Raw genomic sequence first — 69,276 nt, forward strand, 5'->3', positions numbered from 1 at the left:
ATTATTGGTGTCTCCAGTGTCTATTATTTACATCTCTGTGACCATTTAGGTCCCATAAATGAGTGAGAACATGTGGTATTTGATTTTTTACTTCTAAGTCAGTTTACTTAGGATTATGATCTCGATTTCCATCCATGTTGCTGCAGAAGGACATGATTTCATTCTTTTTTATGACTGTAGTATTTCATAGTGTATATAAACCACATTTTCTTTATCTGCTGATCAGTTGATGGACATTTAGGTTGATTTCACGTCTTTGCAATGGTGAATTGTGCTGTAATGAACATGCAGGTATAGGTGTCTTTGTTATATAATGACCTCTGTTCCTTAGGGTAGATACCTAGTAGTGGGATTGCTGGATCAAATGGCAGATCTACTTTTAGTTCTTTGAGTAATCTTCATACTGCTCTCTATAAGTACTAATTTTCATAGAGATTGTACACTCCTACCAACAGAGTATAAACATTCCCTTTTCTCCACATCTGTGCCAGCATCTATTATTTTTTGATTTTTTAAAAATAATGGTCATTCTGACTGGTGTAAGGTGGTATGTCATTGTGGTTTTAATTTGTGTTTCCCTAATGATTAGTGATGTTGAGCATTTTTTATATGTTTCTCAGCCATTTGTATATCTTCTTTTGAGAGATGTCTTTTATGTAGATTGCCTACATTTTAATGGGGTTATTTGTTTTTCTTGCTGATTTGTTTGAGTTCTTTGGATATTAGTCTGTCAGTTTATAGTTTGCGAAAAACTTCTATTCTACAGGTTGCCTATTTGCTCTGTTGATTATTTCTTTCACTGTGCAGAAGCTGTTTAAGTCCCACTTGCTTCTTTTTGTTTTAGTTGCATTTGCTTTCAGGGTTTTAGCCATAAATTCTTTGCCTAGACTGATGTTCATAGGAGTTTTTCCTAGGTTTTAGTCTGGGATTTTTATGGTTTCAGATCTGACATTTAAATCCTTAATCTATTTTGAGTTAATTTTTGTATATGGGAAGAAATAAGGATCAAGTTTCATTTTTCTGCATGTATCTGTCCAATCTTCCCAGCACCATTTGTTGCCTAGAGTGTCCTTTCTCCAGTGTATGTTTTTGCCTGCTTTGTCATAGATCAGTTGGTTATAGATATTTGAGTTTGTTTCTGGATTCTCTATTCTGTTCCATTGGTCCATGTGTCTGCTCTTGTCCACTACTATTACCGTCCTGTTTTGGTTACTGCAGCCTTGTAGAATAATTTGAAGTAAGGTAATGTGGTGCCTCTAGCTTTGTTTTTTTTTCTTAGGATTGCTTTTGTAATCCTAAAATTTATATGGAATCAAAGAAAGAGCCATTGTTGACCCAAGGATCATTCAGGAGCAAATTGTTTAACTTCCGTGTCTTTGTTTAGTTTTGCAAGTTTTTCTTGGAGTTAATTTCTAGTTTTATTCCACTGTCACTGTGGTCTGAGATGGTGTTTGATATGATTTAAATTTTTTTGAATTAATTGAGACTTGATTTGTGGCCTATCGTATGGTGTATCTTGGAGAATGTTCCATGTGCTGATGAGAAAAATGTATATTCTATAGTTTGGGGATACAGTGTTCTGTAGATGTCTGTTAGTTCCATTTTCAGTAGAGTCCTGATTAACTTCAATGTTTCTTTGTTTACTTTCTGCCTTGATGATCCCTCTATTGCTGTTAGTGGAGTGTTGAAGTTCCCACTATTACTATATTACTGTCTATCTCTTTTATTTATTTGTTTATTTTAGGTATGTGGAATTTGTTTTATAAATCTGGGGGCTCTGGTATTAGGAGCATATATATTTAAAATTGTTATGTCTTCTCATAGTACATAATATGAGACTGTTATATAATAGTCATCTTTGTCTTTTTTTTTTACTTTTGTTAACTTAATGTCTGTTTTGTCTGATATTAGAATGGTTGCTCCTGCTTGTTGTTGGTTTCTATTTCTGTGGTTTATTTTTCCCATCCCTTTACCTTGAGTCTATAGGAGTCTTTGTGAGTTAGGTGGGTCTCTTGATGGCAGCAGATATTTAGGTTGTATTTTTGTATTCATTCGGCCAGTCTTTATCTTTTTAGTGGGGCATTGAAACCATTTACGTTCAGAGTTAATAATTATATGTAAGGTACTATTTTATTCATCATATTGGTTGTTACCTGGTTGCTTTGTTTATTTTTTCCATTTTGTTGGTGTTTCATAAAGCCTATGAACATTATAATTTCCAGCATTTTTTCTACTGGTGTTTCATCTTTTGTGTCAGTATTTAGGACTTCTTTGAATATTTCTTGTAGAGCCAGTCTAGTAGTCACAGATTTCCCCCAGCATTTGCTTGTCTGCAAAGGACATCATTTCTCCTTCATTTATCAAGGTTAGTTTTGTGAGATAAAAAATCCTTGACTGACAGTTATTCTGTATGAGAAGATTGAAGATGGGGTCCCACTCCCTTCTGGCTTGTAGGATTTCTTCTGAAAAATCTGCTGTTACTCTGATAGGTTTACCTTTATAAGTTATTTGATGCTTTTGTCTCATGTCTCTTAAAATTTTCCCTTCACATTAACTTTGCATAGCCGAATAATTATGTCTTAGAGATGACCTATTTGCAATGAATCTTCTGGGGATTCTTTGGGCTTCTTTTATCTGGATGTTTTGATTTCTGACAAGGCCAAGAAGTTTTCTTCCATTATTCCCTCAAAAGGTTTTCCAAACCTGTTGCTTCCTTTTCTTTCTCAGAACACCTATGATTCTTAGGTGGGGATGTTTTCTATAACCTCCAGAAAACTCAAAACATACAGAAATCTTAGGAAACTTGTCCTGTTCTCTTGATTCTTTCATCTTTATTGTTGACTGATTGGGTTAATTCAAAAGCCCCATCTGTGAGTTCTGAGATCCTTCCTTCTGCTCATTCTAGTGTACTGATAAAACTTTCTGCTGCATTTTATATTCTTTAAATGCTTTTTTCATTTTTAGAATTTTATTTTGTTTTTTTTTAAGTTATGTCTGTATCTTTGGATAATTTTTCATCCATGTCCTGAATAGTTTTTAAAAATTTCTTTATGTGGGTTTTCAATTTTTTTCTGAAGTTCATTGACCAATTTTATCATCAGCCTTTTGAATTTTATGTCTGGAGTTTCAAACATTTCACTTAGAGTTTATTGCTAACAGTTGGTACGGTCCTTTGGAGGTATTGGAGAACTCTGTTTTTTCATAAACTCAGAATTATTTTTCTGGTTCCTTCTCATTGGGGTAGATTTCTTCTTATTTGAGGTTGATGAGGGGCTGCCATAGGCACTGCAGTGAGTTTCTCAATTGCCAAATGTGGCAACCCTGTGCTTTGTACCTGCACTGACTGGTTTGTGGTGTCCTGAGTGGCTGGAGTGGCTTAGGAAACTTTGTTAGCTGGCACTTGGGATCAGGTATCAAATGTAGTTGGCTGTAATGTTGACCTCTGGCCAGGCAGTGGCACTTATGGGAGAAAGGAGGCTACGGTGGTGGCTACAGGGTTTCCCTTTGGTGATTGTTACTTCAAGGAAATCAAAGTTTCCTAAGATTTCTGTATGTTTTGAGTTTTCTGGAGGTTATAGAAAACATCCACACCTAAGAATCATAGGTGTTCCTGAGAAAGAAGAGGAAGCAACAGGTTTGGAAAACCTTAAGAGGCCTAAGCCAAGGATAGGGCTCTGAGGATTTCCCAAGATTTCTGTCTGTTTTGAGTCTTCTGGAGTAGTGTAGGGAAAGGGAGATGAAGCATCCTGCAAGTGTGCACTCTTACCTTCCCCAGTGGTGGATTAGGAGGGAGTCCCAGGCCACTGGGTTAATGCTGTTGTGCAGAGCAGGGCCAGAAGAGTTCACAAGGGGAGTGAGAGGTTGCTATGGCAGTGCATCCCACCCAGCTCCTGCCTTGACCTCAGGCAATCTTCAATCTGAATGTCAAGGTGCAGCTGGTCTCAGGGCTTCAGGTGTTCTTAGGCAACCCACCCAACCAGAAACTGTATGCAGCTGCAGAGTTTGCCCTTGGTGACCTGTTTCCTCCCAAACTAGCTGGAAAGCAGCTGCTCTACCCTGCAAGGGTTGAGTTCCTGGGAAGTGGTGGCTGGTGCTACTCAAGGCTTTTTTCTGCACCACTCCGCAGCAGAGTTTGGCTGTGGAGAAGGCGGTCCCCTATGAGGGCCTGGGGTCCCACAAGGCTCAGGGAGCTGCAAGTTTATGGCAGGAGCACAGAACTCCCAAATTCCTTATCACTCAACCTTCCCCACTGTATCTAGAGGTTGTGGTGGACTTTGGTGGTAGAGGCAAGAGTTCGGCCTGTTCCAACCCAGGTCAGTGGATTTTTTTCTTCTTGGCTCTAAGTGGTTATTGTCACTCCTTTGGAGACTCGTGGGGCATGCTGCTGGATCTTTTTCTCTCTGGGTGCTGGGGAAACTCTGTCTTGATTTACTCAGTAGGAGAAACTCACTCTAGCTGCCTCATGTTGGCTACCTTAATCCAGAAGATCCTCTACAGTTTTTAGAAGAAAGCTTTTATTACTTAGGTATTAAATTTGTTTTTGTAAAGTACATATAAATTTCATGAAGTCATTGGTATTTGAATGGAATCTGAAAGTATTGAAAGTTTTTAATATGAAAATATGGTAGGAAAAGTGTCCATAATATGGAGAGGAAAAACATTTATTTTAGTTTGGTTGGGTGATGGAGTCAATGAAGTGGAAGAATGGAAAACAAAGTAGAAAGCTAATAGGGGCCATGCTATGGAAGTCATATTCCCAAGTGTTCTTTAGAGCTGTGCCTTGGAGCAATTACTGATATAGTCAAATATACTGTATTGGAGAACATTTGCATAAAATCAAAGAAACCCATTGAAGTTTAATTATGGTAGTTGGCTATGTACTTAATACAATAGTAGAATGCTGTTAGCAAATAACTTGTGAGTATTTATTGACAAATCCTTTTAATTATGTTCAAATTTTTCAGTTTTATCTATTTTTGTCATATAGTTCTAGCTGTTTCCCCCCATTCTTAGGGAATATGTTCTCTCATCATTGCTGCCTTATTTTTATATTAGCCTAAGCAAACCATAAGAGACAATTAGGGAATTTATATATCCTGACATAGCCAAAGAAAAATGACTTTTGAATCACTACCTACTTTAATTCTATTGTAGCTCTTTAGTAGACAGTTGTATTCTTTGGCAAGCTAGCATCTGAGCCCCCTGTCTATGTGTGGGATATTTCGCACCTTATGAATTCTGGTACAGGCCACCTCTCTCTATAGAAGCTAAAAGAAAAAATTAAAAACCCAGATACTTGTTTCCTAGTCTGTTTTGCAGCTAGTGAATGAGCACACGGTCTAAACTCAGACTTTGATGTGCTTGTCTTGTACTTTGAATCAGGAGTTGGTGACCCAAAGAAATAAGAACTGCAGAGCATATATTGTAGGCAGTTGGAGGAACTGCGGCAGGATTGAATTATCAGGGACAGGGATGCCAGGGGAAATGTCCAGGAGTGGTGGGCACTCGTCAGTCAGTGGTGTCCAATGTTCACTAGTGCCAGCAGTGGTATCCTTATGAGACTAATTGTGGCATGATTTTGACCATGATCCCATAGCTGCCTAGACTTCCTTGATCATGCCATTTGCCAAACCTGTTTTCCCAGTCTTCTCAGCAGATTTGTTTGACAAATCATTTTGCTCTTAATAAACTTATTTTCTGTTTAAATCTGCCAAATGGGCTTTCCATTGCTTTCTGTCAGTCAGTAAGAATTCTGACTGATGCAGTCTTCTTTAGTGCAAATAATTGAGAGTGGCTATATTCAGTAAAACATTCAGATTATGTGGACATATTGTACTATTAATAATACTGATAGATAGCCTTAATAATCTAAAAATGTTCTGTTTAAGAAAGGACCTTTGACATATACATCAGAATCCTTTTTTACTTTCACTGTGTTCTAGTGATTGCTAGGCTGATCTAGATACTGGTCTTAAATTCCTAACTAATTTTTTCTTAGGCATATAGGAATGGACATTAGTTAGTATGTGGAATTTGGTGACAGTTATAAGAGTGTCCTGGATAATGGAAGATAAGCCTGGAAAAAATAAAATAAGCCTTAGTTTATACATATATGAAGAATATAATTAAACTGATTTGTCCCTAATTCTCCTGAGTTCTGATATTTGAATACTTCTAATACAATTAATATTTCTTCTTCTTATCTCTTCGTAATCTGGATTGTTTAATATTATTGCTGGCTCTGTCATACTTTTTATATTTCTGTACTTTAAAAAGTCACTATGCACTGGGCTCGGTGGCTCAGCCTGTAATCCCGCGCCTTTGGGAGGCTGAGGTGAGTGTATTGCCTGGGCCTGCGGGTTTGAGACTCGCCTGGGCAGCGAGACCTCATCTCTACAATAAATCAAAAAATCAGCCGGGCGTGGTAGCGCATGCCTGTAATTCCGGCTACTCAGAAGGCTGAGGCGGAAGGATCGCCGGAGCCCAGCAGGTCGAGGCTGCGGTGGCCGGGAGCAGACACTGCACTCCAGTCTGGGCGACAGAGTGAGACTCCAACTCAAAAAAAAAAAAAAAGTCACTATGCTTTCTGTGCCTAAGTTTTGCAAGTTTTAAAATGATGGAGAATGAACTAATTTCTAAGGTCCACCTTAGCATTTGATGAGTTGATGAAATGTAATTTTTTTTCCTTTTTCTTTTAAAGTTTTAATGGCAAAAATACATGTACGTTGCTGCATGGAAAAGAGCATATAGAGTTCTTTGCTCAGTGAGTTCAAAATGATCAGTTAAGACATAGTTAATGAGTCTATGGCCATGCCATCCTGAACACACCTAATCTCATCTGATCTCAGAAAGCTAAGTGGGATTGAGCCTGGTTATTACTTGAATGGAAAGACATAGCTAATGGGAAATATGTTAAAGAACAAATTTAATAAGTGGCAAATTCTGGGGTTATTCAGTAACTATCATTCATGTAGTTTATGAAAATCACTGGAAAAAATGAACAGCTTTAAGTATTCTCAGTTAATATGCTCAGTATAAGGCAGTTTTGGTTAAAAATTCCAAAATCAGACATCCTGGATTTGAATCCTGCCTACCACTTATAAGCAGTGTGACACTGGAAAAATTATTTAACCTCTCTGTGTCTTGGTTTCCTCATCAGTAAAATGGGTACATAAATAGAACCTACCTTAAAGAGTTGCTCTGGAAATTAAATACATTTATACATGTAAAGTGTCTGGAGTGTCTAGAATGGTGCAAGATATTTAGTACTTATTAGCAATTGTTATTTTAATATTGTATAGTCATACAGTTAAGATATATTTTGTCATTTTACTTATAATTCTTACATACATTTTGAATTTGAGAGACCATAGTTTTATGCATATCCAAAAGATATGTTGTGCAGATTTGCATATATCGTCATGCATGTTTTATAGCATTCTATTATTAATAGAGCAAATATTTAGTAACCATTAAATACTGCACTATCATTGGTATTCAGTGCTGTCTATGGCACAAGGATCAAGCACATCCATAGTACACTTTTTAAAAAAAAAAAAAAGAAGGTGCTATGGTCTGAATGTTTGTGTCCCCCTAAAATTTATATGTTGAAATTCTAACCCCCAAGGTGGTGATAGTGACTTTGGTGGGTAGTGATTAGATTACAGGGGCAGAGTCTTCATAACTGGGCTTTGTACCCTTTTGCAAGAGGTCACAGAAAGCTAGTTTACCTCTTTTACCATATGAGGACACAGCGAAAATGTATTATCTGTGAACCAGAAAATGAGCCTTGACCAGATGCTGAATCTGCTGGCACCCTGATCTGGAACTTCCCAGCTTCCAGAACTGTGAAAAATACATTTCTCTTGATAAGTTACCTGGTTTATGGTATTTTGTTACAACAGCCTGAACAGACTAAGACAGAAGATATGAGATTTCAAGTACATATAGCTGATGTGTAATATAATTGAAGTTGCTCTACTAATGAACTTCACATTTCCTCAGATCCTAAACAGATTTCTACCTTCTCTCTCTTCCCTGTTGATTTCACTAGAATACTGAAATAGAAAGAAAGGCAAATAGAGTGTTGACCAAGAATATTGCTTTCAGATAAGAATGCTTTGGTGATACGTTCTTTACAATGCATTAATTTTTCTTTGCTTATTTTGGTTTTATAATTCAGATGTATGCATAATTATTCATTATAGGTATAGAGTATTTTTTATTAGATATGGGATTTCCTATCTAAGAAAATTTTGTAAAATATCATACTATAAATACCTTAAGAACATTTTCATAGTTTCTTTTCAGGAAATAATACAATGATCACTACACTTATAAATTTTAACTCCAAGTCTTCAATTCAGCTAAATGGCAGTTGTCTTAGAGACCATTTATTTATTTATTATATATTTATTCTTCTTCCTTTTCAGGAACAGGGTTCTGATTAAGCAGGAAAGGAAAAAGCAAAAGGTAAAATAAAAATTTATTTTTTTGTGTAAGCCGTATGAAACCAGTGATCTTCTGAAACATTTTTTTTTTGCCACTAATAAATTCTAAGTGAAACTGGAAGACCATCTTCCTTTAATGTTCTCCATCCTTGTTGATAGTTTGATTAACCGCTCTTTTGCTCAGCAGAGACTTAAAGGTCATTGTTGGTTCTCGCTGTGTTGCTGTCTTTCTAGTTCCAAAACATATCCTACACCTGACCATTTCTTTCTGCCTGTATTGCCTATAATATTAGCACCCTAATCTGAATAATCATTTATTACCTAGAGTATAGTAATGGTCTCATAACCTAAGTACTACTTCCATTTATTTTTTCTTTTTTTATTACACTGATTGCCTCACATAGTAACGTTGGGTATGTAAATACCCTACAACTGAGCAGTAAACATCTGAAAGAAACTCTTGAACACATGCATTTTGAGATATGTACAAGATTGTCTTGTGTCACTGTTGCTAAAATAGCAAAGAAAAGAGAAAAGAAGAAAGAATAAGAAGGGCAGGGGGAGGGAGTACTGAGGAAAGGAGAAGGAAGGAAACCATCCAAATGCCCTTCCATTAGCAATAGAATAGTTAAACAAATTGTGGTATATCCAAATAATGGTATAGCAGTGAAAATGTATCAACTACATGTAATTAGTGTAGGTGAATCTCAAATACATAATGTTGAACAAAAGAAGCAATTCGCAGAGAAATACAAGTAGTAAGTTTCCTTTTACACAGAGTTCCAAAACCAAAAATATCCTCAATATATGAATATGATCAAAGTTAGTAAAATTTAAAGAAAAACAAGGAGAGATATCAGAATAGCAGGATTGGTGCCTTCTCTGGATCCTTTCCCTTTTCTACTATCCCCTGTGATTCTTAATCTCCCATTCATTCTCAGTCCACTTGCTAATGTCAACAATGAACTTTTTGTTGTACAATTTAAAGGGTATTTTTCAGTCCAACTTACTTTATTATGCTGTCATCTCTTACATAGTTTGCCATTCCCTTCATCTTGAAACAAAGTCTTTCTGTGCTTTCTTGGCACATTCATCAGGTTTTATTTCTGTTTCTCTGGTGGTTCCCTTCTAATGGCTGTTTTTAAGTTAAAATGTAATTACTTATTTTCTTAGCATTTTCTAATTTTTTTTCAAATTGCTTTCTAGTTGTTTCTACCAAATGACACGTGACAGAATAAAAAGTACTTGGTCTTGTCAGGTTAGCCACATACCTTTGTTCTTTCTTGGAACACAGAGATTAGAGGCTATCATGAAGGCTAGAGTTTGAGGGACAAACTTCTTCAGCAGTATTCCTGGGAAGAAGGGCATACACTCCCTTTGTAGTCTTTGACTATTCTTCCTTATTCCTGAAACTTTATATTCCTACCCTTATATCCCTACACTTGTATTTCTACTCTGACTTATCCATCTATCTTAGAAATCATTTCCTAGAAAAACTCCCCTGTCCTCTTGCTCTTTTGCTACCTACCCTCCTTCCAACCCATAATTTGCATATCCGTCCTGGGAGTATGATATCATCACCTACCGCAATCACTTCTAATTGTTTGTGTCATTGTCTACCTCACTGTGGTTTTATCCGTCACAAAGTACAGTGCCTTTTTACTTTGTGCAGATGAAATAAGATCATGTTAATTCCGTGACACCATCAATTATGAGATCTAGCATTGACATAGTCATTTTTTCCAAAATATTTGCCTCCTTAAGATCCTGTTATTTCATTGCTAAACCCTAGTGAGATTTTTTTGGTTTTTATTTTGAGTTGTGCTCCTACTCTGTCACCCAGACTGGAACGCAGTAGCACAATGCCAGCCCACCGAAGCCTTGACCTTCTGGGCTCAGGCAATTCTTTCACCTCAGCCTCCCAATTAGCTGGGGCTTACCATGCCTAGCTAATTTTTTTTTTTTTTGAGACGAGGTCTTGCTGTGTTGCTTTGGCTGGTCTTCAACTTGTGGGCTCCAAAGTGCTGGGAGTACAGGCATGAGGCACTGTGCCTGACCGGTCTTTTTAAAAAAAATCTTAGTCCTATTTGGGGTTGCAGATCATTCAAATGAAATAAAAACAGATTTTTTAAATCTATGATTTATTTTTCATGAGAAGATATTTACTTTTTTGGGTGATAGCTGGCAGGTCTCATATTTCTTACTCATTTTTTACAATCCTAAAAGTTATCATTAACAATGTCTTAAGATGTTAATGTGAAAGAGCCTCAACCTCTTGAAAATATATGTAATCTCTTGGAAATGTGATCTCTTGCATTACATTTTTTGCCTTTTTGGACTTTTCTCAATTCTTACATCTCATATTTATAATCACACTTATAGTATTGTATCATGAGTTATTTGATGGGAGAGAACATATTTTCACAACTTGTAAGTGTAGGCACAAAATAGTTTCTCAATAAATAAATAAATATTAAATGTCTTTGAATTTGGTAAATTAATGATATAATCTGAAAGAAAGAGTCAAGAGAAGTGAGAATAATGATAGTTCAAACAACTGGAAATAAAAACTGTATAAAGAATGATAATTACGTGCAAAAATGAACAAACATCTAGGAGTCATGAAAGGATAACATAGTGAGTTAAGTTAGCTTTGGTTGCAGATTCTCACATGGCTTTTTTTTTTTCATTTCAGTTGATTTTTAATGGCACTCAGCTGTGCATATCTTTAAGACTTTCTATATCTGCAGGATAGCGTACTTTGTAGAAAAACAAGTTTTTAAGCTATTAGATTTATTGTTATCAGATTTTTAAAACTTTCTATATACAGATAATTTTTAATCTTTTGATTTCTGGGAATACCTTTAAAGTTATATGTAACAAAAGAAAAATTATAAATGACTATAAAATGTAGTTTTTAGGCAAACTATCACTTTTTAGGCATAATTGATTTTAATTTATTTGTAAACATGTAAAGTTGATGTTACAAATATAAATATATCAAGTCAGTGATTTAATAGCATTGTTGCTTTTTATTGTCTACAATTCTGCCTAAAACCATGTTTGCTGCATTAATGGTATCTTTAATTTTTAATTATTTTAGGAATATTTTGAAAAGAACAGGTTAAAATCAAAAATGAAATTACTGGGAGTTTTATCTCCTGTCAAAAATTCTACCGTCAGCTTAGACCTTCTTAACCTATATATGGTAAATCAGATATCTTGCAAGAAGAAAATGCCTGGTAAGTCTTCCCAATAACATTTTGTTTGACCTTGATGTGATCATCATAATATTTAGCTTTTTAATTAGTTTGTAATTTTAGAGCTTGAAGCATGTGGAAAATTAATTCTAAAGCTTGGTTGCTCCCTTAAATTAGAAGCTTAGTTAATATTTGCTTTGAATCTTTTGTTGCTTAATCCATTTATTTTTATTTTTAGGTTGTGTATGGGTTAAAATTAATTTATTAGATAAGGTTAAACTTCCAGTGCATTTGTTGCAGTTAAATACATTATTCAGTATAGGCAGTAACTAAAGTTTAGCTAGAGAGCAGAGAATAAATGTTAATAAATGCCAATAAATTATTGTCCTTTACTATTTAAAGGATATGTTTGAAAGGAAGAGCTGAAAGGTTTTTGCCTCAATTACTGGTTTCCTGTCTCACAAATTGGATATTTCTTGCACATTCCTGAGATGATAACTATAGTATTCTAATACTTGAAAATAAAGTCTAATTTGCCTTATACTTTGATTCTTCAAGTAATTAAAAAGTTTAATAGAAGTATTTTTTTCTCTCTCTCAAGGGAACCTGTGTCTGATATTTAATTTTTAAAACAAGTGTTAAAATGAGGGCATAAAATAGGATAATATGTTAAGGAGCAATATAAATTGATCAGACTATTTGTTAATCTTGCCTCATTTTCTTCCTCTGCCACTTTTCTTTCTCCTTCCACAGATAACAATTTACACAAATAAATTTAGCTATACTTTAGGAAGAAAAAATATGTTATTCATGGAATTTTGAAATAAAACTTTTTTATAAAGCTGTCTGATATACTTATCTTTATTTATTCCTGTTTGTAAGGGAGGAAAAATGGTTTTCCTCACCTGTTGCTAGGTTTATGGTTGAGGCTTTGATAACAAAAGATAAATTAACGAGAAAAGCATATAGATTTATTTAATAAGTTTTATATGACAGGAGAGCTTTCATAAGGAATTGAAAGATCTGAAGAAATGGATAAGCCTGTGCATTTTTTATGCCAGGTTTGATGAAGAAGTGGACAGCTGTGGAGAAGTATAATTGAACTTAAAAAGTATGATCTAATGGTAATAAACTAAGAGGAGCTTAGCAAGGCCTTTCAGATACTTCTTTGCAACCTTGTATCTTCAGAGATAAAAATGAGAGTTTTATGACCTGCTTTAGGGAAAGGTGAGAAAAATTCTTCCTGAGTTTTATGACTTGCTTCCGGGAAGAAAGGGGGAAGGTGAGAGTGACCTTCCTGCTTCTGCCGTTTTCTTAAATGCCAAGGTGCCATATTTTGGGGTAGTGTCTCTATCACTGTCTTCCTCACTTTCTTTCCATTTATTCATTCAACATATTTTTATTGAGTATGTTCTATAAGTTCTTATTGGGTGCTGGGTAGAAAATAGAAAGCAAGACTTTATTAGGCAGGACTCATGGCTACAAATGACAGAAATTCAAAAGAAATATTGTTACTCATTTAACTAAATTAAAGGGTGATGGTGCAATGGACCTCTGAGACAACTCGAATCTGGGACTTGAATACTAACCATTCTTTCTTCAGATATTAACTTTATTCTCTCAGGCTGCTTCATCATTGAGGCTCAAAACATGACCTTAAGAAATTAATATTGGTTATCTCTCCTACTTTTGCCACCAGTGAAAGATTGAGAATTATTTATCTGGTTCCAAACTTTAAAATTCTACTGCAAGGTTGTTGCTTTGTGCTACTGGTACCAGATTTCACAGTGAACAATTTCACTTACAACTGGAAAGATGGAATACTATTATTGGTTCATCTTCAGTCAGATGACTATCTCTAAACCCATCATTTTGTCCAGAGAGGCAGGGTTTTTTTGTTTTGTTTTGTTTTGTTGTTAGAGATGTGGTCTCACTAGGATGCCCAGGCTGGCCTGAAGCAATCCTCCCGCCTCAACTTCCTAAGTAATTGAGATTACAGGCATAAGCCACCACACCTGACTTGAGGCAGGGTTTTATAGGAAGATAGAAAATGTTAACTAGAACTATATATATAGTTGGGATGGACGTAAAATGCATCTCCCAGAAAAGGAGAGCAGATGAAAGTAGAAATCTAGTGGGGGAGATAGAGTTAAGTATAATGAAGTGTAGAAGGTGCTATAATAAAATATGTAAGTTGGGCTCGGTGGCTCAGCCTGTAATCCCACACCTTTGGGAGGCTGAGGTGAGTGGATTGCCTGAGCCCGCGGGTTCAAGACCCGCCTGGGCAGCGAGACCTTATCTCTACAATAAATAAAAAAATCAGCCGGGCGTGGTAGCGCACGCCTGTAGTTCCAGCTACTTGGAAGGTTGAGGCAGAAGGATCACTGGAGCCCAGCAGGTCGAGGCTGCGGTGGCCGGGAGCAGCCACTGCACTCCAGTCTGGGCAAAAAAAAAAAAAAAGATGATAAAAAGATGTGTTTATCTGTAATAGTACTCTAATAACTTCTAGCATTTAAAGAATATAAATATTTTAGCGAAATTTTGTAGATGTAGATTTATTTAATTAAATTAACATTTTATATAAAACAATGCCTTTAAAAGACTATTATTTTTAAAATATAATTATACTTTTTTATTATAGAAACTGTGAGGAAACCAATCCATGTGAACATAAATGGAGATATAAAAATGCCCCCACGAAAGTTTAATTTAGACCTTCCAATGTCACCTCCCTGTATACCATCTAAACTGTGCCTTGATGATACAGAAAGCAAGTATGTTTTAGCTAGGATTGATATTGTTAAGTGTTTAAACTGGTTGTTACCAACACTTTTATTTATTGGAAAATGTACCAGGGGCTAACCTAGCTCTAGTTTTTGTTTGGCTATTAACAGTATGCAAAACTAAGACCTTTACTAAATGACCTAGGTGTTTTGTACACATAGTTTGCCCTTATAAAATTTGTGTATCTTAGTATTAATATAATTTTATAAAACTCAGTAGTGTCGTGACCTTGTAATGATTACTGAATTAAGGTTCTATGTGTTTTTTTGTGGTTTTGTAGAACAGTATAAATTATACATATAGAAAAAGACACCCAATTTTATTGCCATTTATATTTTTAACCTTAATATTTTCTTTTCATTAGTATAAACTATCAAAGACTAGGTAGCAAGGAAGATCTTGGCCCAGCTAAGGTGAGATTTTAACAAAGCTTTTATAAGTTATTTTAACCATTGTATGATCTAAATTTCTGAATTTTGAGGATAGTTATTTATCTTCTCAAGAAAATGTTTATAGTCTTTAAGTAATTCTTTTAAAAGCTTTCCAATGTAGGAAACCTATGCCTTAAGAATATTTTAATTGATTGCTTATTAGATTCCCTTTGGACTACTGGTAATGTGACTAAGCCTACATGTGCATAACATTTGATTCTGCTTGTTACTGGTTAGCTGCCAAAGACAACTCACTGAGGGATTCTTACATTGGGTCCACGTGATTATTGAGCAATTCATCTCTTCAAACATAGTGACCAGATTCTTTTATATCAAATTGTGATGTCCCATCCTCACATTGATCCCAAGACGATTTCTGTTTCAAAATATAGCAAATAACTTTTTTAGCAAATTTAGTTTTAATCAATTAAAAATGCCAAGATTGTGATTAAAGCTTGAAACCTTAACATCCAAGGTCATATTATTAACTATTCTTTCTTTACTTTGAATTGCCAGAGTTAAACTAGATCAGAAAGACAATGGCAGTTATAATAAAAATCCTTTGGAGATCTTGTCACCTGAATGGTGGGTTAATGAAATTCAGATTTCCTGTCATTACAGGAAATACATACAGTGGCCTGCAGGAATGAATCTTGAGAGTAGAGAAGAGCAAGAGTGGGAAAGGCAGAAGGAAAGGTGCTGTTATGGATAGCCTCAGCTAATAACCTCTTTCATCCTAGTTCTCTCGATTACTAATGGTTTGCCTTTCCCTATGACTTTCTCTTTTGCAACCTATGCCTATGAAATTATACTTATTTTAATTTCACTATTTTGACTTTCCTCTTCTCTGGTTTATATATGTAGGCAATGTAAATGATTTTATCATCTTTCCAATGGTTGTCACAAGTCATGGACTCATGTAATATGTTTGAACTTCAGTTCCGCAATAGAAAACTACAGTTTCACTTCACCAACTTTTTCAGTAGACATGTCACTTAAACAGACATGTTTCAAAACTAAATTTCACTCCCAGAATAGTGCCTAGTCCTCAGAAAGTTGCACATGACAGAATGAGCAGGTACTGTTGAATCACTAATTCTTAGCATTTTATATCATTATATTTTCATGATATACTTTCTTTGTATAGATTTAAAATATAAAAGTTGTGAATCACTATAGACAGGTAAAACCAAATTAAGATATAAATTAAGGGCAATTCCTTTTAGGCCAGATACTTGATTCTCTGCATTGTAGAAGATTATAAATCCCCGAATTGGAATATTCTTGGAAATTATCACTCTCTTACCAAATTATTGATAGTAAAATTGAAAATAATTTAGTGTATTATATAGTAGTTGATGTTTATAATTACTCTAAATGGCTGGTTGGTGATGTCTTGATGACCCAGTTCGCATGTTATGGAAAGCATCCTATGAATAGAAATATACAGTTTCATTGATGTCATAGTAGTGTCTTAAAGTGTGAATTGTGATGACTTGATTCTTTTTGTGATTTGAAAAATAACTGTTTATATATGCACTTCAATTAACACTATACAGATATACTTATAAAGAGATACCCTACAATAAGCACTATTCACAATTGCCAAAACATGGAACCAACTGTGCTGCCCATCAAAACCAGACTGGATTAAAAAAAAGTGGTACATATGCACAATGGAATATTATGCAGTCATGAGGAAGGACAAACATATGGACTTTGCAGCAACTTGGATGGATGTAGAGTCTATCGTACTCAGCGATCTATCACAGAAACAAAGAACTGAGTACCACATGTTCTCTCTCATAAGCGAACACTGAACATTTACCATAATACTATAAGAAAGGGATTGGCAGGAGCAGGATACTGCTGGGGTGGGGGTGGGGAGGACACAACATCAATAAGGGAACCTGATCTCAAATCAGGCAAAGTAGGGACCAAAGGGAGGCACAAACTTTACCTGTATCATGACCACTTATATACCTAATCCTGAATTGTACCCCACATCTTTAAAATGAAATTAAGGAATTAAAAAAATTTTTTAAGTCTTCATTAAAAAAAGATATGCTAAAATGTTCAATCATTGTGTGCTTTAAAGTTAAAATATAAAAACATCTAAATATTGAAATTCTAAAATATACCAGGAAATAATATACTAAATTCACATAGAATTTAAAAAATAAAATTTAATTAAAGGTTATTAATGTCTAATGGTAATGAGAATATAAATACTGTATCTTTGTTAACAAGAATATTTAGTTTTGAATTCCTCCCATTTTAGCATGTAATGGTTTTATGCCATTTTTACATATGTATTTATTATTTTTAAATCAATTGATAATTTGTAGTTTTAAAATGTATAAGTTATAATTATATGCTATAGCATATCAATTATATATATGTTGTAATATAAGATGTAGCTATACGTAGTTTAATTTTTTTCAAGTCTTCATTAAAGTATGCTTTACCATTTCTTAGAGAAGATAAAATGAGGTATTATATTCCAGTGATATGTACTAGCCTTATTATAAAGGGCCAAATAATTTTGGATTGATGTAATGCAAAACATTCAATTACCTATTCAGTTTGTATTTTATAAGACAAATACTTGAGTTCTAGATAAACTTAGAATTCATCCTTGTTCTATTAAATAGTTTATAGGATAGGGAATAAAACACTGTAATGTTTATTTAATCTCCTCCTTGCCGAGATATGTTATAGACTGCAGGTTAGTGATGAACTCCAGAGAGGTAAATATGTGTAATGTTAAACCTAATATAGTAGAAGACTGAAAAGAAAAGTTAATGTCCTTATCCAAGCAGAGTGTCACATTGTTAAGTATTAGAGAAGAATTTAATAGCTTATTTGGAGGAATTTCAAAAAAAGTCAGAAGAATTAAAATTAAATTAGGAAATAGAAAAGAAAATGAGTTGAAAAACTGGTTAAAAGAACAAGTGATTTAGGGCTTCTTAATCTCTAGTGAAGTACTGTTGAGCTAATATATAACACTATAATATTTTCTGTTTGTTTCTCACTTTAAGGGATGACTTTGTCTCTGAACCTCTGTCATTCTCTGAGATTCAGCTGCATTGGTCTTTTTTTTTAATTCTAAGAAAATTGTTAGCTTGCCACTGTACTCACACAACAATTGTTCAAGTACTGATATTGGATTTGGGGTTTTTCGTTAGAAAAGTACTTTTTTTCAATAAGGCCTAAAATTAACTTACTTTTAGACTAAAGAATAATTTTTTTTTTTTTTTGGAGGTGGGATCTTGCTGAATTGCTTAGGCTGCTCTTGAACTCCTGGCCTCCCATCAGTTCTCCCACCTCGGCCTCCCAAAGTGCTGGGATTACAGGCATGCACCATTACACCTGGCCATACATTTTTGAGTATAGGTATAGTTCACATAAATGACATTCTATGGTAAATAATTTAAAGTGTATTTATGTACATTTACCATTTTGTCCATTTCTTCTCTTTTTCTTCAGCTCAGTAATGTTAATTTTTCTGAGTCCTTGGTTTCCAAAGTAGTTAAAAGTCAAGATGTTCTCAGTCCATCACATAAAACAGCACGATGTGGAACAGTGTTTGAAAGAATAAACAGGTAAGCAAAGATGTGGAAGGAAATAAGCTGAAGCATTCTGCACTTTGTTATTAATTTGATTTTAATGGACACAAATAGTTTTACTTAGAAATATAGGCAGACCTAAGTAATACTTCTAAAAAAATTCACTAAGTCAAATGTATCATCTACTTAAAATAGTTTAAGTAATTATTTTCTAACATGAACATCAACCTTTCATTTATTTAAAGTGATTTGGACAAAGGTATTTTGTACATTTTGTAATCTTTATGAATTATTCTTTGGACACCTTTGTAATCCCTGCCCCTAGTTACCTCTGCAAAAATATTAATGTTTTTCATATTTACAGTAGTTAAGCAGAATTCCACTTTTACTTTCTAGATGTTTGCATATGCAGTATCCCATGGGGAATATGTTCCAAGGCCTCCTAATGGAATCCCGAAACTGCAGATAGTAAACCCTACATACCATATTTTCTCCTATGCATATATACCTATGATATAGTTTAATTTATAAATTAGGGACAGTAAGAGATTAACAATAGCTAATAATAAAATAGAATGGTTATAATAGCATACTGTAATAAAAGTTATGTGACTGTGGTCTCTCTTGCTCTAAAAATATCTCACTGTACTAACATATTTTAAGTGGTTGACTGTGGGTAACTGAAATCTCGGAAAACAGAGTAAAGCTGTAGGTAATGAGGAATACTGTAAACCCTGGTTTATTGTTTTAAAATCCATTAAGCTTGTAAAACCAATTTGAACTGTTCCTGGTAACTCAATGGGAAACTTTGACTCTGTCATCCTATTCTAGTCTTTTTTATCTTAGCAAATGGTGCCACTATTTACTTAGTTGCTAAAGTCAAAATAAAAGTTGTCCTTGATTCCTTCCTTTCCTTCAACTCTCATTATCTATTTCATCAACAAAGTGTTATCAGTTCTGTATTTTAATAAGCTTTAAAGTTATCTACTCACATTTCTATCTCTCTGGGCTCCATCCCAGTCTAAGTCAGCACTCCTTTTGCCTAGATGATTGTAATGTCACATGACAGTTCTTTTTGTTTCTTTTTTGTTCTGAGATGCTTTTTCTAAAGAACAGTTTTATGAATGTATAGTTGACATACAATAAACCAAACTTACTTAAAATACATGCATTTGAATACATTTTGGCAATGTCAAAGATAATAAACATATTTATCATCTCCAGTAGTTTCTTTGGACACCTTTGTAATCCCTTCCCCTAGTTGCCTTTTTTTTTTTTTGAGTTGTAGTCTCACTCTGTCACCCAGACTGGAGTGCAGTGGCTACTCCCGGCCACCGCAGCCTCGACCTGCTGGGCTCTGGCGGTCCTTCCGCCTCAGCCTTCCAATAGCTAGAACTACAGGCGCACGCTACCACGGCCGGCTGATTTTTGATTTATTGTAGAGATGAGGTCTCGGCAAGTTGCCCAGGCAGGTCTCTAACCCACGGGCTCAGGCAAGCCACTCACCTCAGCCTCCCAAAGGTGCGGGATTACAGGCTGAGCCACCGAGCCTGGCTCCCTAGTTGCTTCTTATTCCTTGTCCCATACCAAGGCAACCACTGATCTGCTTTCTGTTACTATATTTCTTAGAATTTTATGTGTGGCATCACATAGTATGTTTTTGTTGTTATTTGGCTTCTTTCAATGTAATTATTTTGAGAGTCATCTATGTTGGTTGTTGTGTGTATCAATAGCTCATTCCGTTATATCGCAGAATAATATTGCTTTGTATGGATATAGCACAATCTATTAATTTGCCTTTTGATGGATGTTTGATTTCCCCCCACCCCACCCCCAGTATTTGGCTATTTCAGACATAGCTGCCATGAAAGTTCATGTATAAGACTTCATTTTAGCATTTGCTTCATTTCTCTTGGATGGGCAAGTTGAATGACTAGATGATGTGGTAGGTGTGTTTAACTTTTTAAGAAACTGCCACACTATTTTCCAAAGTGATTTGTATCATTTTACATTCTCATCAGCAATGTATGAGATCCCATTGCAATGGTTTGTTGCCAACTCTTGGTAGTCAGTCTTTTTAAATTTAACTCATTCCAATCAGTGTGTAGTAGTATCTCATTTTTGTTTTAAATTTGCATTTCCCTAGTGGCTAATAATTTTGACATCTTTTCATGTGCATATTAGCCATTGGTAATCTTTGGTGAAATGTTTACCCTTTTCATTTTATTAATGGTAGCTTTTTGAAGTGTAAAAGTTTTTAATTTGGTGAATTCCAATTTATTAATTTTTTCTTTTGTTAATTGTGCTTATGGTGTCAAAACCAACAAATCTTTGCCTAATCCAAAGCCATGAAGATTTTCTTGTGTGTTTTCTTCTATTTTGTAGGTTTAGATCTTGCATTTAGGCCTATGATCCATTTTGAGTTAATTTTTTTTTTTTTTGAGTTGAAGTCTCACCCTGTTGCCCAGTCTAGAGTGCAGTGGCATGCTCACGGCCACCCCAATGTTGACTTGCTGGGCTCCGGTGATACTTCTGCCTCAGCCTTCTAAGTAACTGGAACTACAGGCATGCTATCATGTCTAGCTAATTCTTTTTTTTAATTTTATTTTATTGTAGAGACGAAGTATTACCAAGTTGCCTGGGCTGGTCTCGAACCCGCAGGTTCAGGCAATTCACTTGCTCAGCCTCCCAAAGTACTGGCATTACAGGCTGAGCCACTGAACCCAGCCTTGAATTAATTTTTATGTGTGTGGTGAAGTAACAATCTAAATCTATTTGCATTTGTGGAAAATAATCTTTTCCTTACTGAATTGCTTAAGCATCTTTGCCAAAAATCAACTGACCACGAATATAAGGGATTTTTTTCCCCCTGGAATCTCACTTCTGTTCCATTGATTTGTTGTATGCCTGTCCTTATGTTAGTACTATGCTGTCTTAAATACTATAGCTTCATTGTTAAGCTTTGAAATCAAGTATATTAGTCCTCCAGTTTGTTTTTTTTTCAAAAGTGATTTAACTCTTCTTAATTCTTGCCACTTTCATATAAATTTTAGGATCTGCTTGTCAGTTTCTGCAAAAAAAAAAAATCCCCAAAACAAAACCAAAAAAACCCCCAAATCCAAACCTGCTTAGAGGTAGGGATTGTGTTGGACTACAGATCAATTTTGATAGAATTGCCGTCTTAGCAATAGTGACTTTTTCAATCCACAAGCATAAAATATCTCTCCTCTTCTTTTTAATTTTTTTCAGTAATGTATTATAGTTTTTAATGTATAAGCTTATGCATCTTTTATTAAAATTATTCCTGAGTATTTTATTCTTTTTATGTTATAGTGAGTGGCATTCTTTTCCTAATTTCATTTTTTAAATTGCTCATTGCTAGTATGTAGAAATACAATTAATTTTTGTATATTGATCTTTGTATCCTTTGGCCTTGAAGAATTAATTTTTAGTTCTAGTAGTAGTTGTATGAATTCTTTAGGAATTTTACCATAGTGGATTATATTGTTCACAAATCAAAATTCCTTTACCTCTCTCTTTTCCTTCCTTTTTTTTTTTTTTTTTTTTGAGTTGGAGTCTCACTCTGTCTCTGGAGTACAATAGCACACTCATAGCCACTGCAGTGTTGACCTTCTGGGCTCAGGCAATCCTTCCACCTCAGCCTTCCAAATAGCTGGAACTACAGCTATTTGTGTGCTTGCCACCACACCCAGCTAATTTTTTTGATTTATTGTAGAGACAAGGTCTCCCCAAGTTGCCCAGGCTGGTCTCAAACCCATAGACTCAAGCAATCTTCCTCATCCTGGCCTCCCAAAGTGCTTCCAGACTTGAGCCACCACGCCCTTCTTACCTCTCCCTTTTCAATCTGGATGCCTTTTACTACTTTTTTTTTTTGAAATTGATTTTAGCCAGGAGGCCAAGAAGCTATTTGTTTTTACTTCTTTTTCTAGCTTGCCTCTACTGGCTAGAACTTCCAGCACAGCGCTGAATAGCAGTGACAAGAGTAGACATGCTTGCATTGTTCTGAGTGTTAGAGAGAAAGCATTTAGTCTCTCACCATTAAGTATGTTGGGTTTTTTGCAGGTGCTGTTTATTGGATTGAGAAATTTACTTTCTATTTCTAGTCCACTGAGAATGTTTATCATGGATTTGGTCAAATGCTCCTTCTATATCTCTTGATTATCATACAGGGTTTGTTTCTTGTGTTAATATAATATATTAAGTTATTTTCAGATGTCAAAACATCTTGTAGTCCTGGGATAAGAGATTCTTGGTCATGGTATATAATCCTCTTCATATGTTGCTGGATTTGGTTTGCTAATATTTTGTTAATTTTTATATCTCTATGAAGAAAATTGGTATGAATTTTTCTTTTCTTATGATGTCTTTGACTTTGGTACCCAGGTAATATTGGCCTCATAGAATAAGTGGGAAAGTATTTTTTCCTCTGTTTTTTGTAAGAATTTGTACAGGACTGGCATCCTTTCTTTCCTAAGGGTTTCTTATAATTCTTCAAGGACGTCATCTGCACCTGTGCTTTTCTTAGTGGGAAACTTTTAATTATTAGTTCATTTCCTTTACTTGTTATGGTTTATTCAGATTTTCTCATTTTTTTCTAGATTCAGTTGTGGTAATTTGTGTGTTTATAGAAGTTTGTCTGTTTCAACTAAGTTGCATGATTTGTTAACGTGAAATTGTTTATAGTGCACCATTGAAATCCTTTTAATTTCTGTAAGATTGGTGGAGATGTTCTTTAATTCCAGATTTATCTTTCTTTATTTTCTTGGTTATTGTAGCTAAAGATTTGTCAATTTTATTGGTCTGTTTTAAAGAAATGTTTTGGTTTTATCCCTTTTCTCTATTGTTTTTCTGTTTTCCGTTTTATAGGTTTCTTGCTATAATGTTTATACTTTTCCTGCTTACTTTGGGTTTTGGCTGCCCTTTTTTTTCTAGTTTCTTCAAGAAAGCTTAACCTATTGATTCTATATTTTTCTTAAATATAAGCTATAAATTTGTCTCTTAGCACTGCTTAGAGGTCAACTATTTTTGGTCAGAAGTTGTGTTTAAACATCCTGACCTAATAAGGCTTCCTCTTGTATGTAAGACCTAACAATCAGTCAGGGATGAGTAGATACCTGAGGCTTTCTCTCATTTTCCTGATTGTGTACACAGCCTTACACGTGTATGCAGCATCCTAAACCACCTCAGGTCTGGTAGTCTGTCTAAGCCCATTATGACTATTTGTTTTCGAGATCTTTCTGTGAAAGTTCTGAATGGTTTTTGCTTGCTTCAACTAATGTTGCAGCCTCAGACAGCTGTAATGTTGGTCTTCCCTGATGGTTTGCCATAAAAAGTATGATTGTTTTCAACAGCCTCCCATTATGGGACTCTCCAGACTGCTTAGTCTTAGTAGATCTGGTAAACTCCACAGACACCCACTTTTTCTACTAAGGCTCAGCCGACTTTCTTGAGGTACTGTTCCTCAGTTTATTGTATGACTTTGTTCAACTCCCACATTCTGAAATGGTTGTTGTTGCAAGTTGTGCCTGGTTCAGGCTTTGCTTTTGAGGGGGCAGGGTTTTACCAAATTTCTCACTCACTCTTACCATTCCAGAAGGTCCTGCTTCAAGATTTGTTTTTTTTTATTTTTTTTTAAATGTTAAACCAGTTTTGTACTCTTGGAATAAACCCCACAGGTCACAGTGTATTATTAATGCTATGTAATATTGGATTAATTTGATGAAATTTGTTGAGAATATTTACATCAGTCTTCATGAGGGATATTATTTTGGAGGTTTCTTTTCTTATAGTATCTTGATCTGTTTTTGACATCAGCATAATGCCAGTGTCATAGAATGAGTTGGGAAGTAGTCCCTCCTGTTTAATTTTCTGAACGAATTTGTGTGCAATTGAAATATAGTTATGTGATGCCTAATAATATTGCAGTGAATGGTGATGGCTTGTATGACAGTGGTCCCATAAGACCGTATTGGAGCTGAAAAATTCCTATTGTCTAGTGACATCGTAGCTGTTGTTACATCATAGCACAACATAATACGTTTGTGGTGATGTTGGTGTAAACCAACCTACTGTTCTGCCAGTCATATAAAGATATAGCATATACATTTATGTATAATACATAATAATGATAATGATAATAATTGACTTTGTTACTGGCTTATGTATTTATTATATATACTTTTTATCAGTTTTTAAGAGTGTGCTTCTTCCAATTACATATATATATATCTTAAAAAGTTAAATACACAGAGCATCCTCAAGCAGCCTTTCAGGAAGTATTCCTGAAGAAGTCACTGTTATAAGAGATGACAACTCCATGTGAGTTAGTGTTCCTGAAGACTCCAGTAGGACAAGATGTGTTGGTGGAAGACGGTGCTATTGATGATTCTGACCCCGTTTAAACCTGGCTAATGTTTGTGTTTGTGTATTAGTTTTTAACAAAAAAGTTTACAAGTAAGAAAAAAATAACAGTTTGAAAAATAGAAAAAAATCTTATACAATAAAAATATACAGAGAGAAAAGAACTTTTGTACAATGTGTTTATGTTTTAAGCTGTGTTATTACAAGAATCACAAAGTTAAAAAATTAAAACATTTATGAAGTTAGAGTAAGCTAAGGTTAATTTGAAGAAAGAAAAACTTTAAAAAATAAATTTAGTAAAGCCTAAGTGCACAGTGTTTATAGTCTACAACAGTGTACAGTAATGTCCGAGGCCCTCACATTCACTCACCACTCATTCACTGACTCACTGAGAACCACTTCCAGCCCTGTGAGCTGCATACATAGTAAGTGCCCTATAGAGGTGTGCCTTTTGAAATCTTTTATACTATATTTTTGCTGTACCTTTTCTATGTTTAGAGATACAAATATAACTGTTACAATTTCCTACAACACTCAGTACAGTAACATGCTGTACAGATTCGTAGCCTGGGAGCAATAGGCAATATCATATAGCCTAGATATGTAGTAAGCTATACATTAAGGTATGTGTAAGTACTATGATGTTCACACAATTATGAAATTGCCTAATGACACATTTCTCATAATGTATTTTTGTGTTAAGTGATGCATGACTGTAATTTCTAACTTAAACCTCTGTTAAAATTTGTCAATGAAACCACTTGGTAATGGTGTTCCTTTTTGGTAGGAAGTGTTTTGTTTTGCTTTTTTTTAAACTACAGTTTTCAATTTTTACTAAACATAGAGCCAGTCAGATTTTTGGGGGGGAAACCTTTTGTATTTTGTTTCTTACAAAAAAATGTATTTATTTTGTCTGCCTTGTAGAATTTATTGACATAAAGTTATTCATAAAATTCCTATATTATTTGTTTAAAATCTTTAACATCTCTAATACTGTCTTCTCTGTCATTACTGCTATTGGCAAGTTTTGTCTTCTCTCTGTTTTTATCTGATTATTCTGATTAGATGCTAATCAATTTATCTTCTCAGATTTTTTTTGGTTACACATCTTTTTTAATATTTAAAATTTTCATTAAATTTTGCTTTTTCTCTTTATTATTTCCCTTTGCTTATTTTGAATTTAATTTGCTCTTCTTTTTCTACTTAAGGGGAGAATTGAGGTCATTGGTTTGAGGTTGTTCTTTTCTAATATAGGTATTTTAGGGCTGTACATTTTTCACTAACTGCTGCTTTTGATGTTTTCTTACACATTTGATGTTTTCTTTCAGTTCAAAATTCTTTCTAATTTTTATTTGTGAATCCATGGTTATTTAAAAATTTGTTATTTGGTTTCCAGAAACCCCAAGTAAATATAGGGAATATAGTGATGATAACTGTTTTAATGTTCTTGTCTATGAATTCCATCATCTATGTCACTTCCTGGTCTGCTTCCAATGATTGATATTGCTTCTCATTATAGATTTTCTGCTTCTTTGCATTCGTGGTAATTTTGTTTGGATTCTTTACATTGTGAATTTTATATTTATGGTTGCTGGAAATTTTTATATTCCTGTAAATAGTCCTAAGCTTTGATCTTGGATGCAGTTTAGTTACTTGGAAACAGCACAATCTTACTGAGGCTTGCTTTTAAACTTTTGTTAAGTAGGACTAATAAACCTTCAGTCTATGGCTAAATTTGCCCTACTACTGAGGCAATACCCTGCTGAGTACTTTCTTGATTCCACTTGAATTGTGAGTTTTTCCACTCTGGTGAGTATATGTAAAATTTTCCCAGTCCTTTGAGCTCCTGGGATTGTTCATTTTTTCATTTGGGCAGTTCTTTTCACAGCTTGGATAATTACTTCACATGCATATGCTGATCAGTATTTAGCTGATAACCTGAGAAGAATCCTCTGCAGATCTCTGGAGCTCTCCCTCCTTGAACATTCTCCTTAATGGTGCTCTAAACTGTGAACTCTATATTGTGTAGTCTACCTGAACCCCCAGCTCTGTTTTTGCAACAAGGGAGTTAGCTAGGCTGTGACTGGGTTCCCTCTCCCTGTGCTGTAGCCTGGATACACTCTCCAAACAATAAGCTAGGAGCAACCGTAAAGTTCTCCTCATTTGTTTTGTCTTTCTCAGGAATCATTATCTTGTATTCCATGTTGTCTCACATTTTGTCCAGTTTATTTTTATTATTTTTTTCTTGTTGATGCATAATATTTGTAGTTATTCATGGGGTACATGTGATAGTTCATTATATGCATAACATGGATAATGAACAATTCAGGGTATTTAAGATATCTACCACCATGAGAATTTATCATTTTTATGTGTTGAAAACATTTCAAGTCCTTACCTCTGGCTATTTTTAAATGTACCATGTATTGTTGTCAACTACAGTCACCCTTCTCTACTATATAGAACATTAGAACTTCTTGGTCAGGTACGGTGGCTCGTATCTGTAATCCTGGCACTTTGGGAAGCTGAGGCAGGAGGATCACTGGAGCCTAAGAGTTTGAGGCCAGCTTGAACAACATAACAAAACCTGTCTCTACATCATCATCATCATCATCATCATCATCATCATCATCATAAATTAGCTGAGTGTGGTGAGTCCCAGCTACTCGGGAGGCTTGAATCCAAGAGGTCAAGGCTTTGGTGAGCTGTGATTATGCCACTGTACTCCAGCCTGGGTAACAGAGTGAGACTCCAACTCAAAACAGAATAAAGCAAAACGAAGAACTTCTTCCTTTTATCTAACCATATGTTTGTACCCATTATACAATCTCCTTTCATTCTTCCCAGCCTCTGGTAACTATCATTCTGCTACCTCCATGAGATCAACTTTTTTAGTTTCCACATATGAGTGAGTATGTGTGATATTTGCTTTTCTGCGTCTAGCTTATTTCATTTAACATAATGACTTTCATGGTACTACAAATGGCACGATTCCTTTCCTTCCTCCCTTCTTTCCAGGGTCTCACTAAGTTGCTCAGTCTAGAGTACAGTGGTGTGATCATAGCACACTACAGCCCTAAATTCCTGGGCTTAGGGTTCCTCCCACCTCAGCTTACCAAATAGCTGGTACTACAGACATGTACTACCATGCCTGCCTAAATTCGTTATTTTCTGTAGAGATGGGGCCTAGCTATGTTGCTCAGGCTGATCTTGAACTCCTAGTCTCAAGTGATTCTCTTACCTGTCCTCCTACCAAAGCCCTGGTATTACACGTGTGTGAGCCACCACACTCAGCCAATTTTATTCATTTTTATGGCTGAATAGTATTTCCATTGTGTAAATATACTACATTTTCTTTATCTATTCATCTACTGAAAAACACGTTGATTCTATATCTTTGCTATTGTTAATAGTGATGTAATAAACATAGGGGTGCATATATCCCTTTGGTATACTAATTTCCTTTCCTTTGGATAAACACCCAGTAGTCTGATTGCTGGATCATATGACAATTCTAATTTTAGTTTTTTGAGAAGTCTTCATACTGTTTTGCATAATGACTGTACCATTCATATTCCCACTAACAAAGTTCTCTTTTCTCCTTATCTTCATCAGCATCTGTTACTTTTGGTAATAGCCATTCTATCTGGGGTTAAGATGATATCTCATACTGATTTTGATTTGCATTTTCCTGGTGATTAGCGCTGTTGAGCATTTTTAATATACCTGTTGGCTGTTTGTATGTCTTCTTTTGAAAAATGTCTGTATCCTTCATCTACTTTTTAATGGGACTTTGTTTTTTGTTTTTGTTTTTTGCTGTTGAGTTACTTGTATATTCTGGAATTAGTTCCTCATCAGATGAATAATTTGCAAATATTTTCTCACATTTAGTGGTCATTTCCTCACTCTGATGATTGTTTCCTTCTCTGTGAAGAAGCTTTTCAGTTTAATATAGTTCCGTCTGTCTGTTTTTGCTGTCTGTGCTTTTGATTTCTTAACCATAAAATCTTTGCCTGGACCAATGTCCTAGAGTGTTTTCTCCTAATAGTTTAATAGTTTTGGGTCTTATATTTAAGGCTTTGAGTTCATTTTTATATATGGTGAGAAACACAAGTCTAATTTCATGCTTCTGCATATGTGTATCTAGTTTTCCCAGCACCATTTACAGTTGACTGTAAATATATGGGTATACTTCTAAGTTCTCATTCTGTTCCATGCATCTGTGTGTCTGTTTTTTTACCAAGCTTTTTTTGGTTGTTGTTGTTATTATAGCCTTATAATATATTTTAAAGTTAGATAGTGTGATGCTTCCAGTTTTATTCTTTTTGCTCAGGATTGCTTTGGCTATTCAGGCTCTTTTTTTGGGGTTATGTATAAATTTCAGAATTTAAAAAATTTCACTTTCTTGGTTAATTCATTCCTAGGGTTTTTGGATTTTTGTGTGTTTTTTAAATTTTTTTATTTTTTGGTAGCTATTGTAATTGGGATTGATTTCTAAATTTATTTTTCAGATAGTTTGTTATTGGTATATACAAATACGACTGATTTTATAGGTTGATTTTATATCCTGCAACTTTACTGATTTTGTTTATCAAGTCTAAGAGCTTTTTGGCAGGTCTTTAGTTTTTCTAAATAAAATATCATGTAATCTGCAAAGAGGGACTATTTGACTTCCTCTTTTCCAATTTGGATGCCTTTTATTTATTTTTCTTGCCTGCTTGCTCTGCTTATGATTTCCAGTACTTTGCTGAATAGGAGTGGTGAGAGTGACATCCTTGTGTTGTTCCAGTTCTTAGAGACAAGGCTTTCAACTTTTTTCTGTTCAGTACGATGTTAGCTGTGGGTTTGCCATAATGACTTCTTTAATATTCAGGCTTGTTCCTTCTATACCTAGTTTGTTGAGTGGTTTTGTTTTTTTTTTTATCATGAAGGGATATTGAAGTGTATCAAATGTTTTTTCTGCATCTATTGAGATAATATATTTTTTTGTCTGTCTGTTGATGTTATGTACCACATTTATTTGCAAATATTGAGTCAACCTCACATCCCTAGGATAAATCCCATTTGATCACTATATGTTATCTTTTTGATGTGCTGTTGGATTCAATTTGCTAGCATTTTGTTGAGGATTTTTGTGTCTAGGTTCATCAGATATTGGCCTGTAGTTTTCCTTTTTGTTGTTGTATCCTTATCTGGTTTTGGTTATCAGAATAATACTAGCTTCATGGACTGCGTTAGGAAGAATGCCTTCCTCTTCAATATTTTGTTTGGATGATCTGTCTAATGTTGAGATTGGGGTGAGGTCTCTAGCTATTATCGTATTGAAGTTTGTCTCTCCTCTTAGATATAATAATAATTGCTTTATAAATCTGACTGCTTCAGTGTTGAGTGCATATATATTTAGAATTGTTATATTATTCTGCTGAATTGATCCTTGTATCATGATTATCTTTTTTGTCTCTTTTTCCTACTTTTGATTTAAAGTCTGTTTTATCTGATATAAGTATAACTACTGCTTTTGCTTTTAGTTTCTTTTTGTGTGGAATTTCATTTTCCATCCCTTTACTTTCAGTCTATATATGCCTTTACAGGTAATTTGAGTTTCTTTTAGTTGGGTCATGTTATTCTTTCAGCAAGTCTGTATCTTTTAAGTAGAAAATTTAATCCATATATTCAAGGTTGCTATTGCTATTGATATGTGAAGACTTATTCCTGTCATCTTGTTCATTGTTTTCTTGTTATTGTATATTTCCTTTGTTCCTTTATCTCTTTTATTATTTATCTTGATAGCTTAGTGGTTTTCAGTAGTTATAACATTTGACCTTTTTTTCTTCCCCATTTGTGTCCTTGCTCTACTAGTTAGTTTTATACTTTCATGTGTTTACATGATGGTAGATGTCATCCTTTCACTTTGTGTTGTAAGACTCCATCAAGTAATTCTTGTAGAAACTGGTCTAGTGGTGATAAACTTCCTGTTTTGTTTTTGTTTTTGTTTGTTTGTTTGTTTTCTTGCCAAGGAAAGTCTTTATTTCTCTTTCGTTTATGAAGTATAATTTTGTTGGGCATAGAATTCTTGACTGACAGTTTCTTTCATCATGTTGAATATGTCATACCTTTCTTTCCTGGCTTATAAAGTTTCTACTGAGAAATCTACTGTTAGTCTGATGGAGATTCACTTCTGATGCTGTTTAAAAAGTTGTCTCTTTGTCTTTGACTTTATATAATTTGACTATAATGTGCTGGGTAGAAGATATTCTGGAGTTGTATCTGTTTTGGAATTTTTGAGCTTTATATGTCTGACTGTCTAAATCTCTTGTGAGATTTGAGATGTTTATCAAATAGATACATTTTGTATGCCATTATACTTTTCCTAACCTTCTGGGATACCCAACATTTGGATAGTCAACTTTATGGTGTCTCTTATGTCCCATAGTCTTTTTGTAATATATTTTTCTTTTTTTGTTCTGACTGGGTTATTTTGAAAGACCTGTCTTTCAGTTCTGAAACTTTTCTTCTAGTTGATCTAGTCTATTGTTGGAGCTCTTGATTTTGTTTTTTATTTCCTTCATTGAACTATTCAGTTCCAGCATTTCAATTTTTTTATGGTATCATCTCTTTCATGAATTTCTCATATCCTGAATTGTTTTTTTGATTGTTTATCTGTGTTCTTTTATATCTCACTTACCTTCTTTCATATTATTTTGAATTATTTTTCAGCTATTTCACAGATTTCTTTTTCGTTAGCATCTGTTATTGGAGAGTTATTGCATTCCTTTGAAGGTGTCATATTTCCTGACTTTTTCATGTTTCTTGTGTCCCTTCTTTGATATCTGAGTATAGGATGTAATAGTTTCTTGTTCTGATTTTTTTTTAATTGACTTTCATAGGTGAAGACTTTTCCTTGTAGGTATACCTATAATGTTGGTTAGAGAGGGCACTTGTTTTCATTCTGGATGTCGGTAGTGTAGTCTCTGTGTAATTTCATTGGCTGTAAACACTGTAAGTGGTGTCTGTGATTTCCTCAGTGGCTTAGGTTGTCGTGGTGAGGTTTTGCTGGAGATGGAATGCCAGGTGGGCCAGTCCTCAGGCCCTAGTGGTAGCAATAGCAAGCCAAGTTCACCTGTCCTTGGGTCCCCAAGCAGCATGTATGGACACTGGTGTTAGCAAACCCAGGCAGGCTAATTCTTGGCCCTTCAAGAAACTTGCTGAGGTTCTGGTTATGGCAGCTCTAGGCCAGATGAGTAGATCAGGCCCCTGTGCAGTGTGTATGGGTGATGATAGGCACAGTGGCAGGAAAACTCTCAGGTTTCTAGGTACCACTTCTCAGTGATAGCAGTGGCTCTGATATGCTGAGCAGACTAGTCCCTAGGCCCCCAGGTAGCATGTCCAGGTGGGTGCCAGCCATGATGAATGGACAGGAGAATCCTTAGGCTTCCCTATGTTGTACTTGGGCACTGGTGGAGGGTTTTCTGGAAATGATGTTAGGGTCTGGTATTGTGCACATGCACCTGGGGCAACCGATGAGCCAAGGTGATCTCCAGACCCCCAGTTAGTATGCTTGGGCACTGGGAGGCAGGATTTATGCTGCTAGGCAGGGTGAGCCTGTTCTTGGGTTCTTCTGCTGGTGTACGTGGGTAAAGGCTGTGGTTGGTAGTGTGGAGCAAGCCCCAGGCTTCTGGAAAGCATGGTAGGGCACTGATAGTGGCAGGTGGTCTAGGGTTGTTATTAACCAATAGGGTAGGACAGTTTCTGAGGCCTCAGGTAAAAATGCTTGGGCCAGGAGTTGGGGAGCAGTTTCAGGCTGGGTGGGTCTGTCCTCAGGTGAACACAGGCTATGGAGTAGAGCAGGGTGATGATCTCCGAGGCCTGGGCAATGTGCCTGGGTGGCATTGGCAGTGGAGGCAGTGGGAGGAGAAAGTCTTTCCTCAATGACATGCAAGTGCAAAGTGTCTCTGTTTCCAGAAAGGGCAGTGTTGCCACCTTTGGTAACTGCTCAGGCAGATAGGTTTTGGGCTCTGGAGGTGCAGTAGCTGTGGTGGTTGATGAGAAGAACTTGTCTTCAGGGCGTGTGCAAGTATGTGGCAGCCTTGGTGCTGGTGGACAAAAGCATAGTGCAGCAGGATAGCTGTAATTGATAGCAGTCCCATGAAAGAGCTGGTTCCAGATTCTAGGGAGTATACACTTTGACTCCTTTTGTCCCTTCAGTAGCGTTCTTGGTATACTACACTGTTCTTTTCCTTCTGGTGTGCAGAAGGGCACTATGGCCTAGAGTGCTATGGACCCTATTGGTCTGCAGAATACAACTGGCACTACACTGCTGCATCATGACACAGAAGGATGTCAGTGGGACTCCAGAGATGTGTAGATGTAAGGTCTGTTAGGCACTGGGGCTGGATGCCATCTGGTGTTGGGCTATCAAAATGGTGCCATGCTGCTTAGGACTTAGGGGTTGTGTGGCACACAGCGTGACATCTCTTATTGGAGCAATGCCATATGGTGGACTTCAGAGAGCTTCCTATTCTAGTCTCAGAACCCATAGGAGCCAAGAGACTCTCCTGTGGCTGGGATTACCAGAGTCTGTGGTAAGAATATGGACTGCTAGGGATCTCTCACTTACCCTTTCCCTGCACTGAGGATCCTCTTTCGGTTCCTGCTGGGCTATCTACCTCTCCTTCTGTGCCCTGGGTGCTTCCTCTCATTTCTCTACTGAATTCCAGTGTTGTCTCTTTGATGTTTTATTCAAAGTGTGATTATCTACTCACTATTTGAGTTCTTCTTTTTGCAGGAGTTAGGTGTCATGTGCCTCCAGTCAGCCATCTTGAAATATCCCCCAATTTTTTGATTATGTCAGTCAGGAGAATAAATCTGGTTATTTTTATTTCTTTATGGCTAGATGGAAATCCTGAAACTTATTCTTCACCCAGCAGTCAGACTCATATTCTCCAAGGCAAAAAACAAGTTTCTTTTACTTTTGTACATTAAGCATTTATTTCAATGATTTCGTACTGCTCTTTTCAAAAACAAGGCTCTGCATAATCTGGGCCCTTGTTGGCTTTATTATACACATTCGTATCTATATTACTCTTCCTTAGGAACATCATCATTGTTTTTACATCCATGTTAGGTTGAAAAATATGTATTGGCTGAGGTGAGTGGATTGCCTGAGCCTGCGGGTTCGAGACCTGCCTGGGCAACTTGGCGAGACCTAATCTCTACAATAAATCAAAAAATCAGCCGGGCATGGTAGCGTGTGCCTGTAATTCCAGCTACTCAGAAGGCTGAGGCGGAAGGATCTCTGAAGCCCAGTGGGTTGAAGCTGCAGTGGCCGGGAGAGGCCACTGCACTCCAGTCTGGGCGACAGAATGAGACTCCAACTCAAAAAAAACAAAAATGAAAAATACTTATTGTAATGTACTCATAACTATTGGATGTTTTAGCATTGGGATAGCTTTTCTCTGCACAATCTTCAAGATATCTTTCTCTGATTATGTGGAGCAGCAGTGACATACAGTGGTTATCTAGGTTATTTGCTAGATTTTATTACAGAAGACATACTATTGGTTGGTCGTTCTTTGTTTTGATCATTGAACCATACACTAATTTTTCATATTGAAATACAAAACTGAGTGGAGATTATTTCATACTCAATAAGTCATTGGAAGAGCACATTGGATTCCCACACAAGGAAATATTGTTTATTTAAATATAAAAAATAACATAGGAGCTACTTATTATGTTCTCAAGAATTTAACTTTAAAATAAATGTTTCTTAATAATGATCTGTGCATTTCTTCCTAAATAAGTTTTGTTTGTCCCAAAGTCTAGGAAATAGGAATTTCCTTACTGAAAGACCTACTATAATTATGGATGAAGATTGTGGAAACATGGATGAAAAAAGACAGTCAGACTTCATTACTGGAAAAGAATCAGTACAATATATTTGGGGAGAAAATGGAAAAGAAGTTTCACATTTTCTTGAAGGTATGAATTCTAGCAGAGAATTATGAGTCTTTTGTTTGTCAAAATATGATCAACTTATTTAGACTATATCAGCAAAGGATTTTAAAAAAACATTGACAAGTGTGGTTATGATAGTATGGGAGGTATTTTTAGAGTCACTAATTCTATAAAAACCATTCTACTGATGGGTGGATTTGAAACACTTTTATAGTTCCAGAATAGACTTTTAGTAATTCAGCTTTTACAAGTTATTCAGAAAAATGTCAGGCAAACAAGGAATATCAGAAAGAGTACAATAAAACTGAAAGAAGTAATCTTAATTCATCTTTGAATAGAGTCATTACCTATCTAGCTCTGAAAAAAAGATTTGGTTGATGTTGTACATAGACAATGTAATAACCTATTTTTTCTTTCAGTTTTAGTATGTATACTTGTATTTGTGTGTGTGTGTGTGTGTGTGTGTGTACGTACACACATACGAGGGAGGACTCCCCAAAAATCAGAATGATCTTTTGGAGGGTGGACCCTTTGTAGTACACTCAGAATTCGTTCCTCCGGATCCAATGGTCAACCAATTTTTTTATCTGGAAATTTTGAGACGGTTGTATCATGATTTGCAGAAGAAATGTTCCAAGTTGTGGAAACAAGTGGCTGGTTCTTCCACCATGACAACACACCTGCCCACACTGCACTGAGTGTCCAGCAGTTTTTAACCCAAAACAGCATAAACCCCATGCCCTACCCAATCTTTTTTTGTGACTTTTTTGTTTCTCTGGATAAAAAATGTCCTCAAAAGGGAATGTTTTACTGATATGGTAGAGGTGAAGCAAAAAATGACAGAAGTACTAAAAGGCATCAAAATTGACAAGTTCAAAAACTGGTTTGAGCAATGGGAAAAGCGTCTCAAAAAGCATATTGTATCAAACAAAGAGTACTTTGAAAGTGACTGAAGTCTAAATATATAAGAGTAAATACACAATTTTTTTACAAATCGATTCTATTTCTTGAGCGGTTCCCCCTGCTGTGTGTGTGTTTATATGATGGAATACTAATGTATTTTGAATTAAAAAATGAAAATAGACTATGCTAAATTTTTAACTCAATGTGTACTTTTATTTTTGAAGGAAAACTTGAAAATGATTACCAAGAGAAGACGCTACAGAAGAATATCCAGAAATATCCAGTAAACTCTATGTAAGTTTTTTGGTAAATCTGGGGAAACAGATCAGGAGTTAATATAATGCATGTTGAAGGTTGAATTGTAGTAAAGTGAAGTAGACATACTGCTGTCTGAGGGAGGGCAGCCTAGTCTCAAAGAAACCTTACTAGTTGTCACAATCTTGGCAGTGTCATCCTGGTTGAAAGGTTGGTGCTCATTTGCTAGCCTCAGTTTACCATCTTATCTGAATATTAATGTTGATTAGATTTGAGGAAATTGACTTAATGTGTTCAAGAAACTCATATACCCACCAGAATATCAATTTCTTAATTTAAAGAGATAGGTCACATGTATAGAAGTGCTTACTGGCATGAAAAAGCACATTTTCTTTCAGGCAGCTCTCTATGGGAAAGTTGGTTAGTATAGAATCACTAATAGGGAATACTGTAATTCAAATGTTAATGGCATAAGCAAGCACATCAGCAGTTTATAGGACAGTGTATATTCTAGGGTTAGAGCATTCTCTTCATTACCAACATTTACTTCTTATTGAGTCCCTGTTTTCTCTGTGTTCAAGATTACCATCTTTTGCACCCATATATTGTTTTTCTGTGTGAAAACATTTAGATTCCTCCAGACTTTGCTTTTTCTTCTTGCTGCTGGTATACAAACTGTATGTAAGGTGATTTTTAAACTTATTTGTTATGGGTTGAGATTTAATTTATCCCTTAGAGTTTGGGAGCTGCCTTCCAGGCTCTTCTGTATAATGACCTGAATTATGAGTAACTAAATAAAACTTTATTGTAGCTAGGAGTTTCTGAGTCCTAACATTCTTGATAATAATTGTAATTTAACCAAATCTTTGTGATTAGAAATCATAAACTGTAATAGATTTTTATTTTAGAAGTGATTACTTAAGGAAATGTTGAAATATCTATTGATAAAATGAATACATGCATTTTTATGGGATTGGTTCATACAAGTTAATTAAAGCATAGACTTACAACTGATTTCACAAAATTAACATATTAAGTTTTTTGTTGTTAAATCTTCAGATATCTAGAAACTTTTGAGTTGAAAAACATCATGTTAGGCCTTGAATTGTAAAATGTATTTTATATTAGTGATTTAGAAAATGGTTCCAAACTTGGCTGTAAATCCAAATTACCTGAGCAAGTGATTTCAAATCACAGAACATCAAGATTGACCTACACATAATAAGTAGACTCCTTGACATGGAGCTTATGAATCTTTATTTTTTAAAAAGCTTTCCAGATAATTCTGATCTTAAGCCAAGTTTAGAAAATGTAATTTAGAACAATAATTTTCAGAGGGAATAAAACAAACCTTAATACTATCTTATTTATAACCTTTAGGGGTAACATCCCTTTGGAAGAATTGCATTGTAAGCAATCATGGGACTTTGGACTCGGTAAGGTGAAGTACATTCTCACATTGTCTTTCCAATTAAGGCAGTTTGTATTATCATATTTTAATATTTATAATTTACTTTGATTTAAGGTGAACATTTCAGAATATTTTTAGGTGGACTTATTTCTTATATTTTCTTATTCTAGGGAAATTATAGCTTAGATCTAGAAATAAAAACACCTTTTCAGAAACTGTAATGTAGTTTGAGACAGACTAGTCCTGAGGATATTTTAAATACTTTCTGTAAGTATTGTAAAATTCCTTCCAAGATGAAAATGCTTTAGGCTTCAGTGTTTTACTGATGAACAAAATTACATATCCACCACGCTATAGAAATGTTTATAAACATTGGTTATTTAATGTTATAATCCCTTCCCATAATAAGAATGCAATTTTTATAACAGTGCCAGGAACATTATGTACTTTGTCTCTAATCCACAAGAGTCTGATCCTTTAAAGTCTTCACAGCAAAAGAGACTGAAATTTAGAGAGATTAATTAACTTGTTCAAGGTCACACTCTCAAGCCAGGATTCAAACTACTATCTCATCTGATTCAATATTTTCAACGATACCATTTTCTCTTTTTTCTTCAGCAAATATGCACCAAGTACGTATTATGAATTCATTAACAGACACTTACTGAGTGTCTCATATATGCTAGACGGGATAAAATGGTGAAAAAACAAAATCTTTGTTCTCAAGGTTACATTCTGTTATTCACTAGACTTTACAACTAACAGAGATGAAAGGACATGGAACCTGTCTTTAAGACGCTTTCATCCAGTAACTAGTCAGAAACAGGAAAAGTCTAATGCATTTAGATAAATTTCTCCAATTGAAGTTAGTACAAAGGGTAGAAGAGAATAGTAAAAGACACTTTTAACTTTCATGTGTAGTCAGGAGAAAAATGTAATAGATGAGGTAACTTTTGTGCACAGTATCAACTGATAATCAACTAAGTTTACCAAATGGTGGACTATCTGGGAAAAAGGAGTAACAGATAGAAACTAAGATGTGATTGTATAACTTGTTTTAGAAATTTAAGTACCTTGTTTCTTTCTAGTTACTGTTATAGCTACTACTTACAGTATTAGCATAAAGACTGCAGGAGTGACAAGAGGTAATTCTGGACAATGTGAAAGGTCAGGTCATAAATAACCTTTATGATAGATATATAACAGTTTAATTTCATATCACCAAACAGAGCACTACTGAAAAAGTTTTAGCAGAGGAGTATGATGACATCAATATTAAAAAATTGACTGTAAGCCGGGCTCGGTGGCTCAGCCTGTAATCCCACGCTTTAGGAGGCTGAGGTGAGTGGATTGCCTGAGCCCGCGGGTTGGAGACCCGCCTGGGCAACTTGGCGAGACCTCATCTCTACAATAAATCAAAAACTAGCCGGGCATGGTAGCGCACGCCTGTAGTTCCAGCTACTTGGAAGGCTGAGACGGAAGGATCACTGAAGTCCAGCAGGTCGAGGCTGTGGTGGCCAGGAGCAGCCACTGCCCTCCAGTCTGGGTGACAGAGTGAGACTCCAACTCAAAAAAAAAAAAAAAAAAAGTTGACTGTGGCAATAATGAGGAGGGATTTGAGAGGTGAAAAAAACTCAAGGCAAGGTAAAACGTAACAAGGGCTTTTGAAGTTGGATGGTGACAGTAAAGATGAAAATGAGGGCAAAGAAGACTTAGACATAGACTTGATAGGACTTGGTGATTAGTTAAGGGAGAAGGAAGAAATTGAGGAAGACCTGGATTTAGATTTGGTTAACTGGGTAGTTGATGGGATGGTGCCATTGATCAGCAATGAAAACACAGAAGCAGGTGTAAAATTATTTAATTTTAAAGCAGTGATAGAAGTTTAAGGTTTAAATATGATTGTTATTTTTAACAATAATATTAAATATTGTTAAATAATATGGTAATCACTAGAGTAATGGAGACTTATGGAAGAACTTCAAAATTCAAAGTAGTAATGATATCATACTGGGAAACCAGGTCAAGGTGGGGAAAAATGAAATAGCAGTTCTCTATAAAGTGTAAGGAATGAAACTTGCTTAGTAATAAGTAGTGTATTTAATATGAAGGGGTTGATTTTCAAGATTCAAAGAATATCAAATTTTGAAGAAGAATTCCATATATTTTATAAGAAACTTGTCTAGAATATAATAAAGGTTGGTAATCAAAATACATAAAAAGATACACATTGTGTGTGTGTATATATATATATATATATATATATATATAAAACATTCTTGCAAAGACAGTATAAATGCAAGAAAAGAGAAGAATAGGCGATACAGAGTTACTGATCCATACCAACTATAAAATCCTGCTGGGCGCGCATGGTGAGGCTTAGTGTCCTGGAGGATGGGGGAAGTTTTGTGAATAATTTTGTTTCTTCTCTTTGGATAGGATCTTCTTTGATGTCCTTCATGAACACATCTGAAGTAAGTGTTGGAACACATGCCTGCCTTGGGGTTGTATAACTTTTGTCATCTATTTAAGTTTTGTGATCTTGGTACAAGTTTGGAGCTTGAATGTGTAAAGAGTTGAACAGAAAAGACTTTTAAATGATAAGTAGTGAGGTTAGGGAAGTGACTCTCTACTCCATATAGTTATTCAGGGCCCCAAACTGATGAGGACTTTGCTGCCTTCAATTGGTGACTTCTATCTTTGTAGAGTATACTGATATCAGATAGTAGAAGGGACAGGGAACTGGAGAAGATTTTTATGGGCCAGGACTAGCAGTAGTTTATATTACTTCTGCCCATAACTGGAACTTAAGTCATATGTCCCAACCAATTCCAAAGGTGGCTAAGAAATGTAATCTAACTGTATGTCCAAAAAGGAAAGGGGATCAGATTTGACAAATAGCTAGACAGTTTCTCCTTTATCTTATCTATTTAAAACTCTATATCCTACCAATAGAGAATATCCAGTAAATATTTTCTATAAGTTCACAGTATATTTGCAAACATAAATCATATAGTAAGCCATAAAGAAAACCTAAGAAATTTATGAATGGAAAGATTCATTGTCACATTTTCTAATAAAAACTTAATAAAGTTTGAAATCAACCAAAAAGAGATTCTTAACCTCATTAACTTTCTAAAAATTGAGAAACATACTGAATTTTTTTTAAAAGAAGGGAAATGAAAATAAAATACAGATCAAATTGGAAGTGATGTGTTCTAATGTGTCCAATGGTGTGTTCTATAGATTACACCTCTAAGAGCGTTTATTTTAAATAATAAACATGAAAATAAATTACTGATATACAATTTAAGAGATTAGAAAAAACAAACAAAAAACAGGACACCCCTCCCAATTGCCTTATTTTTGACTGTCCTTTTTGTCAGTAATTCATTTCTTGGCAAGTATCTGTTCTGTTGCTTGCTGTTTTTAAACTAATTTAAATTTCATTTTATTGTTCACCACAGGCTAATTTTTGTTTGTGGTTTTAAAATCCTCTGTGTTGGCCGGGCTCGGTGGCTCAGCCTCTAATCCCAGCACTTTAGAAGGCCGAGGTGAGTGGATTGCCTGAGCCCGCAGATTCGAGACCAGCCTGGGCAACCTGGCAAGACCTCGTCTCTACAATAAAATTAAAAATAGCTTGGCATGGTAGTGTGCATCTACAGTTCGGGCTACTTGACGCTGGGGTGGCAGTGAGCATGAGTACCACTGTACTTCAGCCTGGGTTTAGGAGTGAGACTCCAAGTCAAAAACAAAGCAAAACAAAACAAAAATAAAATCCTCTGTGTTGAACTAAAGCAGTGTAAATGAAAAGTACTGTAAAATGAATTGGTGGTGTGGATAGGGTAGATGTAAATGAATATTATTGCATATACTTGGAAATTATTAAAAGTTTTGTTTTCTTCTAGATTTTGATGAAAGAAGAAGGAACATGTTCTTTAAAAGGCAGGCCATCTACTAAGACAATTTGTCAATTTAAGTGAATTTTGCTGTGTACTTAAAGCAATTAAATAGAAATCAGCTAAATTTTAAGTGATTTTTTTAGACGTTTGCTACAAATATGTATTTCATAGATATTTTAGAATATACTAGTAATACAGCAGACTTTTAAAAATTACTTTTATATTTCATAAAATATGTGTTGAGTATGTTTAATGTATATTTACAGTTTAGCAAATAATAAAACAGAGAACCCTTGTATTCGCTATGTAGCTTAAATAATACATATGCTTTAATGCTTTCCTCAATTGCATTTCCTATCCTGCCCTCTAGAGGTAACTGTTATCCTGAATTTGTTTTTTGTTGCTTTCACACAGACTTTAACATTGCTTGATTTTGAACTTTTTGCATATTGAAGTCAATGGTATATGTTTTTCTGCAACTTGCTTTATTAACCCAGTATTATATTTGAACTTACTCTCCTCTGATACTTGTGGATCTAGTACATTTTATGATTTTTTTACTACTGTAAAGCATTTTCTTATGAATGTAACAGTTTATTTATGCATCTTCTGGCAGTGGATATTTTGGTTGTTTTCAATATTTTGCTTTGATAAACAATGCTCTTTGGTCAATCTTGATGTTTCTCCTGGCACTCATGCATAAATATTTCCTTTAGCATATATTTCTAGGAGTAAAATTGCTAGCTCATATGATATGCACACCTTCCCCTCTTAAAAATAATGCAAAATTATTTTTCAAAGTGGTTACTTAAAGTTCACTAGTAAGGAATAAGAGGCATAATTGTTTACAAGTTCTCACCAACAGTATGTCAATGTTTTATCATTTTTGGTAATCTGATATTTCATTGTAGTTTTAATTCATATTTCCCTGATTACTAATGGGGTTAACTGACCATTCATGTTTCAACTGTGAAATGCTCTTCAATGCTGTTTGCCCATGTTTCCATTTGAAGTTTGGTTTACTTTCTGAGATGTGTCTTTTATATGTCTGTGCTTTATCTCCTTTGTATCTTTTGTGTATCCTGGATACTAATTGCCATAGGCTTGTTTATAGCAAATATTTCATATTTTGAGTGCTTTTAAAAAAGTCTACACTGTCTTTCTGTAGACAAAAGCTTTGTATAGATCTGACACATTTTAGGTATCCTGTGCCAGGTTAGATTTCATATAATCTTGTCTATTAGAACACCCAGAAACTTGTTTCTTTGTTTAATTTTTTGAATTTATAAGGCACTAGTCTGGTTTCTATTAGTTTTTAAAAAATAAAACCTAAAAATACACAAACAAAAAATACACAAGAATTTGTGAAGTTACCTCACTTATATACTAACTTTTCCTATATCCCTGATCTGTTTTGGGACTTTCTTAGTGCTTTATTGGTCTTTCCTAATCTTCATGTGCCAGTACCACACTCTTTATATTATGATTGTTTTATAGTATATTTAATTTCTTGAGGTGGTGTATACCTCTTTGCTCTTTTTAAAAAGTTGTTTTCTGGCTATTCTTGCGTATTTTTTATATAAACTTTAAAATCAACTTGCCTAACTCCAAAATAAAAGTTTTAATTTTATTAGGGATCATTTAAATGTATATAATAATTTAGTGTGAATTGTTATCCTAAAGATGTTGAGCAGTCTTACTTAAGAACAAAGGATATCTTTTCATTAATTTAATTTAATTTTTTTGGGTTGGAGTCTCACTCTGTCACCCAGACTGGAGTGCAGTGGCAAGCTCCTAGCCACCGCAGCCTCGACCATCTGGGCTCTGGCGATCTTTCCACCTCTGCCTTCCAAGTAGCTGGAACTACAGGTGCACGCTACCACGCCTGGCTAATTTTTTGATTTATTGTAGAGATGAGGTCTCGCCAAGTTGCTCAGGCGGGTTTTGAACCCTCAGGCTCAGGCAATCCACTCACCTCGGCCTCCCGAAGCACTGGGATTACAGGCTGAGCCACTGAGCCCGGCCTCTTTTCATTAATTTATTCTACTTTTTTTACATTGAGTAGTTGCTTAAAATACCTTTAAGTACTTTCCTTAAGTTTTCCTCAAATAGATTCTGCATGTTTCTTGTTAGATTTATCCATAGTATTTTTAATTTTATGCTACATTAGAGTGAATATACACTCCATGTTTCTATTTTAAGTAAGATTCTGAATATTGGACTTAAGTTCATTTGTGTTCATTGATTTACCAAGAGTTTTTTTGTAAAGTGAATCAGTGGTTTTGGGGTGAGTGCTTCTAAGCATTTATGGGAATAACTATTCATTTTTATTCATCTTATTTTATTATTATGGCCAAAATGCACATCATAAAATTTATCCTCTCAGCATTTTCAGGTGTGGCATACTGTATCGTCAGTCACATGCACGTTGTTGTACAGCAGTTCCCCCGACCACCCTCCATCCTGCCTCTACACCTGCCAAACAACAATTTCCTGCCTCCCACTCTCCCCAGCCCCATCAATCACCATTTTACTTTCTGTTTCTATGTTCCATTTTTTATGTAAGTAGAATTATGTAATATTTGTCTTTTTGTAACTGATTTCTTTCACTTAGTATAATGTCCTTAAGGTTCATCCACATTGCAGCTTAAACAAGATTTCCTTCTTTTTTTTTTTTTTTTGAGTTGGAGTCTCACTCTGTCGCCCAGACTGGAGTGCAGTGGCCGCTCCTGGCCGCTGCAACCTCGACCTGCTGGGCTCTGGTGAGCCTTCCACCTCAGCCTTCCAAGTAGCTGGAACTACAGGTGCACACTACCATGCCCAGCTAATTTTTGATTTACTGTAGAGATGAGGTCTCGCCAAGTTGCCCAGGCGGGTCTCGAACCCGCGGGCTCAGGCAATCCACTCACCTCAGCCTCCCAAAGGCACGGGATTACAGGCTGAGCCACCGAGCCCGGCTGATTTCCTTCTTTTTTAATGCTGAATATATTCCATTGTATGCATATACTACATTTTCTTCATTCATTCATTAGTGGACATTAGGTTGCTTCTACCTCTTGGCTGTTATGAATAACGCTGCGGTGAAAATAAGTATGCAAATATCTCTTGTGGATCCTGGTTTCAGTTATTTTGGATTTTTACCCAGAAATGATATAGCTTGATTTTATGGTAGTTCTATTTTTAATTGTTTGAGGTACCTTTGTACTGTTTTTCATACTGACTGCACCATTATAGTCCCACTGACAGTTTAAAAGGATTCCAGTTTTTCTGCATTTGTTTTCTTTGTTTTTGGTAGTGGCCACTCTAACAGAAGTGAAATGATACCTATTTGAATATACATCTTTTTAAAAAGTGAATTTTACTAATGGGTTTTGTGATTCAGAGCATCTTAGTATTCCTATAATAAATCCCACCAAGTCATGATTTATTATGATTCTCTTTGCTATTCTTTTTTATTCCATTCTTTAAAAAATCTTTAATACTTATTTTTGCATTGATTTTTATAAATGGGATTTTTCTGTAGAGAAGTGTGTATGTGTGCAGTCTTTATAAATTTTGGTATTGATGTCAAAACAGATTCACAAAATTTTTTAAATGGACTTACATGTCCATTGAGGCTATTTGAAAGCTTTCTTGAAATTCAAGTTTCTTGCCTCTTCTCCAGCCCCATTTCACTGCTTTATTGCAGATCCTCAGCACTTCATAGCCAGATTACTCAGTTAATCTTTCAACTGACTTGATTTCATTCAGTCTCACTTTTTAATCCATGCCTTAGTAGACAATCTAATATTCAGTGTTCTTTAAAATTTAAGAATAATTTGTACATTATCCTCCTTATATCTCATATGCTAGTTTTTCATCTTGTCTCTGAAAATTATTTATTCATCATTCAAAACCTACCCTCTATACTTGTGTTTTCATTATAAATCTTTACCAAATCTCTCTTTTCCTAGATCTCATTACATTTAGTTCCCCACTGCTTTTGTACCTTGTATGACTTCTATTGTTACATCTTATTTTATGACTTTAAAAAATATTTATGTCTTTCTTCACTACAAGATTCTGAACATTTTGAGAGGTGTGGCTATGTGTCCCCATGCCTTACATGAAGTAGTTACTCAATAGTGTTGAATTGAATTTATATTTTCATTGGTTTATCCTATCCTGCAGTGTTGAAGGTGAGGAATTTATTCAACAGTTTTCTTCCCTATTGATGACTGTGAGCTTACAGTTCCTGTGGACTCAGTGAACCTTGTTTGGGTGAAATGCCCTTAGATTATGGTGTTAGTAATAATCACCTACCCTTCACCTTCCTTCACCTTTTTGTGCTCTGCTTTCTGTTGTCAGAGAGAACCTGCTTTGTGTGGGAGTACAAATTTCCTTCTAGAATGATGAAATAAGGGTATCAGAGATTAGCTAATTTCTTTCTGTTTCTCAGATGATTGAAGTTAGATTCTGTTGCAGAAGGCATCAATCCTGATCTGAGGCATGAATAGATATTACTCATGATTGTTGTATATAGAAGGGCATGGAATTTGGTATGTGCTGTTGCTCCACATTCTGTAGCCTTTTGCTTTTCTTTATGGTAGACCCATTTTCATTAACAAAACAGGAGTGGTTGAAGCTTTTGTTGTTCCTTAGTGTAAAACTTTACTTTCATACTTGCAAACATAAGATAAAAATATTACGCAGATAATGAAAAAGTATCAAATTTGATGTTTTGAATAGGTTTTTTTGTAATGCAATTTTGATTGCACAGTAAAGTTTCATTTATTAGATTAGCAAATGTATGCTGTCTTGGGACTTAATAAACTTGGTTTATTCCTCCTTCCTTCAGGTTGATACTTTAAATTATTTGTTCATTAAAAAATGATTCATATACTAGAAAAATCAATCCAATTTCCTCAATTCTACTTTCTTCATTTATGTATTCTTATTTACTTGTAGATACAAATCTTTTAAGGATAGAATAAACTCATACACTCCATCAGAATTGCAAGTGCCAAGTATCCAAAGTTTTAACGAATTTTGGCATATTTTAGGGGGTTTTGTGTATATTAACTAAAAATATTTTATCAGCAGATATCTTCTGTCTTTGTATATTTTGTAGATATTAATTAATACCATTATTCATGTAGTAAACATTTATTTTCAGGTATTGGTTCTTCACAGAGTAGTCAGTCTATCAATTGCTCTCCAAGACCAACAGATAGTTGTTTGATTTCTAGTTCAGAGATGGTAAGTTATTCTTGGTTTACTTAATAATATATGCTGAATTAATTTCAAATTATGTGTTTTTCTCATAGCTTACTTTTGCATTATGAAAAAATAATTGAGTCAATAAATAGTGGAAAATGAGAAATTAATGTGAACAAAAAATGTTAAAAAGTAAACAGAAATATGTAAAAAAAAATTTTTAAATGTAAAAGAGTTAGAAAAAAACACATTTACAAAAATAGAAAATTCATGCATTATTTAAAAGCCCCTTTTATCAAGATATAGATGTATAATTATACACACCCATATGAGTGTACACTTGACTCTGACTCTTGAACAATGTGGGGATTAGAGGCACCACAAAGTCCAAAATCTGCATATAATGTTTGACTCCCCAAACACTTAACTTCTAGTAGCCTACTGTTGTTAACCAAAAACCTTACCAATAATATAAATAGTCTATTAACATATATTTTGTATGTTATATGTATTACATACTATATTCTTACAACAAAGCAAGCTAAAGAAAAGAAAATGCTATTAAGAAATCATAAGGATGAGAAAATATTTACTATTCATTAATTAGAAGTGGATCCTCATAAAGATCTTGATTGTCATTTTCATGTTGAATAGGCTGAGGAAGGTGGAGTTGGCATTCTGTCTCAGTTTATGGCAGAGGCAGAAGAGATGGAGGAGATGAAGGGGGAGGCAAGAGCAGCAGACACACTTCACTTGGTGTAACTTTATAGAAATGCATTGTTACTTCTAATCTGTCTGACTTTTTTTTTTATTTCTCTAAAATTGTCTCTATGCAGTACCAGTTCTTCCACTGTTTACTTCAGTTTCGGTTCCTTTACCATAGAAGGATCCATGTTTTAAAAGAAGTCAAAAGCAGTCTTGAGGAATTATAACCTTTCTACAAGATTGTTTAATATCAATTTGTTTCTGGCACTGCTTCTTTTATGTCTTCTTTCCTGTTGTTCATAACTGGTTCTTAAGTACTCATCTCCATCAAGTCATCTTCTGTTACTTTCTTAGGTGTGGTGTCTGTTAGCTCTTGAATTTCTTCAAGATCCATTCCTTGAATCCCTTCATTCTTCATCTTTTTTGCTATATTCACAATCTCATTCATGATTTCCTTGATTAGCTCTGCCATAAATCCTGTGACGTCAAGTGCAATATCTGGGTAGTCTTCTCTAACAGGAGTTTATTGTCTTGGGTTTGATGGCTTTCATACCTTTTTATAGCAAGAATGCATCATCAATAGTATAATCCAGCTGTGCTTGGTGGCTCAGCCTGTAATCCCAGCACTTTGGAAGGCTGAGGTGAGTGGATTGCCTGAACCTGAGAGTTCGAGATCTGCCTGGGCAACTTGGTGGGACCTCATCTCTACAATAAATCAAAAAATGTGCCGGGCGTGGTAGCACGTGCCTGTAGTTCTGGCTACTTGGAAGGCTGGGGTGGAAGGATTGCCGGAGCCCAGCAGGTTGAGGCTGTGGTGGCCGGGAGCGTGCCACTGCACCCCAGTCTGGGAGTGAGACTTCAACTCAAAAAAAAAAAAAAAAGTAAATCCTTCCAGACTTTTATAATGTTCTCTCTGTCTGGGTTTTCTTCCATTGTGCTGACAGTATTTTTCATAGAGTACCATGTGTAATGAGCCTTAAATGCCCTTATGAACCCCTGATCTAGAGGCTGAATTAGATACTGGGTTTGCTTCTATTCATTACTAATACATGTACTTTGTGGCATTTCTCCCCAAGAATAGGGTGCTTTTGTCTTCATTTCTCTGCAATGATTTTCTTAATGGCACCTGGGAACTCATCTACTGTCTCTTGGTTGTCAGAAGCTGCTTCTCCTATTATCTTGACTTTTTTTTTTTTTTGAGTTGGAGTCTCACTCTGTCGCCCAGACTGGAGTGCAGTGGCCACTCCTGGCCACCGCAGCCTCGACCCGCTGGGCTCCAGCGATCCTTCCGCCTCAGCCTTCCAAGTAGCCGGAATTACAGGCATGCGCTACCACACCCAGCTGATTTTGTGATTTATTGTAGAGATGAGGTCTTGCTGCCCAGGCGGGTCTCGAACCCACGGGCTCAGGCACTCCACTCACCTCAGCCTCCCAAAGGCGCGGGATTACAGGCTGAGCCACCGAGTCCAGCTTTTTTTTTTTTTTTTTTTTTTTTTTTTAAGCCAAACCTCTTTCTGAAATTATCAAACCACCCTTTGCTGGCATTAAATTCCCAGCTTTAGATCCTTCACTTTCCTTTTGTTTTAAGCTGTCCAACTTCACTGTTTCTTAAATCAGTCTGTAGGTATGCCTTTCTTATAGCAATTCTGCACCCACAAAAAAGCTATATTTTCAATACAAGTTAAAAAGGTATTTCATGAAAAAGACAAGATTTTCACATCTGTGGGTATAGCTGCAGCAGTGGCTTAACTGATTTCTCTTTCTTCCTTCTTTTCTTTTCTTTTTTTTTTAAAGAACTATTCTTATATTTAACTTTTTAAAGTGTATTTGTAAACCCATCCAAATGAGGTCTTAGCAAGAAAAGAACAGTCCTTCAATAGCATGTTCTCAGTACTAGATTACAAAGTTCTCCATTTGTTAAACAATTCCTTTATCTGAAAGAAAACGGCAAATAGTGCATCTCTAAAGAATCTTTCTTAGATTTGCCTTTTAAATATGTATGTAAACATGTCATAATAAGTACTTATGAACAAAGGTGTAAGAAATATCATTAACATGTTCTGAACAGTAGATTCCAGAGTTATCTATTTGTTAAACAGTTCCATTCTCTGAAACAATACAGCTCTAACTGTATCTCTAAAGAGTCATGCTTAGATTTACCTTTTATTTTTTATTGATACATAATATTTGTACATATCTATGGGCTACATGTGATATTTTGTTACATGCATAGAATGCGTAATAATAAGATATTTAGGATACCCATCACCTTGAGTATTTATTATTTCCATGTGTTGGGCACATTTCAAAGTCTTGTCTACTAGCTATTTTGAAACATACAACACATTGTTGTCCACTAGTCACCCTACTGCTGTTGAACATTATAACTTATTTCTTCTATATAACTGTACCTTACATACAATACATATATAACCAACCTCTCTTCATTCCCCCACTCCCAACACCCACACCCTTCTCAGTCTCTGGCATCTTTCATTCTACTCTTTACTTCCATGAGATCAAATTTTTCAGCTCGCACATATGAGCGAGAAAACATGATATTTGTCTCTCTGTGCATGGTCCTTATGCTGGTTTCATTTATTTTGAAATGCCAAGTAACTTCAACTGCAGACATCAATCTAACAGTGCATAGTGAACATTTCAGCTTTTTCTTGTAATACCAGGAGTTTTCCCTGTTTTTTGGTAGCACTTCCAATACCATTAATGGTGCTTTGAATGGGTTCACTAGTGTCATTCAGTGTTTACAGTCTTGCACTAAATGATGAAAATATGTGAGAACTGTAAGAGCTCACTTTTTACTGAAATATTCAATTTACTGGAAAGATGAACTGCTCACATGGAGATGATGAGCATAACACGTCCTTTTAGGCAGATTCTCAAAACTTTTGATCTCACCACAGTAGCAACAGGGGGTGACTATGAAATTATTATAGTAGTATATATAGTATGTGCTGCAGTTAGCTGTATACAGTATTAATACTGCATAATTATGTTTATTTCCATTTTTCTTGATTGCAAATGGTGCTGTTATGGTTTGTAGGTGTTTGTGTGCATAAGTTTTGATAAGTTTTAACTTTTTATAATAAATGCTTGCATATTTTATGGTAGTAAATGATAAAATAAGACTGGTGTCTACATATATTTTATGTATTCATGATATACCTAACATTTTCATCATTTAAAAAAATTTCTAGGCAGCATGGTTTGTCTGTGAGTTTTTCAAATTGTTGGAAATCTCCAAAAATTTTTCCAACATATTTATTGAAAAAATATACATAAAAGTGAACCTGTACAGTTCAAACCCATGTTTTTCAAGGGTCAGTTGTATTATATATATACATGATATATATGTCATGCATAAAAACATGGATATATATATGTATATAATAGATAAATTGTATTTCTTTTAAAAGGCTTTTTAAAGGACTCACTCATAATACCTGGAAACATAAAACACCTAAGAATATATTTAAAAAGAAAGTCTCCTGGCTTAGATGAAGAAAACTAAAATGTTATTGAAGATTGAAATCTGAATAATTGGAGTGACATATTTTATTCTGCAGGAGAATGTTACATTCTGATAAATCCCATGTTTAAATGAATTTCTCCTCCATTCACTGTTTCATTCATTTCATCTGCCTTTTTTGTCTAATACACCATCCAGGCCACTCTTGCTGAGGACACCAGTGCCTTCCATGTTGCCAAATGTATTGAACACTTTTCAGTCTTTATCTTACAACTCCTAAGATTGGTAGAGATGATTCTTTTCTTTTTCTTTTCCTTTTTTTTTTTTTGAGTTGGAGTCTCACTGTTGGCCAGGTTGGAATGCAGTGGCATGGTCAGGTGATTCTTCCACCTCAGCCTTCCAGGTAACTGGAACCACATTTGTACACCATCACGCCCAGCTAATTTTTTGATTTGTTGTAGAGATGAAGTTGCCCAGGCTGGCCTTTGCCCCCACCTCACAAAGTGCTGAGATCATAGGCATGAGCCACCACAACCAGTCTATTTTCTTTTTTAAAACTTTTTTTTTTTTTGAGTTGGAGTCTCCCTCTGTCACCCAGGCTGGAGGATGGTGGCATGTTCCTGGCCACTGGAGCCTCGACCTGCTGGGCTCAGGCGATCCTTCCGCCTCAGCCTTCCAAGTAGCTGGAATGACAGGCACGTGCCACCATGCCTGGCTAATTTTTTTTTTTTTTTTAATTTGTTGTAGAGATGAGGTCTCACCATGTTGCCCAGGCTGGTCTTGAACCTACGTGCTCAGGCAGTCCTCTCACCTTGGCCTCCCAAAGTGCTGGGATTATAGGTGTGAGCCACTGCGCCCAGCTTTTAAAACATTTTAATCTCTTTGATTTTTTTTTAACCTTTGTTTTCTTCATATTTCTCTGAATGCTACTTTATGTCTTTTTCCTTTATCTGTCAGCCTATTGTAAATAGGGTTATTTTTAGGGTTCAATACAGGACCCACTTCTGTTAACCTACACTCTAAACCCTAGATAGTGTTATTCACTCTAATCACTTTTTAAACTGTTTTGATGATGACAGTTCCAACTTCATGAGTTTCGTTTCAATTTTTATTTGGATTTCTAGTTTCCTACAAAACACTTCTTCTTGGGTATTTCACAAAATCTCCATTGGTCTTGATCTTTATTTAGATTTCCAGTTTCCTACTGAACACATCTTGTTGGATATTTCACAAAATCTCCATTTCTTCACACCTCAAACTGAATACTCCCTGGCCTTCTCCCCAAATCAGTTTGTCTGATATTTCCTATAGCAGTGATAACCTTTTCTATCCACCCAAGTGATCATGTCAGAAAGTTAGTGATTAACTATGTCATTTATTTTTCTGTAACATCTCCCTCCCTTAATCACATACATTCTATTGCTTCCTCCAATCATTTTTACCTTCAAAATAAACTGCAAATTTACCTACTTCTCTCAACCTCTGGTGTCAATACCATGCTCTAAGTTACTGTTGTGGTTGTTTCCTAAGAAATCTGTCTACTTTCTTGCCCCATTTTCTTGTCTAGTCGAAAACTATCATGATCTTTTGCAAACATACATTGAATCATGTTATTTCCATGTATAACTATTGATTGAATTCCTATTTTACTTTAGTATGTAAACACATCACAGTGGCCATCAGCCATGTGTGATCTCCTATTAATGTTTCTTCTAGTCTTCTCTTACACTATTCCATACATACTAACATTTAATTTCCTTTAGCTTCTAAGTGTCTTTTTTGTTTCAGATCTTTATACATTGTTTCCTCTACCTTATTCTTACTCATCCTTTATGTCATTTATTCAAAAAGTCTCTCTCTGGCTCCCAGTTAAATTAGGCTCTTTAGTTATCACTTCAAGTGCCTCATACTTGTTCTTCATAACACTTTTCTCAGTTTATAATTATATGTGCATGTATATGATTATTTGACTAAAGTCATCTCTGCCCCTTAGACTGTGTTCTCCAAGAGGGCAGCAACCATTCTGCAACACTCACACTGCAGATGCTAAGTGAATAATTGTTTCTTGAAGAAATAAATGTATTGAGCTTGCTTTCTCTAATTTGTGCTTAGCCAGTTTTAATGCTATTTCTTGCACTTACTTTTGCTATTTCAGTGTTCATCAACTAAGGCATATATCCCTTTTCAGTTTTTTATATTAACTTTGCATTTTTAGCTTGAATAATCAATACTTTTAATAAGATTTTCATTAAAATAATATTTGTATTAGTTAATAATTAAAATATAAATTTTTCTTGAAACTTAAATATTCAAGCTTAGAAAATTGAAATCTAGGCCTATTAAAAGTTCATAAAGTTTGACTTTTTAGATAACAGTTGAGATATGTATTGCCATTTAACTTTTCTCTATTTGATTTTCTATTAGCTGATACTGTCAAGTTATGTTATCTCCTTTAGATATGTTATATCTTTCATGGGACTGAACCCATTAAAAGTACATAATTAGGTTTTGTTTTTACTTAATGAATCTGTGAATGAATAACTGAACAAATTATATGTATTAACTGTTTCATTAAAAGATATTACTTTTACTCCACTCTTTAAGTAGTTAAAGAATATGTTGTATATCATTTCTTCTGTGTGAAAGGTTAGAGGGATGATGTAATTCATGATTATAGGGACTGATAAAATACAAAATTTCCTTTTTCCTTTTTAGTATAAGGATTATTATTTTGTTCTTGCTATTTTAAAATTCATAACCTCTTGGGAGGCATGATAGATTACTGTCTGAAGAATCTTTGATGAATTACCTGTTTTGATTTGTAACCTGTCCAAGTGTCTTCTGTATTTGGAAATTTTCCATACTGGTAATTTTTTTAAAAGTCTACTTTGAAATGATTGAATTTAAACATTATTACAGTAAGATTATTATTTTTTTTAGCCACCTGAAAAGGAAGATCAAATATCACGGCAAATTGAAGATTCAAATATGATATCCATTAAAACCAAAGAAACAACTAGTAATTTTTATCTTGAAAGGATGGAAAAATTTTCAGGTGATAGTATTGTTAAAAACAATGCCAAAATTCACCAACAGGATGAGAATTTTCATCAGTTATTAATGAAAAATAATACAGATTGGTTTCCACAGTCTCAGTGCCATTCAGCACACATACTGCATAACAAAACCAGTAATAACTGCATTCTGCAGGTTGATGCAGGGGTACAAACAGCGAGTGAACCTGCAATGGGAGAAAAATTAGATGCTGCCATACAGTGTGATATAATTTCAAGATGTACATGTAGAAGTGATGATTTTCTTTGCAATATTGAAAAGTACAATGAAAATATTAAGACAGATACCACTGGAGGGCAGAAAATCCTTAAGAACAACTAACATTCTAAAATCTCTGTCTAGGATATAGCATTTCACTTGTCTTTGGAAAGTAATAGTAAATGTTCAGAATTTCATTAATGTAATAAGGAAAGAGAAAATGGAGCTCAGCATAAGGAGAAAATATTCAGAAAGTATATTTATCATTCATTTTAATGTTATTAATTTATGCATTTAAATTTTTATACGGTCATTTAACAGCTTTGGTATACCTTCAGATTTTTAGAAAATAAAATATTTGTAAATTTATTATTTATTCTTATGTTATTATTCACTAAATTTTAATGATATGCTGTTATTTATGGATTGAAAATATGCTTAATTGCATCCTTCCTTGTTACATTTATTTTAAAATTTAGTGCAGTTGCCTCTTCTGGCAAAAATGTTCTCTTTCAAGATTTTAAGGCAGAAAAAAATGCCAATTAACATCCAATGTGTTTTGTTAAAATTAACAAAGTTAAAGAATTTCTTTAGCTACTTCTTTTAAAAATTATAGTCCCATTTTTAAATTCTAGCATTCACTTTTTTATTAAATGTATCTTCAGTTTTGTTTGAATGACACTTTTGCTGCTTGTATTAATTCAAAGGAAAATGTTTTTCTCTTTAGGATTAGAGATGTTTTAATGCTTTCATAAGAAAGAATTGTTTGAAATTCAAAAAGGATTTATTTTACTAATTTTAATGTTTCTAAGATTTTTTTCATAAATATAGTAAGATTTCTCATATATAAAATAAAGGCTTTGTTTCTCACACAATATTTATTTTGTGTCAAGATTTTAAATATTTGTATTCTAAAACTGTATATATTACAAAGTACACAGCAGAGAGCATTCTGATATCTAACTGAACCCCAAATAAAATTGTTAGGGATTTCTGTACCTTTAAAGAAAATGGTTATTCAATATTGCATTTTTATTTACAGACATATCAAACAGAAGCTTAAATAGTAGCAATCTTCAGATTTATAGCTGATTTTAGAAAGGTTTTTTTTTTTTTTGCTGCCTCAGAGAGCACAATGAACTCTTAAGTAATTTGCTTAAGGTATAATGATCAACTCATAAAAGAGGAATACAGTTATCTGATGTATGTAAATGTATAATTTTTCAAAAGGTCAGATTTTTATCCTGATATTAAATGAACAGTATTTCATTACAGACTGATTATCTTGAGCATTGTTTTGCAAAAGTATGGCATTTTATAGCAGTGAAGACTGATACATGGAAAAAGAAGACCCAAATGGATGAAATTAGAATAAGCTTCACCTATGACTCTTGAGTTGGTTCAAATATCAAATAAACTGATTTTTTTCCAAATATGAATCAAAGTCTAATATTATTGAAAGTACATTAATTACAAAAGCCCATATCCAGTTCTATTTTTATCACCATCATGATGTAGTAGTTAAGCTTAGTAAGCTGAAGAACTTCAAAACTTTTTGATTGTAATAACCACACACACAGCAGGAGCAGAGTAAGGTGCAGTACAGTAAAAATTTTAATCTTTCTCCAAAAGAGTTCCTTTCTTTGCCTTTAACTTCTTGGAGGTAACCCTAAAGGCCTTGGCATGTTGTGGCTGATGCATGTCTTTTTTTGTCTGGGAACCTTGGGCCAACCTGGATAGTAACAATGTGATTTAGGTTGGAGACTTTGAGTAAAACAATAACAGCTTGACTTCCTAAGGGGCCAGAAACTGATATCAGCCACATTAGCAGTCAACCACACCATTGTAAATGGAACTTCAGTAAAGACTCTTGACACCAAGACTCAGGTAAGCGTCCCTGGTTGACAGTACTTCCTGTGAATTGTCACAGTCATTGCCAGAAAAGTAATACTGCCCATGATTCCAGGAGAGATGATAATTGGAAGTTCTACATTGTTACTTTCCTAGACTCTGTCCTATGGGTTTCTTTCCTTGATTCAATTTAATCTGTATCCTTACCCTGTAATAAATTATGACTGCAAGTATCTTTCAATGAATTATATGAGCCCTTCTAATGAATTATCAAATATGAGGGTGATCTTGGAACCCATGAACTTGCAGTTGATATCAGAAGTAAGGACAGTTTTGTGAATTGTTCTTTAATTTCACAGTTGCTATCACTGGTGTTTTAAAGGAGATAAATATATTTGGAATAAAACATGAGCATGAATTTACAAAATAAGACATGTAATAGATTATATACTTCTCAAAATACATTACTGGCTTGGATTTTCTTAGTAAAACTGATAAAAATATAAATCAAAAGCAATTGAAGCAAACATTGTTTTCATTCCTTATTTATAATTTAAGGTTTATAAAGCAAAGTAAATCCTAGCTAAGTTCTTTCCAGATGAAACAAAATAGAAACTTTATTCTGTGCACATTTGTAGTGTAAACTGCCAATCACAGTGACTTCAAATAAGATAGTGTACATTTTTACTAGCGAATGCTATACAATACAGGGCTGGAGTTGGTGTTTAACTAGATTTGTGAAACTGCATTGTTTTGGTCAGCATCAACTAGAAAGTTGTCATCTGTAATAACATGAGGCTATCTTTAAGGGTAGTTCTATGTAATTTATTTTTATAGCACTTATCACATCAAAATTTATCTGTAATTTTTTGGTTAATGTTTATTTTCCCCCATGACATCATAACAGTGTAGCGAATGCTGTCGGCACTGTTCTCTCATTTCCTGGACATGCCCCATTTTCACACATGTCAACCTGATTTCCAGCTGCCAGCACCTGACTTACTTCCTGAGGGGTTTCTCTTGGCTGTAGGCTGGAAGTATCAGAGAATTAATGTTGTTTGAGAGCAGTCTTTAAACAATAACTGATATGAGTTGGTGAATAAATACTCCAGTTCCTGTGCTTCTTGGACAGGATAACTCTTTTGGAAGTGTGTCCTACACCACTGCTTACTCAAAGTGTGGTCCATTGAACAGTAATATCAACATCACTATTGGTTGAGAACTGGCTAGAAATACAAATTCTTGGGACCCACCCCCAGACTATTGGATCAGAATCTTATGGATTAGGGTCTAGGAATCTGTTTAAGCAGGTGATGTTTATGGATCTATAGTTGGAAAAACACTATACTTCCAGAGTTCCTCTGCTTCAGTTGCTCACAGTGGTGACTTGCTTAATAATGAATACTTTATCTTCCTTCATTTTCTGTCTGACTCACCTCTCACTTCCATGTAAGCATTTGTTGAGATCATAACCCAGACAAACTATATGTACTTGAATCCTTGCTACATAGTTTGCTTTTGGAACAAATCAAGACAGGCAGGGATTATGAAAAATGAATGTGTGCACTATATTTATAGGTGTAACTTAAGGTTACCTTGTTAATTTTTGTAGTTTTACAATTCCCTAGACTCAGATTTCCATTTCTGCCACCTGCTGAAGACTTACTATATGATACAGGTAAAGCATATTAAATACAGGTAAAGAGAGAATTCGTGAAGTATACATAAAATAAGTTATCCAGAATGCCAGAAGAGAAAAAAAAAAAAAGAAAACAAGAGAGGGTGAGTTAAACAATAAGGAGAACAAAGTAAATTTTAACATATGTTTAATTGAAGTATCAATAATATAGGAGAAAGAAAATGTGATAAAGGCATAATTTGAAGATCTAGTGGCTCATAATTTTCCAGAACTGATTAATCATATAATCCACAGATTCAAGAAGGCCAGCAATTTCCAAGTAGGATAAAAAAATATGCAATCTATATCCTAAACCCAACATAATGAAGTAGGAGAACCTCAAAGTCAAATGATTTTTGAAAGCTATTGAAGAGAAATAGACTATTCCTGGAAATGGTAGCTACAGTGTCAGATAACTTAATAAAACTTATAGGCCAGGCTTGGTGGCTCACCCTGTAATCCCAGCGCTTTGGGAGGCCAAGGTAAGTGGATTGCCTGAGCCCGCGGGTTCGAGACCCACCTGGGCAACTTGGCGAGACCTCATCTCTACAATAAATCAAAAATTAGCCGGGCGTGGTAGTGCACGCCTGTAGTTCCAGCTTCTTAGAAGGTTGAGGCGGAAGGATCGCCAGAAGCCAGGAGGTCGAGGCTGCGGTGGCCAAGAGCGTGCCACTGCACTCCAGTCTGGGCGACAGAGTGAGACTCCAACTAATAAAAAAAGGAAATTATGAAAACCAAAAGACAGTGTAATAATACCTTTCAAATGCTGAAAGAAAATAATTGTCATTCCAAAATTGTGTTTCCAGCCCTAAAGTTGCAACAATGTTTGAAATCACAAAACTAGCCACTAATAGGACTAAGGAACCACTACTGCAAGGTTTGGTGATTTATATTTAAGATCTTTTGTAAGTTCTTTCCTTTAACTGTAGGAAAGGCTTTTTCTGATTTTTTTTCCACTGTTTGCTCTTCAGCACATGTGCTTAAAGACTTTGCAGCATTTGAAATTGTTTCGTCCACAAGTATTTTATTTTTACTTTTTAAAATTTTTGCAGCGTTGGTATGCAATATGTATTCCTTTACACTTTTTGCTCATGCTTTTTCATTTCTTTCCAAATGCTTTCTTTCAAGCTTCTCTTTAATATTTAAAAGTTTCCTTTTGCATGTACTGCTTGATGTTTTTGAAGACACTTAGACATGCTTAGGATGTTAAATAACTGCATTTATATAGGTATAGTTTATAAGAGGAGGAACCCAAATGAAACTGGAATTATCTTTTGAAGGACAGGCCCCTCCAAAGTACACTTGGAATTTGTTCCTCTGGAACAAACGGTCAACCAAAGTTTTTATATAGTTTTGAGAAGATTGCGTCACAATTTGTGGAGGAAACATCCTGACTTGTGGCAAACAGGTGACTGACTCTTCACACCAAGCTGAGTGTCCAGTTTTTGACCAAAAATGTCATGAACCCCATGCCCCACCCTCTCTAATCACCCTATCTCTCACCTCAAGTGATTTTGTTGTTGTTGTTCCCCTGAATGAAAAAAGTCCTCAAAGGAAAACCTTTTGCCGATGTGAAACAAAAGGAAGCACAAAAAGGCATTTAAATTGATGAGTTCAAAAACCGTTTTGAGTAGTGGAAAAAGCATCCTGATAGGTGTACTGCATCAAATAGAGAGTTCTTTGAAGGTGACTTAAGTTTAAACATGTAAGAATACATACACAATTTTTAATAGTTGAGGTTTTCTTGGTATCCCTGTGTATGTATGCTATGATATATAGCATACATAATTATATAATTGTTATATATAAATGTCCACAAGTGTGAAAGAGCAGCAAAATACAGTCTTATAAAATAATGCACACAGTTTGAGGGTGTGTGCATATGTTCATTTTGTGTATTCCTGTGTGACTCAGTTCTGATGGGTACAGTTTTGTGTGTTCACTTACTATTTCTTGTGGACATAATCACACATCAGCCAATATGAAATTTGCATTATGCCCAAATTCAAAACAAAGTATTCCAGGACACTCTTTTTTCCCAGTTTGTATTATCTCTTACTTTTCTTAATGGTGTCTTTTGAAGGGCAGAAGTTTTAAATTTTGATAAAAATTTCATTTATCTTTTTTTAAAAAATGATCAATTGCAGTCACAAAAATTTCCCCCTGCTTTCTCTTCTAGAAGCTTTCTTATTCTAGTTCTAAATTCAGGTCTGTGATAATATTCAGGTAATTTTTTGTGTGCATATATAATGTAAGATTATAACAATATTTTGGTTTGGTTTTACATATAGATATCTAATTGTTTCAGCAGTATGTGTTGGAAAAAGCTGTACTTTCCTCATTAAATTAACTTTGCACTTTTATAAAAAATTAGTTGACCGTAGAGTGTGCTTTTGAACTCTTTATTCTGTTTCATGCATCTATATATATCTTCTTATGACAATATCATACTATCTTGATTATCTTTATGGAAAATTTTGTAATCATATACTACTGTTGTTTTTCAAAATAGTTTTAGCTAGTCTGTGTTGTTTGCATTTTCATATACATTTTGGCTTCAGCTTGTCAGTTCTACCCCCCATCCTCCCCTCCCCCCAAAAAACCTGATTAGTTTTGGTAGGGGTTATGTTGAATCTATTTGCAGAAGAACTGACCTCTTAATGTCAGCTGAGTTTCACAATCAATGAATATATTGTATATCTTCATTTATTCATGTTTTCTTTATTATAGCAATCTTTTGCCTAGACTGCAGCTTCATGAGAAAAATAAATGTTGTTTTAAGTCACTAAGTTTTGAGGGGCTTATTTACCAATAGTAGATGATTAAAACACATTTTGGTACTTGGAGTGGGGTGTTGCTATAACAAAAACCTAAAACATGTAATATTATGATTGAGTGGAAGGCTGAAGCTAGGATGACCTTGAGAAGATTATTAAAGTCTAAAGGCCTTGAAGAGACTCTGTTAGTAACCATAGGGTCCTTGAGGGAGATCATAGTGAAGGATGAAAGGAAGTTGAAGATAACATTACTGAAAGTTGGAAGACTTGGGGATATTTATTATGTAACGGCAGAAAGTCAAGCAATACTATTACCTGTAGCAATGTAGAAAATAGAATTAAAGAGAAAAAAGAATCAGAAAATTATGGAAATTTCCAAGGTGAATATTGATGGTGGCATCTGGTTTCTAGCTGTCTATAGTAAAAATGACAGTTGAGAGTGTTAAGCAACAGAAATAACTTTTATAGGAGTCAGGACTTGTTCGGATAAACTTCCTAATTCTAGTCTCTTTAGATAGCAAATGCCACCAAGATTAAGAAAAGGCTTTGGATGAAGATCAAATCCAGGGCACTGTAGGAAAATAAGGAATAAAGATCATGTTATAGATGTTACTGTACAACCCTTTGCAAAGATTTGAGCTAATATCTTAAACAGGTTAATATCTCTAAGGATCTTAAATGGCTTGCATTGCAGATTGTCTCTGATAAACAATAGGGTTTTTAACAATGTCAAGAGTACACGTCTATAACAATGTTACAGAAAACCAAAGGTAGAGTCAGGCTTCTTGATGAGTTTTTGTGGTTATAACTTTTGTCTAAGGAGTGAACCCAAGTATGATTTATAGGAGACCCATGAAGTTTTAAGAAAAGTGAATTTTACTACCAGCTTGGACTAAAAGGGACAGAGACAGTACAACATGAAGAGATGGCTTTGAACTTCTGAAGTTACACTTGCAGGAAGCAGATTGAGAAAACTACTTAGCAGTAAACATCACATTTTCTATTGGAAAAGGATGACTTGGAGTGGAACTGTGAGCACATAAGGTAGAGCTAAGATCTATAGAGATGCTATGCTTCGTTTCCAGACACTAGGCCAGAGACAAGGAACCAACAGCATGTGCCTGACTGGATTACAGAAATGATTATGAACTACTGACTTCTGTTTACCTTGCTTTTCCTTCCCTTTCAATGGGAAAGTCTATAAGTGATTATCCCATATGCGTCTTCCACCATTCTATGTTGGTGTGTGAAGGATGTATCTCTTGTCTCTTTAAGTTCACCAGATCTTGAATTGCAAATAGCTATACTTCATGAACTATACCTGATGATTGGCCTCTGAGAAATTTATTTGCTTCTGGATGAGATCCTGGATTTTGAACCTATCCCTGATGCCCTAATAGGTAAGATTATAGGAGTAGGGTTGCCTAAGGAAATGGAGTGTATTTTGCATGTGAAAGGAATATAAAAATTTGTGACCAAAGGGTATTTTTGCAATTTCTTTGACACTCCTTCCACAGAAGGTGGAGTCTAATTGCACTTCCCTTGTTATGGGGGAGCCTTAGTGACTTAAGTCTAACAGACTGAGCAGAAGTGAATTGTATGACTTCTAGGCTATATCATAAAAGGTGATGTAGTTTCCAGCTGGCACTCTCTCCTTTTTTCAGGACATGTGACTGCAAGGACCTTAGGTGCTATTTAGGAAGTCCAGCTACTCTAAAGCCTCAGTGCTAGAGAGGCCATATGGAGAGACCACACAGGGGTTGAGAGTAAGATGTTTGAGAAGCCCCAGCTTTCCCAGCTCCAGCTTGGGTCTTCTCAGCCTGGACTCGCTCACTAGACATGTGAGCGAGTAAACCAGCACCTTCCCTTTAAGTAGCTGCAGCCTGTACTGAGTAGTAAAGAGCTGCCCCTGTTAGCCATACTCAGATTTCATATTTATGATTTAAAAAACCCCCCAAAACCATCTTTTAAATAATAGAGGTAGTTTGCCATAGCATCCAATAACTCGAACAGTTACCTTTTCCATGCCTTAGTCTCCCTAGTGCTACATTTACTGTTGAGAGCCAGAACCTGTCTTGTACTACTTTTTATTTTTTAATATTGCTCAACATAGTACTTTTCTACAAGTGAGAACTCAGTAAATTCAGTTACCGATATTACATGGATTAGAGCACAACCCAGAATACATGCATCTGACTCTTTTTAAGCAACTCCATTCTAGCAATATAGTTGGATCGCTTTGCATTTCCCCTTGAAACTGTTCTTGTTGCTTTGTTTACCTTAGTTACTTTCTGCCTTTGTCTCTAGTTCATAACTCTGTACCTAGCATTTCCTTCACTTTTTTATTTTTTTGAATTGGAGTCTCACTCTGTCACCCAAGCTGGAGAGCAGTGGCACCTCTCTCATGGCCACCCCACTGTTGACCTGTTGGGCTCTGGCTATTCTTCCGCCTCAGCCTTCCAAGTAGCTGGAACTACAGGTACGCGCTACCGTGCCCAGCTAATTTTTAATTTTTATTGTAGAGATGAGATCTCACCAAGTTGCCTGGGCTAGTCTCAAACCCGCGGGCTTAGGCAATCCACTTGCCTTGGCCTCTCAAAGTGCTGGGATTACAGGCTGAGCCACCGAGCCCAGCCTCTTTCACTTGTCTTGCTTTTACTTCTTAACCTAACTTATGTCTCATGGCCTGATGATGATAATGATGACAACTATAAAATATATTGCAATATATTACGTTTTATAAGGTTAACAGTCACTATATTCCCCTGCAACAGTACCTAGTACACAGTAAACAGTTATCATTTATTGATGAATCTGAATCTATGTAAGAGACACTGAAGTAACTTATATACACAGCCTCCTTTAATCCTCACAACATATTATGAAGATTATTATCCATACTTTATAGATAAGAAAATTAAAGTTTATATTGATGATATTACTTTCCCAAGGTAGTATAGTCAATAGTGGAGACAGGATTCAAATCAAAGGTCTGTTTGACTCCAAAACCTGTGCTCTTTGGTATTAGCTGTGGACTTCACCCACACCATGTATTTTTGTTTTTTGGGGTTTTTTTTGAGTTGGAGTCTCACTCTGTTGTCCAGGCTGGAGTGCAATGGCACGCTCATCACACCATGCATTTTATTTGCTATTTTGCCATTGCTTCTCCAGAATTTATGCCTTGCCCCTGATTTGTGTGTTGCTGTATTCTATCTTGTGGTTCATGTTTGAGGGTTCCTGGAAAGAATCTACTGTTAAAAATGTGATTAACTATGCAATAAAATTTTGAACTAAGAAGGCCTATTTCAGTAACACAGAGAATAACATGTTTTGATGGAAAACTTATGAAATCTAATATGTAGTAGAACCATTGAATTGTTTCCATGCTTGAAAAAATCGAGACTTGTAGGAATGGATGAAAAGACCTATGGCAATTCTTGTCTAATGTTAGAGTTCACACTCTTAGAATTAGACATTTTAGGTATTGCTGATTTTACCAGTAAATGTTTTTGTTCTATAAAGGAGACATATTGAGAATCTACTTTTCTGTTGCATGTTAGCATGAGAGTTAACTCTGTTGGCTGCTGTTAGCCATTTGGCCCTTAACTTTTTGTGTCATCAAACATGATATATGAACAATATTTGCCACCTCTCTGTTCTTTTGAGGATATTTAACATTTATTTATGAGTTATAGAGAAGGTGAATGTATAAAAACTGAGAGAAATTAACAAGGTAAACCAAAAGAGCAGTTAGAAACATTTGAAAAATAAAAGTGCAATGAGTACAAAAATATCCTCCTGTCATAATCTAATTATACCGATACTTTATTATGTTTGATGTTAGTCAGTTAGAATCTGTCTTTAATAATTGATCATAGGAGATGACTTCATTTTAGATAAGTTCAGATTCAAGGGTCATTATTGCCCTGAGTTGCTTTTACTTGGAAATAACTTCATCTGTCTTTATAGAAAATGAACCTGCCGGGCTCGGTGGCTCAGCCTGTAATCCCGCTCCTTTGGGAGGCTGAGGTGAGTGGATTGCCTGAGCCCACGGGTTCAAGACCCGCCTGGGCAGCGAGACCTCATCTCTACAATAAGTCAAAAAATCAGCCGGGTGTGGTAGCGCATGCCTGTAATTCCGGCTACTTGGAAGACTGAGGCAGAAGGATCGCCGGAGCCCAGCAGGTCGAGGCTGCGGTGGCCGGGAGCGGCCACTGCACTCCAGTCTGGGCAACAGAGTGAAACTTCAACTCAAAAAAAAAAAAAAAAGAAAATGAACCTCCAAAAATTACTAAATGACACTTCCTAAATTGTTTCATAATAGCTCTGAGTAATGATTTATTTGTTCATATATGTGGAGGTAAGATATATCAGTGTATGAAGGGGTACCAATAAAAACCTGGAATTAATTTATTTAAAAAATTGTGTATTCTTACATGTTTAAACTTCAGTCAACTTCAAAGTACTCTGATTGATGGAATACACCTATCGAGATGCTTTCTCCACTGCTGAAAAGTTTTTGAACTCATCAGTTTTAGTGCTGCTACCATTTTTTTGTTTCACCTCTTCCACATTGGCAAAACGTCCTTTGAGGACTTTTTTCATTTGTGGAAACAACAACAACAACAAAATCACTTGGGGCAAGATTGGGTGAATAGACAGGGAAGGGCATGGAGGTCATACCGTTTTTGATCAAAAACTGCCGAACACTCAGCAGTGTGGGCAGGTATGCTTGTAAATCACCCATTATGAAATGGGCAAATGCATTGAAAGAACCCCCCCCCAAATTAACTGAAGCCGAAGGCAGCCTCTCAATGCTAGCAGGTACACTGATGCCAGTGGGTTCCTAGAACACTTACCTAGTGGAGGAAGCCTGTACTACAAGGGGCCCACCCTCCAAAATACAATTCCTTTTTCTTTTTCTGGTTCCCTCTCACATACATTAATCTTCATCTAGGATTTTTTTTCTGAATTTTACAACCAGATTTACTGTGTATTTTCTTTTTTGTGGGGGAGGGGTGGTGTACCGTTCCTGGAAGTACTGCAATACCAGGTTGATGCGTGGAGTGGATGGAGCAAGCTCCTATTCCATCTCCTTGCTCCAAAAATCCATTTACTATATTGTCCTTGGATAGAGGAAGTATCAGATATTAAACTGGTAAGAACAGATACTTGATCTTAACCAAAAGGCCGAGAAGTGATAAATTTAGGTATATTTTCAAATGCCATTGACATTTACTGAGTAAATTTGAAAATGGGGTATGAAAAAGTCATCAGGTAGATATATTTCTGGTTCAATCATATTTTTGTAACATGAACTAACAAAGACTGTTGTCATTTTTTCCGTAGTAAAATAGCTGATGAAATCGTGGTGTTGAATTGTGACCCAGAGTTGCAGTTCTGCTTATAACTAACTATGGGGTTGAGGTAGGGGTGCCATTACAGGGTCTCCATAACTTGTTGTATTTATATATAAGGTCCTACTTATCATTTTTCTCCTCTGCAGGGTAGTGAGGTCAATGTTTACAGTCAGTTTCATATAGCATTTCCAGACAGATACTTATTTGAGGGAGATTTGCCAACTACTGTTAAATGATAGGCAAACATCAAATGTCACCAGAATAGCTATATGTATTCTTGAACATGTCATCTGAACATATTAAAAAATCCTTCAAGCTGCAGAATGTATAGAAGTGTTTTTCCAGAATTCTTTTTTTTTTTAAACAAAGTTTATTAGAGAAGGGAGAAAATAAAGGAGGACGTGCCAGAGCTGGCATGGGTGAAGGAAAATGCTTGCCAGAATTCTTAATCTATAAATTCTCCTTTTGCTTTTTCTATAAAAATGTACTTAACAATTACTTGCAGAGGGCCTATTGTAAGCAAATACCTAGAGGCTGTGGGAGATACCCATTTGTTGAGACAGCCCCTTTCTTAATGAGTTTGTAATTTAATAGAGGATTTATTCCTTTATTAATTCAATCATTAATAAACAATATTAAATGAATATCTACTGAATACACACACTGTAAAAGCAATGATCACACATTAGAAGAAAAATTAGCCTTCTAAAACTCATTATCTAGTAGGAGCTACCAGATAAAATACAACAGAATATCATGATAGAATTATTTAAAATAAAAATTGAGGTAGGGCTGGGCCTGGCAGCTCAAGCCTGTAATCCCAGCCACTGTGGGAGGCCAAGGCAAGAGGATTGTGTGAGCTCAGGGGTTTGAGACCAGCCTAGGCAACTTGGTGAGACCTCATCTTTATAATAAATCAAAAAATAAGCCGGTGTGGTAACGCATGCCTGTAGTTCCAGTTACTTGGAAGGCTGAGGCAGAAGGATCACCGGAGCCCAGCGGGTCGAGGTTGACCGTGAGTGTGATACTGCACTCTGGCTTGGGCAACAGAGTGAGACTCTGACTCAAAAAAAAAAAAAAAAAATTGAGATAAAGTATATCATTTTTGTTTGGGATTTTCTTGAAGTTTTACTTCCAAATATAAGTTACTATATGAAATAAATGCTCAGAGTCTTTATTTTTGAAATGAATTATTCCAAGAGGAACACAAACCAAATGTAGTACTGTCGATTGCAAAAATGGTCAAAATTATCTTCCCTTCTCCATATTCAAACCGGTATAATATGATGTAACATTTTCTTCCATCAAGAGGTAGAAGCTGTTTCTTTAACTCTGGGATTTGAGTGGACGTTGTATCTTGATTTTTGTCTTTAAAATCTGTCAGAAGTGATGATGTGCTGGTTCTGAACTTGTTTTTCAAGCTTGCATGTTTCTACTTTCTTTCTTAGAATCTTGCTCAGCATTCATGAATAAGCCTGGACAAGCTAGTTGAAAAGGTAAGAGACTATGTTGCTGAGGCCATCTTAGATAGCTATTACAAGCCAACCTAGCAGCTGACTTCATGCATTAGTGAGATTAGCTATGACTGCAGGAACTACCCACGTGGGCCCAGTTTAAACTGTCAATTCACCAAATTGTGAGGTAAATAAGTATTTATTTATATTCCTACATTTTAGGTGGTTTGTTGCACAGCAATAACAAGCTGATGTGACAGTTAATAAAAAATTTCCCAATGCTTTTGAATTGGAAGGACTAGCATAGTTAATAAGTAGAAGTATATGTGGGAAAAAAGTTTAATTATCAAGCTCTTAAAAACATTTGCATAGTGCACATTTTTAGGGGGAAATTTTTTAGCAAGTCAGCTTTCTGTCCTATGGTTAATTCCTATGACAAATTGTGAGCCAGGATTTAGAATATGCATAGGCTATATTGCTTTCCAAAAAGGTTACATCAAATTAATAGGGAAAAGTATTCATTTTCCCTAAAACAATGTGTTATAAATTTTTAATGGGTTTACTTATTTTTTATTTTGGGAGATCTGTTTTACTGGGTATAAGTGATACATTATAGTTTTATTCAAGCCAGGCAAGGTGGCTTATGCCTAGAATCCCAGCACTTTGGGAGGCAGAGGCGAGAGAATTGCCTGAGCCCATGGATTCAAAACTAGCCTGGGCAGCATGGTGAGGTCACATCTCTACAATAAATCAAAAAATTAGCCGGGCGTGGTAGCATGCGCCTGTAGTTCTAGCTACTTGAAAGGCTAAGGTGGAAGAATCGCCTGAACCCAGCAGATCAAGGCTGTGGTGGCCATGAGTGTGCAATCCTGCCTGAGCAATAGACTGAGACTCTGACTCAAATAATAATAATAAAACTTTTATTTAAGCACATCTTGGGATCACTTGAAAGGATAATTTGTGATCAAAAATACAAACGGGCCTGAAAGAATCAGTGAGACTCTGAGCTTTGCTGTGATGAAGGAAATAAGACAAATGGGCCAGGGAGACTCAGTGAGACCCAGTGCTTTGATGGAGTTAAAGAAGGAATATAGTAAGGTAGAAAGAATGGGAGATTTGGAGTCCAAACAACTGTATTTATTTAGAAAACTTTTTTTTGTATTTTCAGAAGATTACATTTTCTCTTTTTTTTTTTTTACAACTTTTTTCTTGCTTCCTAGAATGAAGAGATGATCTTAAAACTTTACTGTTTAATGATTCCTTTTCTAACAGAATTAAAACTGATTCTGATTTTGACTTTCTTATAAAAGGAAATCCGATTTGTATTGTTTGAATAAACCATATTTTAAAACAATGTAATATGCAAATCACTTTATCCCCTTTTACATTCTTAAAGATGTCCTTAATTTATATAAAAAAGATAATTTCAGATTTTCTTAAAATTTCTATATTTCTCCCTGAAATAATTATTTTTTCCTATGCCTTCAGAATTTTTGTTAAATTTTCATCTGCATTTTTCTGTCATCCCAAATAGATATAGGTCAGGTCCTCTTTTAACAAATAACACACACAGGACCTATTGTAATTCTGGAAACATACACATTTACCAGTAGATTTCAACTACCCTAATCATCATCTTATCAGAGAATATGATGAGAATGTTCTGTCTCCCTTTTCCTGAGGAGGATTGGTATTACTGAAAGAAAAATTTCATCATGCAGTTCATTTCACAGGGCTTGGTATATGAAGAGATGTGGAGAGGTATCTCAACAGACAAACCAAACTGTGTAAGAGAGTTTAAAGAGGTTTATTTTGAGGCAATATGAGTGAACATGGCCTGAGAAAACACAAGCTCAAGAAGCCTTGAGTAAGTGGTCCTGAGATAGTCGAATTACAGTTTGATTTTATATATTTTGGGGAGGCAGGAGTTATAGTCAAAGACATGTATCAATACGTGGAAGGTTTACATTGGTTTGCCCTGAAAAGATGCCATATCTTGAAGTGAGGGCTTACAGTGAGAGGACAAAAATAGACTTAGGAGCTATTGAGGGACCCAAGAAACCAAGAAACTTAAAAAACAATACTTGCTGTAAAAGTAGTGTTTAGTTCACTATATTTCATATATCCCTACCTCATGTTTACTATATATTTTGTGTATTCCTACCTCATGTATTTTATGAAATCTTAGTACTTTAAATTCTACCTCAAATGAAATCTTAGTACTTTAAATCCTACCTCAGACCCCGTAGAGA

The 69,276-nt window shown here is 35.2% G+C and overlaps 1 protein-coding gene across 1 annotated transcript; it reads left to right on the forward strand.

Moving 5' to 3' along the window:
* The first annotated feature begins 8,439 nt into the window (after nucleotides 1–8,439).
* CUNH12orf40 (chromosome unknown C12orf40 homolog) lies at nucleotides 8,440–54,027 on the forward strand. Its single transcript, XM_008056119.1, is given in 16 exon segments — nucleotides 8,440–8,472; nucleotides 11,554–11,692; nucleotides 14,292–14,424; nucleotides 14,799–14,888; nucleotides 15,805–15,859; nucleotides 15,861–15,943; nucleotides 18,360–18,470; nucleotides 34,636–34,803; nucleotides 34,805–34,880; nucleotides 34,882–34,939; nucleotides 34,942–35,145; nucleotides 35,900–35,969; nucleotides 37,311–37,371; nucleotides 41,250–41,310; nucleotides 46,399–46,481; nucleotides 53,572–54,027. Coding segments are annotated over 15 exon segments (1,815 nt in total). The 5' UTR covers nucleotides 8,440–8,472; nucleotides 11,554–11,586.
* The last annotated feature ends 15,249 nt before the right edge of the window (nucleotides 54,028–69,276 follow it).

The sequence above is a fragment of the Carlito syrichta genome, unplaced genomic scaffold (assembly GCF_000164805.1).
Source record: "Carlito syrichta isolate Samal-C Ts95f unplaced genomic scaffold, Tarsius_syrichta-2.0.1 Scaffold302225, whole genome shotgun sequence".
Classification (NCBI taxonomy): domain Eukaryota; kingdom Metazoa; phylum Chordata; class Mammalia; order Primates; family Tarsiidae; genus Carlito; species Carlito syrichta.